The sequence below is a fragment of the Sitophilus oryzae genome, unplaced genomic scaffold (genome assembly GCF_002938485.1).
Source record: "Sitophilus oryzae breed Bouriz unplaced genomic scaffold, Soryzae_2.0 scaffold_1184_pilon_pilon, whole genome shotgun sequence".
Taxonomy (NCBI): Eukaryota; Metazoa; Arthropoda; class Insecta; order Coleoptera; family Curculionidae; genus Sitophilus; species Sitophilus oryzae.
Genome location: NW_022145820.1, coordinates 1,760,113 through 1,813,178, shown reverse-complemented (window position 1 = coordinate 1,813,178; position 53,066 = coordinate 1,760,113). Strand labels below are relative to the sequence as shown.

General features: G+C 29.7%; 1 protein-coding gene across 1 annotated transcript; it reads left to right on the top strand.

Moving 5' to 3' along the window:
• Positions 1 to 1,532: 1,532 nt before the first annotated feature.
• Positions 1,533 to 46,941, top strand: LOC115891503. The gene is made up of 5 exons (XM_030911968.1): positions 1,533 to 1,791; positions 33,582 to 33,732; positions 37,428 to 37,568; positions 40,656 to 40,901; positions 46,705 to 46,941. The coding sequence occupies exons 1-5, from the start codon at positions 1,649 to 1,651 to the stop codon at positions 46,819 to 46,821; spliced, it is 798 nt and encodes a 265-aa protein (XP_030767828.1). The 5' UTR covers positions 1,533 to 1,648; the 3' UTR covers positions 46,822 to 46,941.
• The last annotated feature ends 6,125 nt before the right edge of the window (positions 46,942 to 53,066 follow it).

Below are 53,066 nucleotides of genomic sequence, written 5' to 3'. Positions count from 1 at the left end.
TTTTATTTTTAACTTTCAATAGCGGGTAAATAAGTATGAAAAAAAAAATAATAATTTTTGTAAATAATTATTGTGTTTATTACATAAACTTTGTCACACTTAGCTACTTAAGGTTATTTATACATAAACTACTTGACTCTTAATTTTAACTATGTATTTGTGATTTGTATAAATAATGTGTTTCTCCTAAAAAAAAAAAAAAAAAATTAACAGATTTTTGTGATAAGTTAATTTGAAATTGGCATTTTGTTATAGACACTAGCTACACTGATGAAGGCTGTAATGTTGGCCGAAACGTTTGGTTATTTCCTTTAAAAATGAAAAAAAATAAAAATATGAAAACCCAAATGAAAACTTAATCAGAGTTTTCCCGAACCTAAATCCCAAGAAAATTAAAAAAAAAGTAATAACATAGTTTTATATAAATCCATTCAAAAATAAGAAATAATAATTAGATTAACAATTTTTTAATAGTTTAACACCGTGGATGATAACCTATAAAATGCGGGCCGCCAGAACAGTTTTACGATTTTAATGATTATTATTATTAACGATTTACTATTTTAAGTTTTGGAAATACATTTGTTCACTATATTGTAATTAATAATGTTAGACAAAGATTAAAACTAAATATTCTTGTCTATCCTCAGAGGAATAGCCGATTTAATCTACCATCGGTAACTGTTTTCCAAATGCACTGTTTTTGATTTTTCATATCAGTTTAATATAATGATATTGCATTACAAATTAATGATATTTATTCGTGCTCTACAATTACTTATTTTTCTGAAGCCACCACAACGGTTGACCTTGATTCCTTCGTGCTATTTCACAAAATAGTACGATAAATATAAACCCGTGTTATAAAAATTAGTTCCCACGTTTCTTCAAATTGATCGAGACGCGCCGTGATTGGTTGTTTGTTCTTTATTGTTAATCTGTATTAACAATAAAATAAATAATACATTTTTATAACACGGGTTTATATTTGAGTTTACTTCTGAAAGTACTTCCAGAAATGTTTTGCGAAATATTTTACGAAATATTTCCAGAAATATTTCGTAAAACATTTCGTTTTCATTTAGATAGTGCAGAGGCTGTTTTACTATACTACTATTTGTCATAGGATAATTAAGATATTATTTTAATAATTACATTTTAATGAATGTTACTTCCAACCTCCATTAGTTTCTCCAAATCAATATATTTTTGTATAATTACAAATATTCTTTTTTAACTAGTCCTGATGTATTATTACATTTTTTAAACAAAAAATTGTAATCTTCAGTTCTTCAAACCAGTTTCATGGTACGGAGTTTAATGTCACCGAATATGCGCGAATATACCCAATTAAGTCCAATCTAACAACAGAAAGGGGTTCCAATTCAACTCGGAAAATTTGAGCCACTCTATGTAACAAATTAACGCGGCTAACAAATTAAATAAAAGCTTGTAAAAAAACAAAGTAACTAATGATAGATACATAATTATGATCAACCCTGTACCTACAGGTGTATTTAAAGCATTTGATTGAAGTCTACATGTCAAATTTATAAAGTCAAAAAGCCGGGCAAATTTTAGTTTATAAATTTTTGTTTAAAAATTATTAGTGCTTTTTGTTTATAAATTATTGTAAAATCATTTCAAAATGGTTCAGTTTGAAGAGCCGATAAAAACTGAGAAAGAGACGCGACCACGGAAGAAAACAGCATATGTCATAAAGAAACCGGATTTGGAAGCTCTAAAGAAGAAATCACAATTATGGTGGGGAAAAGAAAGTATTCAATATGCGTAAGTCCAAATCATTAACTCTTTTAGATTAATTAGTGTTAAGCTTGTAGTATTTTTTTGACAGACTAATTATTATAGATAATATACTACATACCCCAGTCAAATTTTACATTACCATAGACACGCGTTTTAGTTTTCAGAAAAATTCAACCATATTTTCATGTTTTTCTTAATTTTCTCTAAAACGGTGTGGAAATTTGGAAAAGTATAGGTGGGATTACCCATAGAACAAGCAAAAATTTTTATGAAGAATGCATTTTTCTCAAAATGTCAATAAAAAAGTTTTTCATCTTATAAAGACAATCCGGGGACATACTGTAGAACAGAACCAGTTATTAAAAACTATGAATGTAAAAAAAGAATACCAACAGAAACAGTTATTAGCGACTAAATTTAAAAAGTAGAATAATATTGATAATGAGCAACGAGAAATAATAAATAAAAATTAATTAAATTATCCGTTACCAGTGGAAGAAGAAAAATAAGTAAGTACCAAATGCTTGGAGAAATAGTCGAAACACATCGTACCACTGCGTGGCGAATTTTAAGGAAGTGAAATTTTAAGCTATTTAAATATTTCAGGCACAGAGAATTATTGAACGGGAGGTAAAAAACGTGGGACAATTTTTTTATATTTTCGCCTAATTTAGAATTTTTGTATCTCTCATAACTCAAAAACGAATACGTATAAATTATTCGAAATGAACAATTTACTTCATTTTAAGAAATTCTTTAAAAAGTTCCAAATACTTATTTCTGTAATCTGGACATCATTCTTAAGATTTACATAATATTTCCTATGTTTGAAGATGCAACCCACAGTACTTATAAGCCTAAAAATATTTATTTTCCTATAAGTTCTTCCTAGTAACATCCACAGTGTCACTTTGATAAAGCCATTTTTTTGCTGTCGAGGACTGACTTTTTAATAACGGTGTTTATTCTAAGAAGACAAATTGTATGGGACAGCCCGCTGACATCGAACATCGATCGCTCTAGGTCAACACCCCCACGTTTTTTGCTCAAAAGAAAATTGCATGTCACTCGAAAACCTAACGTGACGTATTGAGATGCTCTCGAGTAGTTTTTATAGGGCCAACTTGTTTTCGCCTATTTATCTTAGCTGTTTCTTTGCCTGTCACGGAAATAATTTCTTATTTTTCATTTAAATTCACTAGATTATTCTATATCAAATTTATAGTTTCAGTGTAGAATTTATTTCAGAGCGTTCTATACATTCCAGAATTGATTAAGGTTTCTGACGAACATAATATTTCGGTTGTTTATCAAATTATAGATTTGAGTGAAGGTTAAAAATGAAGGGATCGAAGAACAATATGTGCGAAAAAAAATTCAGCAACAACTACTTTTTTACTATACAGGGTGTCCCAGAAATAAGTGCAAGTATTTTACGGGGTGGTAGATCTCGATAAAAGAAACATACTTTCTCTTTATCGTTTTTCAAATAAGTCCAAAATAACGGAGTTATTTTACTTTGAAAATTTCCAAAAAAAAAATGATTTTTTGCTAAAATTTTGAGAACTGGATCTTTCTAGTTTTTTTTCTTGTAAATTTAATTTAATAATATAATATAATATATAATAATACTTATGTTGCCAAATTATCAAGAAATTAGGTTTTTTAACTAAAAACTAAAAAAAAAATTCGAATTTTGAATTTTGTTTTTTTGCGAAAAAAACTCATAGGCGTGTTTTTGGGGTTGAATTATTCTACGAGTTAAAATACTTCACTTATTTCTGGGACACACTGTATAACAAATAATACAGTCTCAACAGTTTTCAGTTACATCGGCGGGTTTAAGTGATTTCTTTAGTGATTGGTGAGTGAGAAAATATATTGTTATACAGGGTGGACCGAACTGTATTCCGGAAACTTCGGCAGTATATTCTGCAGATAAAAATAAGTAAAAAAGTCCGTATAAATGTATGTCCTATATTGCTTAGTTTCGGAGATACAGGGTGTAGAAGTTTCATTTTTATTTCGATAGTTTCCAAATAATTTCTGAAGTAAAGTCAATATTTGGATAAAAAATAGTGTGTGAATAGTGAAATTTGATTTTGATGTCAATATGACTCCTATTTGTAGGGGACGCCACCTACATGTATTTTAACTATTTTGAAGATTAATAACTTTTCGTCCGCACCTGTATAAAACTACTGAAAGAAAAAATTTACATTTCTGTGATTTTTTAAGTAAAAAGTGTTTCTTGGTAAAAATCGCTTCGAGCAATCGCTCTCAAGATATTTAGAATGAAAGTATTCAATACGCATCATTATTAACAAAAAATAAACATGTTTTGGGTAGATGGTTATTTGACTGAAATTATAAATTTCGGAACTTGTTATTTTTTTAAATTATTTATACATTTTTCTTCGAAAAAATGATGATAAAACAGTTTCTGTTGAATTTTTGACACAAAATCATTTTAAATTTATGATTTCAGTCTAATGACTATTTAGTCAACATATGTTTAATTTATGTCAATGATATAATTTGATAATTTCGATTCCGAATATCTCGAAAACCGTTCCTCGTAGCGATTTTTACCAAGAAATCTTTTTTACATAGAAAACGTGGTAAATATATAACTTTTTCCTCAGTAGTTTTATACAGGTGCGGACAAAAAGTTGTTGCCCTTCAAACCAGTTAAAAAATATGTAGGTGTCGCCCTCTACTGCAAGTAGGAGTCATATTAACATCAGAATCAAATTTATCGTGTCAAAAAACTTCCAGATACCAATTTTTATCCAAATATTGGTGTTATTTCAGAAATTATTTGGAAAAAATCGATTTTTTCGGAATACGGTTTGGACTACCCTGTATATTAATTAACACCCAACTCTGTTTCCTAATGCCCTGTTTGTCTTGGTTCGCTAGTTAATCCTATCAATCTCTAATCAATTGCATTTTATTAAAGATTATTATAATTGTCTTCTGTCCAAAGTATAGTTCTTCAAAATAATTACTCAGATGTATAATCCTAATAAAAGTCCTTTGTATTAGGAAAAAATAGCTCATTAAGCCTTATTATAATATATTATCCGCATATTACTATAAATACTGAAAGAATTTTAATTAATCTATTTCTAAAAGTAATCTAAAATAAAACTAGTAAAGCTTATTACCTTATTTTGTTTTTGTTGATTTATTATGTTTTTGGTGCTTTCTTATAGCCTCCTGAAATTAATTACATTAATTTTAATGGAAGAAAATATATACAAATAATTTTCCCTTTACACAAAATGAATGAAAAGAATATTTATCATAAAGCTTATTTTTGATCAGTAACATAAATATAACATTTAGTAAAATCAAAAGTTTATTTTTAGAAAATAGATTCTTAAAAATCTTAAAAAATATATATTAGCTCTTGAGGATACCAACCAGTGCGGAAAAAAGATAAAAACCTCCCCTGGTTTATTTCTTGCTAATATATCCAAATTTTAGAGATTCTGCTTTAATCAACTTGATTTTAATATTAATATATTTTTTTTCCTTTCATTTTTGATTTCTTTTAAACATGACCACTTTTTGTAAAGGTCTCATGTCTGGCCGAAATTCAAAAAGGCTAATAAAATATACATGTATTTAAGTTCAGAAATTCCGTTAAAATATAAATATCGAAGAGAAAGTAGAACAATAATTGTAATATTATTATATTAAAAAATTATAAATACACATATGGCCAAAATTATTGCATATATCGTTTAAAATATACGGAAAGGAATTTAAAAAAAGTTATATGGAATAATTTTGGCCATGTGTGTATGTCGCAATGACCCAACTACATGGAAACATATATGTTCCAGAGCCATCATCGAAGTTAAGCGACATTACTTGTGGGTATATGAACGGATAAACACTTCAACATACATCAATAAACAATTACTCAAGAGTATAATAGGTTTTAAGCATTAAAAACTTTTGAGCAATTTTTTAACTCCGGTTTTTGACATTTGTCTAACAATGATGGGAAAGCAATTGACAATTTAGAACAGAAGCCTAAACATATTATATTTTTGAATAGAGAAACAATGCACGTTTTACTAATGTGTTTATTGCGCGTTGATATTGATTAAGAATTTCAACATGCTTCTATTTGAATATAAATATATTATAATTTCCAAATATTATTCTTACAAATATCTCTAAAACGCAAATTAAACATTGTTGAATGTACCATCGGCACTGCGGCATCTAGTTTTAAGTCCTTAAACTCAGAAAAGTATGGCTTTCCAAAAGCTTTGTTTAGAATGGAATAATTACACTATTGCGTAACCACAAATATTTCTCGAAAATACTATGAATATATTTGCGTCGGCTAATGAAACTCGCTACCTACGAAAAGACAATAAAATACGCGAAAGTTATATCGTTTATATGTTGTAAAAAGGGTTCCTCAAACCCATTTAGTGTAGTATTCAAAGAAAATGTAACAAAAGCAAACAACACCAGTCATGTCTTCGTCTATTAATGCTCCATACATACAATATTCGTGTGAGGGGCTTATAAAGAATACGGTTCATCGTTCTTACTGGATTTTATAACGTAATAAACACCTTTTGTACGTTTTGCACTGTCTACCCTACTAACAGGCAGTTCATATTCGACACGGCTTCAAGTGGAAAGTTTCATTTCGCAACTGTTTGTTAGCTTGTTTGACGGTAATAAGCGAATTGGGAGATCGTGAATCGCGTTAGACTGGATATTAATTGGTTTGCCATGAAAAGGAGTATTTTCGGCATTCTGAGTGCATTGATTGACGATAAATGTCAGCAAAATATTAAGGAAAAACAGAGTACCGTAGATGAGTGGGTGGATGTAGTGTTTAAGAGAAGCAGAGTCAGGTTTGGAGAGCACGATTCTTTAGAATATATTAGTCCGGTCAGAAGGTTATCTGAAATTTCCGAAGATGATTTTAGTGATAATATAGAAGAAGTATTAGAATTCCGACGAAAAATTAAAATTCGTAGTTTGGTCATAAAGTGAGTAGTAGAAAATTTATTTTATGCTTAATAGAATTATCATTTAAAGAGCTACCTTTTTAAAAGTCTAACCTAAATTAAAAAGTAAATAATAAGATTACTAAATAAGTATAATTTTTATAAATATCATGAAAAATTACTATTATTACTATTGCTGCATGAAAGACAAAAAAAAATTACAAACTATCCTGAAATATACAGGGTGTTTCAAAACAAATGCGAAAAACTTCAGGGGGTGATTCCTTGTTCAAAATAAAGGGTAGTTTGCTGCATAAACGTTGGGTCAAAAGTCAACCATTAGGGAGATATCGCGGTACAAAGATGGCGGAAAAATAATGTTCTTATTTTTTATCTTGAAAACGAAAATATATAGACTAATGAAATTTTATGGAAGCATTACTGTTATGAAAACACACTTTCTGGTAATTTTTTCACTTTTTTAAAATGAGTGGAAGGGGTTGAAATAAACTACCCCTATCATTCTTGTTAACGAAATTTAAAGAAAAATCTTATCAAACACATGCAAAAAAATCAATTTGGATAGTTTAGTTTGTTCAGAAACTTTTTTATCTCTTGTATTTTTTTTATAGAACTCACCGATTTGAAATTAAAAAATAAAATGTAAAGCATTACATGTCAGGACTAAAAATATTTTTAGATTAAGAATCTAGTGATAATAATGATAATAATAATAATCTTGATAATAACGTATTGCAGTAGGGTAATGTCAAATAAAACAATATTAGAAACATCCTAAAAAGTGACAGCGGCCGACTAGATTTTTTCCTAAAAAAATTACAGCTGCCCACTAGATTCTTTATCTAAAAATGTTTTTTGTCCTGACATGTAATGCTTTACATTTTATTTTTTAATTTCAAATCGGTGAGTTTTATCAAAAAAACACAAGAGATAAAAAAGTTTCTAAATAAACTAAACTATCAAAATTAATTTTTTTTGCATGTGTTTGATAAGATTTTTCTTTAAATTTCATTAACAAGAATGATAGGGGTAGTTTATTTCAACCCCTTCCACTCATTTTAAAAAGGTGAAAAAATTACCAGAAAGTGTGTTTTCATAACAGTAATGCTTCCGTAAAATTTCATTAGTCTATCTCTTTTCGTTTTCAAGATAAAAAATAAAAACATTATTTTTCCGCCATCTTTGTGCCGCGATATCTCCCTAATGGTTGACTTTTGACCCAACGTTTATAAAGCAAACTACCCTTTATTTTGAACAAGGAATCACCCCCTGAAGTTTTTCGCATTTGTTTTGAAACACCCTGTATATAAACCAAAAAATTAAATGATTTAAAAGAAATTTTGAATAAATAAATCATAAAATGCAGTAGATATTTTTAAACTATACAACGATGTTAAAAAAAGCATTAGAAACGTTCAATAAGTGACAGCGGCCTACGTAACTATTTACATATTATTTCTAATTTTTAAATTTAAGTAAGTTTTATATAAAAATTGCAATGGGTAGAAAACTTTTTTAAGCAATTTTGTAAAATTTCGTTTAAATTTAGTTAAAAAAATAAGTGGCTCAAGCTGTATTTTGTCCATCTGCTGAGCGAGAGGTATACTGGGTTCAATCCCGGCGAGCTAGTACAGTCGCTTTGTTTAAAATAAAAATATATACATCTGTGTTTTCATAATAGTCACACTCCCATAAATTTTTATGGAAGACGCGTATAGAGCTTGGCAAGAAGTAGAAGAATATAGCAGTAGATGCTGTAGCATATCTCAATCCCATCCACTGATTTTAAAGCAGTGAAAAAATATACAGATAGTGTGTTTTCATAATAGTCGTACTTCCATAAATGTTTATTATTATATCGCTTTTCGTTTCTGAAATAAAAAATAAAAATATTATGTTTCCGCCATATTTGTACTAATGGCTGACTTTTAAACCAACCACTACATAACAAACTACCTTTTATTTTTACCAAAAGACCACCTCTTATTTTTTTTCACTTGTTTTGAAACACATTGTATAAAAAAATCATCGAAGTGTATAAATGTGTATCGAAATTTCATTATAATTTGTAACATTATAGTTGGTCCTATATCGAGTAAAGTATTTCTGCTATTTCAAATTATTCGAAAATTTAATTTTCTAGCATAGGCATGGTCATGGGTTCGACTAAAATCGTCTACACTTAAAAGCACTTTTAAGTCCATCTAAGGTCATAAAGTGAAAGTAGTAAAAATAAATTGCTTGGAGACATTATCGCTGATAAAATTGTGTTATTTCAGTTAAGGCTACTGCGTTTAATTTTGAGTTTTAAAAGATAAAGAGGGTTCACTTGAAGAAAACTATCGTCATTTAATTTTGAGCTACATTGAATGTGTGCGTGGATACAACAGATTTTCTTTATAGAAAGACACTGTCCAAAGAGGACTGTCAGTTTCGCACTTCATTAATTTTTCCGATATAAATCACCCTTTAAAAAAGCATCAAAAAAGTTGTTCTATCAGAATGCAATTCCCTGAACAAATCGATAAGTTGCTCCTTGCAATAAGTTAGAAAGAAATAAAGAAGAAATTTTGTTAAGATACTGCAGAACTTAAAAAGTGATGAAATTTTATTATTTATAAAGACTATAACTGATTTTTTAGCACAACTGGCGAAATTATGAGAGCCCTTTCTTTGGTTTGAAGTTGATTTGTTCCGGTTTTATCAGTTTGTTAGTTGAATCGAAAGGCCTTAATATAGTTTTACCATAAAGTTTACTTCTTAACTAAGAAATACCTTTCAGAAATTTTATAAAATTATGAGGATATACTATTGTTCTTAAAAAATAATTTAATTATTAAATTTGTTTAGTATTTTTATTTATGAAATGACTATTGTTAAAGTTATTGTATAGCATAACTGATAAAGCCATGATACATTTTTTTATCCAAGGGAAATACATTTCTTGTTCGTGCTTGGAGGAATACATAATAATACATATATGGCAAAAATTGACCCGAATTCCGATTCTCTATACACATTATTGTATCAGTAAATAAAGTGATTAACTTAGACATTAAACATATACACAGTATGTCCTCGAATTGTCTTTACAAGAGGAAGAACTTATTTATTATTAATGTTTTGAGAAAAATGCATTCTTTATAAAAAGATTTGCTTATTCGAAAATCGCCAAACCAAACCAAAACCCGTTTCTATGGTAATATAAATTCAATCAACGAATGTAATATTACATAATAATATAAATTATATATATTAACGTAATATGTATAATTGCATAATATAACGTGGCATATAATTTTAATTAACGTAATATTTTTTGCTGTTTTAAAATGTTAAAAGGAGTACAAAATTTATTTAGTTTAATGCTACGGTAAGGGTGATGATATTTATCGAAAAAAAAATATACATTAACAACAGCAAAGAATATGACGTTAATCAAATTTAATAATGACCATTAAACATAACCATCTATCAAAGAATAAAATCGAAATGATATAACCATAAAAAAACTTTTTCATTTTTAGGGCTTAAAAATTCAACCATATTTTCATGTTTTTCTTAAGTATCTCTAAAACGGTATGGAAATTTGGAAAAGTATAAAAAGGATTAACCATTTTAGAAGAAGTAAATTTTTTTTATGGAGAATGCATTTTTCTTAAAATGTCAATAACAAAAAAGTTTTTTTCCTTTTGTAAAAACAATCCGGGGACATAATGTATATTAAAAATAATATGACAATAATTTTGAAAAATTGAAAAAAGGGTATAGATATTTTATTATTTAGAAGACTACAGCTAGTTATTATTTATATTATATATTCTGTTAACTAACGAAGAGAACTGCTATTTTATAAAACTGACTACCGAAATTCTTCACCCAATATCGTCTACTAAACTTAGCCATATTGAACTCTATTTTAAGGTTATTAAAAGATATTAGTAAATATAAATTGCTTTTGAAACATTATATTATCCAGAATAAAAAGGCGTTTTTCGTCAAGGTCAAGGCATAAAACAAAATTATACGTTTTAAAAGATAAAAACGGTAAATTGAAAGGAAATGCCGATATTGAATTTTGAGCTATATAATAAGGATAGATACAACGGATATTCTTCATAACAAGACGCCACTGAAAGAGGGCTGTCAGTTTTGCACTTCATTAATTTTTTGGACTATAAATCATCTTTTAAAAAAAAATCTACGAAGTTGCTGTTCTATAAGAAATCTAATTTGTTGAATTAATTGATAGTTCCTTCCGATAAATGATTTAGAATAATATTATACTGTAACAACTTTTGTATTATAAAAAAATTAAAAGCTCTTAATAAAAAATCCATGACCGTACTAAAAAAAGAAAGTTATTAACGCCCGAAGACGAAACGTGGGTTTAAAAATCTGCAAACACCATCTTGTACAAGTAGTAATAGTACGAGAGCTGGCAACGTCGGGAAAGTATTTTAAGAAAGTTATCTCTTTAATATATCGTTTACTATGCGCTCTGGAAGAGCATGCGGCCCGTCTGGCTGCCAGTAAACGTTGCGTTCCCTACTGTGCATTGAAAGAAGATCCTATATTTTTATTAGTCCTTTAACTTCTAGTATTGAATATAAACCGAGCGAGTTTCCATAGCGCAGCGCGTACAGTTTCCGCCTATGACGCGAGGAGTCAGAGTTCGAGTCCGGGTCGGGGTAAAAACTTTTTATTTTGTTTCCGTTTATATTCTGATAGTAAAGTATTAAATAATTGTGGTGATTAAAAAAAAAATAATAATTTACTATCAGAATATAAACGAAAATAAATAAAAAAGTTTTTACCCTGGCCCTGTCTAGAACTCCTCGGTTCGTAGTCGGAAACTCTACGCGTTGCGCTATAGAGCCTTGTTTGATTTATATTCAATACTAGAATTTAACGGACTAAATAAAAAAAATATAGGATCTTTTTCCGATGGCCAGTAGTGAACGCAACAGGTATCGGCAGCCATATGGTCCGTATGCTGTTCCAGAGAGCACAGTAAAAAATATATCAAAGAGCCAGCTTTCTTAAAATACTTTCTCGAAAACGTTGCTAGCTCTTAGACTATAATGGGCATGTGAAATTAATTAAATATATTAAAATTGTCATAGAAAAAAAAAATCAAATATTCCTTTTTTCCAAAGAACTTTGGAAGTATTCGTAATTTTTAAACTTTTAAGGTGGCATTTTGATCAGTATCAATTGCGCCACTTTGCTTTTATTTAACAGACTTAATATATATTCTTGTTTCCAAGATTCCAATAATAATATTAAAAACTAAAAAACAGATCCATTTCCAAAGTTGCATTATTTATAAGACTATATAACCCGGTTTTTTATCATAACTAATAAAATATTAAATTTCTATAAGCTTTCGAATTTATCGATAGCTGCTTATTTTGCTACAATGCTCAATCAATGTCGTCTGCTGCCCTTATCACTACTACTTGAACTCTACTTTAAGTTTATAAAGTGATATAATGTAAAAATATATTGACGTTGAGATATTATCGACGACAAAATGGCGTGTATTTTTTTTTTCACCAAAGTTCACTGCGTAAAACAATTACTAATAGGTTTTATACATAAAAAACTTTAACTGAAAGAGACTCCGAGCTTGAACTTCGAGCTTCATAATAGTATAAAACGATTTTCTTTCAACCAGGGCTATCAGTTCCGCGGTTCATTAATTTTTTATACTATAAACCACTCTTCAAAAAAGCGAACTACAAAGGTTGTATTCAATAAGAAATGTATTTTATACAAATCTGCTGTCTGTTACCAGTATAATAAAAATAAATTAGAAAATTATAAAAAGAAAATTGGTTATTTATAAGACAGTGACATTTTTTGATACGCGATTGATGAAATTATTTCTACATCGACAACAAAATTTCTCAAAATGTTCGTTTCTAAAAAATACCATATCATAAAAAAACGGCGCCAAAGATGGCTGGGGAACGATGATGATAATTTTGGCAAGGTGAAGCCCATTTTTTAATGGCATTTACTGCCAGTTGGTCTTATGAACTTGCTTAATTATTAATTTTTATATTGAGTAAAAATTATTTTTAAATGGTGTAGTTTAAAATGCGAGAAAAATCAGTGTATCACGCTGTGGAAATATTCTACCCCTTTTTAATCATTAAAGTAAGTGCTAATTTTTGAAGTTTAATGTCAATTTTTAGTAAATGGCGTCTAGAGATTGACCTCGACACAATTATCATCGATCGTCATTCCCCACTCGTATTTGGCTCCCTTTTTTGATCATGTAATACTTGTCTACTTTAAATACAATACTAGTTTTTCTAAATCATGTTGAACCAGATTTAACTATCAAGAATTTAAAGTTATATACAATACAAAACAAAGTATAAAAAAGTATAATGGGTCAGTTTTTATAAAAATTAGTTTTGCAAGTTTTGCTTTTTAGTAGCTTTTTTTTTCATTCAATTCATTCAAAGTTTAGGATTTTTAAAAATAATATTTCAATGTTATTCCTCATAATTAATTATATGGTTTTGTGTTTCCTTAATTTGTTGAATATTTATATATAATATATAATTTTAAAAATTATTTAGCAACAATATATTATTTGGATATTTAAAAAGTTCCTTTTAGTATCATATTGTAATAAAAACAATTTCCGGTTTATACAACAGTTCAATATTATTCATTCATATAAAAATATTTCCTATGCAGATTTTGTGTAAACGCTAAAATTAGTTTTATCGTTAAAAAATAAATGCAGAAATTTCTAGTAAGTAAAATTGACTGAATAAAAATAATACTTTAAAAATATCATTCATCAGAGAGTAATATAAAACTTAAAAACAATAATACGAGTATATTTTTATCCCTCTATTTATATACCTGTAAACTCTATAACAACGATAATTGTATAACATGATTCTGTTAAAAAATATGTTTCGACAATATGATATTAAAATTATTTATTACATTTAATACACACATAAAGATAATTGCCCGTATAAATAACAAATTGTGTATTTTACCATTTTCAGAATCTAGGTTAGCTTATGACGCCACGTGCTTCATCGCGAGAATGGTTGATATTTGAAATGACATACGTAAATTATTTTAAGGCAATATTAAGTAAAATTACTTTAAAAATATTGACTCATTTAGGAATATAGCAAATAAAAATTTATACATAAATAATTTAAATAGGTCAAATGTTTCTGCAGGCACCTATTCGGTCTTTAATTACCTAAAAATAGCCTGATGCTGTCAAGTAAGCTCCAACAAAAAACATTAGAAAGTCGATGAAATAAACTTTCCAACGAGTTGCCAGAACCACCTACGAGAGAAAAGCATTGTCTATTCCTGGGATCTAAATCTCATGGGGATATCTTTTCAAGAGTAATACAACCCTTATATCAGACAAATACTGACTGATGATTATAAAAATAAAGATTTTTATCAATATACAGGGTGTCTCAGAAATAAGTGCAAGTATTTTAAGGGGTGGTAGATCTCGATAAAAGAAACATATTTTCTCTCTATCGTTTTTCAAATAGGTCCAAAATAACGCAGTTATTTTACTTTTTTACGGCATTTCATCAGCCGACTATTTTTATTAAAATAAAATTAGTTTGGGTACGTAGGTCGACTCAGCTTTAAATGAGCACTTGGTATTTACAATCCTGAGGTAATAATAGGCGGTTGAAGCGTAGTGCTAGCCACATTACCTTCCTTGTATACCGAACGGCTCTAGTATAGCAAGCTGTACCTTGCTACTCCCAAGGCGTTAAACGCTATATACGGGAGCTATTATTATTATTTTACTTTGAAAATTTCCAAAAAAAATGATTTTTTGCTAAAATTTTGAGAACCACTCGATCTTTTCTGGATTTTCTTTTTTGTAAATTTAATCTAATACCTATGTTGCATTATTATCTAGAAATTATGTTTTTTAACTAGAAATTAAAAAAAATTCCAAAAATTTTTTCAAAATATTTCAAATTTTTTTTTTTTCGTGAAAAAACCTTATAAGAGTGTTTCTGGGGTTAAACTATACTACCAGTTAAAAAACTTGCACTTATTTCTGGGATACCCTGTATAATCATATTTAATCGAATTAATTATTTTACAGTAGCGTACAATAGTCAGAGCGTAGGCAACCTTTTTAATTTAGAAAAGATATATTCCCAAAATTTTTTAGGATTTCTTTATCTAACTATGGGGGAGATATATAAAATTTTTAAGAAAAAGAGTTTCATAGTTAAATAAATTATGCAAAATATGTCCTAAAATCATTGACTATTTAGGACTATAACATTTTTATAGGAAGTATATAGTATATAGTATATATTATACACAATTTACAAATTTTAGGAGGGCCCGGACCCCATGGATCTTCCCTCTGTATCCGCCACTGGTAAAATTGACAAAAACATGATCGTAAATAAGCATTGGTACAACCATGAATTAATCCATTTTAAAGTTGAAATTTGAGTTATAAGTTAACGAAAGTCGATATATCCAATCTGTCTAAATAAACCAATTAGATATTACACAGGGAGAGCAAAAATATTATTTATTTCCGTTTGTTATAAAATTGCTCAAATCTTTGTTATTTTAAATTCAACCCTATGTATATTATCTCAAAAATCAAAAGACCAATAAAATTGCTTTTCAACGATATAATATGATGTTCCTATGCCTAAACTTTTCGGTTTCTTAAGTAGAGTTCATAAGTAGTAAAATTAATAATTCTATTATTATACCATATGATCGAAAAAAATGGTATCAGCGATGGCTATGAAATGAACATCAATGACATTTCCCATATAAAGTTACATATAAATTGACAGCGATCTTCATTTCATAACCATCGCTGACGCCGTTTTTATTCGATCATGCGGTAGTTTCATTTCAAAAATTTCGTTACCATAACAATTTCAGAAATTTAGCACGTAAATTGATACTGTATCTTATTTGGGATTTCTTTCTTGTAAATTTAATCTACCACCTATGTTGCTATCTATATTATCAAGAAATAATGTTTTAACTTAAAAAATTACAATTTTTTTTTCAAAAAATTCCATTTTTTAATAGTTTTTATTCGCGAAAAACACTTTATTAATAGTATACTAATTGTGTTTCTGGGGTCGATATATACTCCCCCTAAATATATTTGCACTTATTTAAGACTCACTCCATATATAAAAAGTAATTAAAATGTTAGGGTAATTTAATATTTATTTCATTGAAAATTTTAACATTGTACATATTTGCTAATTAAAATAGATGCTCCAAATTTTCAACTTCATCAGAAATTTTCATTGTTCATTTGTCCATTGTTTGTTGTTTCTTTTAAAATTTAATTTACCAATCAACTAGGTAAATATATTATATTGTATAAATATAGGAAAAAATATATTATAAATAAATAATAAAATTATAGGAAATGGTGTTTCATGATTAAATATATTATGGAAACTACCATAGTTCTAACGGCAAAATATGAATATAAACTCATGCAGTTTTTAAACAACATGCTTTCATGAAAAATTATCGGTAATTTTAATGCATTTAGGTAATTACTTCCGATAATTTTTAGTTGAAAATCTGAAAATTTTATACACTTAGAGAATGCAGATTAAGACAAGTGTACAAAATTTAGAACTCATTTCAAATTCTATTCTTTATTTTACAATCTGACAATATTTGTTCTACTAAAATGTATCAAACCACCAATCCAGTAAATAATATATTTTATAACGTTATTTAAGAAATACATAAATTATTCAAAACGAAATTCCACGGTTAAATAAATTATGAAAAATAGGTCTCCCAAAACAAAGAAATTTACAAATCGCGATCGCTTGACAAGGAAAAACAGTTTAATTTTATTTTTCGGGTTCGTTTTACCGTCCGACCCCGATTATATTTTAAAAACTTCGTCTCCATAGATCAGCACTTTGTCTGTGACTCTTCGTGCCTTCCGCGGTGTCGGCTCACGGCCTCACGACAACCTTATGATACGATATAGGTATGTTAGAGTTGGAGAGAACGCAATCGATTTCATTTTTGGAGTTTAATCTAGTCGTGCCTGCTGTAAGTAAGTAAATTTTAGAGTTATTAAATGGGGTCCTGGCACGTGTCGGGAAATTTTTAAATATTTATAATTTCTTATGCATTTTTTATCTAAAATATATAAATGTAAAATCAGTTTGTACAAATTCCATCTGAAAAGAATTTAAATTATTGTTGATTGAATGTGACTCATAATTAAATGGCGTAAAAACGCTCTTCCTATAGAGCTACGTAATCGATTTGCATAAAACTAGGTTTACAATTTTACCCTAACTTATTTATATATATAGGTAAATAAATGATATTTAATTATCGCGACTAATACCTTTAAATACAAAACTGGTTAATATTTTATCTATAAGTTTCACATTCAACTATCATCATCTTCGCGTTGATATTTTTGATTTTCATCAACTTGCCTTTATCTTCTATAACCTGTAATAAAATATCATTAATATTGCATCAATTTAATTGTCAAAATTTACCTTTTCTTTCGAGAAGAATAACTCAACTTGTTATCATTTCTTGTGATTATCTTATAGCAATTTCTTTGCCATTTTCTTTGATAAATTCTTAAACAATTGGTTTGTTTATGCTTATGGGTAGGGACGCTGTTAAATTTTATGTGAAACATACAAAGTTCCTATTATAGGAAATAAAAATCCCATTTACTGTTCGATATATTTTATAAATTAATGTCATAAGAAATATTTTTTTTAGCGATTAACCTATAATATAGGTAAAATACTAGTAGTATACTAGTAAAGTCGAAAAAAATTAAAAAAAAAACAAAATAAGTAATAATTTGACTTATTACTTATTCATTTTTTGCTTGGGCTTATTTTGAGAAAAAAAAAACATAATTTTACGACTTACAATTGATTTAAAATAAGTTTAGGTCTATTGATACCCATATTAAATACATTTAATTTATACCGTATATATCCCTATTCATTTACATATCGGAGTCTGGTTCTACCAATATTAGAAAAAAAATAACTTAAATTCTTTTCTTTTTATAACTAAAGTTAATTTCGAATTATTCACTTCACATTCGTCCGTACTTCCTGATCTAAAATCCTACCTGTATGAGTACTGGTTTTAGACAAATTTTGCCATTATTTATTTATCAGTTCTACTACTTTGGCTACTTTCATTTACATTATTATTATTATAGGTTAATATTTTCAACAAAATAATATATTTTAAAGTTAAAATATAAATTATAGCATTTAACATTATTACATAAAACGAAATAAACATAAAATATATAAAAATAGACATATAGAAAGCTGACAAAAAATATATTTAAAATTATGTGCGACTATTTTAACACTTACATTTTTACGTTAAAAGAATTACAATAATATTTAAAGAAAAAGCAAAAATTAATAATTTTTAATCGAATTAAGTAATTAAAAATTAACGACAAAAACTAGTAAAAATATTGTGGCGGTTCAGTTTTGTGCGCGCAGTGTAAACGATGAGACATTGCGTGCGGGCAGTGTATAACCCCCAAAGAGCCGACGGAGACGGTTTGTGAGCCGGGCGAAGAGGGCAGTGGAAATTAAAGAAGTGCAGCGCAAGAATACAGCGTCAAAAACCGTATTTGCGACACTTAGATTACCTATAAGTTTTTAGCATAAGTATTATCTTGTATAAGTAATTATTTGAATTAATTAATAAATCCCGCTTGTTGTACAACTGTAACCTGTGTCTTCTCTTTACTCAACCGAAATCCCAGACCCTGGGAGCAGTACAAAATGTCTAAAAGAGACTGCTGCTAATTGGAGCCCAACGTGGGTCGCCAATTTATGCACGTCTCTTTTAGGCTTTTGTAATATACTAAAGAACTACTATATTGCTGTAAACATTACCATTTTTCTAAACTAAAAATTATTTTTCCAGCTACATATTACGCCTAAATAGGAAATATTTTTATGGACATTAAGGTCAAAAAGTTTAAAGAACAATTATTTGTGTAATATTCTAAAATTTAAAAAATATAATACCAAACCAAGTCAATTTATTATCAATGAATGTATTGCCACTGCTGCATTATCATCAAATTTGTTAGGCAGAAACTTACTAATGGAATATTTGTTTAACTGATTTTAGTGCCACATGACTCACGGGAATAATATACTAAGTTACATTATTAAACCATATAATATAATATTATGATTTCCTAGTTTTAATGTAGTTTGTATATCACCGCAACCTAATACTCTTTCTGGTAAATTTATTAGTTGCAGTAGAAGTTAGGTAATTAAAAGGTTATAATTATATAGGAGTTTATTAATTAGGTTAACTCTAACGAAATTTTAATATACCTGTAACATACAGGTAAACAGTCTATACAAAATGTATATTTATCATATTATTTATATGCAATATAAAGAATTTCAATAAAAAAAAATTGGCGCCGGGTGGAACGTATAGCCGCCCATACTAAAATATGTTAATAAAAAGTTGGTAGGCAGTTCATTTAGTCTCAAAATAAAGGAATTTTTCCAATTTTTTTTATCTCAAAAACTGCGAATTTGATTGATTTTGATGTTATTACAAATTTTGTTGCAAATATTATTCCTAATCTTAAATCGAAAATCGCGTTTCGCTAGCTACTGTAATTTTGGAGTTACGATTTTTTAAAATTTTTAAACTCCTTCCATACCCCCGAGCATACCCCCTTCCCAACACCCCACCCCCACCAAAAATTAATGGACAGATTCTCGGGTGCCACAGTATTTTTGTGCCAAATTTGGTTAAAATCGGTTTAGCGGTTTTTGAGTTATCGTGTTACAGACAGACGGACAGACACCATGAAAATATTTTGTATTTAGGTCATTTATAACCCAAATAACTCATTTTGAGTGAAATTAAAAAAACATTTATTTTGCCGATCTTAATAGCCTACCATACCTGTTGGTATGGTCGGCTAAAAAATTAATAATATATTAGAGGAAGTGTCATAAACGTAGACAATATAGAAACAAAATAGAAACCAGTAAAGAACTCAAACGAAACTTAAAATAAACCAATATTTCAAACTATTTTACTCGCATCTCAGCAGATACGTCATCCTTACTTTTATTTTATTATAGCAATTAAGCAAAATTTTAATTCGTTTTGACATTTTAGTTGTGTATTACGAGTTTTTGATTTAGGTTTGTTCTGATACTTTAAAGTTTATTTTTTTTACAAGCAGACCTGGCAGTCGAAAATTGTTCTTTTTAGAATCGCTTTTAGTGCAAAATATACAAGATGCCGAAGCAGATTAACAGTTGTTGCAAAAAACTCATCGCAACCTTATTAGAATATCTTAAACGGGAGAGTTTCTGAAGAAAAATATTTTGATTAAAAGAATATACAGGTTTGGTAGTGTCAGATCTAGGCATAGCACTCGTTTTGGCATTTTAGTTGTGTATTACGAGTTTTTGATTTAGGTTTGTTGTGATACTTTAAAGTTTATTTTTTTTACAAGCAGACCTGGCAGTCGAAAATTGTTCTTTTTAGAATCGCTTTTAGTGCAAAATATACAAGATGCCGAAGCAGATTAACAGTTGTTGCAAAAAACTCATCGCAACCTTATTAGAATATCTTAAACGGGAGAGTTTCTGAAGAAAAATATTTTGATTAAAAGAATATACACGTTTGGTAGTGTCAGATCTAGGCATAGCACTCATATGCATTAGAATGAAACGCCTATAAAAAGTCTAAGCTTAACCAGAGATGGACAACGACTTCCCCGTTTAAAAGTCCAATAACATAAAAAATTTTGGAAATGCCGCCGCCTCCCATCCACCTGCCCTTTATCGCCCATTAATATAATTTTCCTTTCTGCGTCTCTACGTCGCGCCAGCGCGTCATTCCATCACAGTGTTGCCAGGTCTACCGATTTCGTCTGTAAGCTACCCATCTACCGATTTAGACAAAAATCTAACGATATTTTCAACTGCGTCATTAGTCTTTACAATAGAAGCACTTTGAAAAAAATCTGACACCTTTGGACTAAAAAATAAGCGATCATCGCGTCGTAAACCGTATAATCTGACATTCATAAATATTATTGTTTATTAAGGTTTGTTTAGAAATTATAGGTCACCGTACTGTCTGGTCATAGAATTACGGAGGAATTACCAAAAATTCTTATTGTCCCATATTATAATATGTTGTATTGCCGGAATTTCCGAAGATATCTTTAGAAAATATTTTGTTTCATTCATCTACTAAAGTAGAACTCGCATTCCCCCCAAAAAACAAATAAGATCTAAGTTAAGAAACAAACTAAATACGAACAAATATTTTTGTGATTCTTCTGTCTAAAAAATATATTAATAAAGAGAGAGAGAGAGAGAGAGAGAGAGAGAGAGAGAGAGAGAGAGTTGGGAGTTACAGCTCTCCCAGCTTGAAACCAATTTAAAGCAGAACTCAAGAACCTGGAAAAAACTATGCGGAACCTAGAAATAGGTTACGCATATATAATATAGAAATTTCTCAGAACTTACGAACGAGAAAAATCAAAGATTCTGTTAGATTCAGTTTTATAAACATTTTCAGATTGTCACGGAGTTTTTATCAGGGCACTGTCTCCCAAATAAGTGAAGAAACAACAGCTCGGCGAATGCTGATTCTATAGGGAAAATTACGGAACGCCAGAACACATCTTATGCTAAGTACACTAAGATGACAACAATTCGTGCCATAAAATTTTGGTACGATTGATCTCGAAGATGGAGACCTAACCTCTGTAAAACAGTCTCAGCCCTGAAATTGTATGATAAGTTATAACTGAAGCAACGGGGACAAAATACGTTTATAAGGATTAACTTCCCCCCTCCCCATACAATTTACAATCTACACAATTAGTACACTTTTTCCACAATGAACAGAACTTGCTAGCACCATTTCACTCAAAAATGAAGATATATAATTTATAATCAAAACCTTCCAAGAAAAGACCTTCTAAGTTTTATTTCACCGACGTTTACTAGCCAACATTTACTAGTCGATAAACTGTATTCTTTCAGCGGAATCTTAACTGACGGCACTCGATTTTTCCTCGAACCACATCAATTAATTAATTATTCGGGGAAATGAGCGGAACGCCGCAAAGTAGGCGGCTCAATATTGGACATAATCTTGTTTTGCAGCGGGCGGGCGTTCGGTGGAGATTTATGACCCACGCCGCCTTAGAATTAACAGAAATCCTCAATTAGTGTGTTTTGTGAGAGATAAGGTTAGGCGTCGGGTAAATGTACTGGAAGGCCTTTCATACGATCGTTCCGGCGAAGGCTCGCCGTTATTGCCGTCATGTTCGATACTCGTCTCCGAAATGGCGTTTAAGAAACTCCTCGAAATCTCTATAATTGAATTTATGGAATTTAATTAAGAATGAAAATTTGACCATACTCTAAAATAAAATGGGCTGATTGAGTATATTATTTATTACGCAATTAAAACTCCAATATTTAAAATATACTAATAAAATACTTTCTGAATTAGAAGTAGGTATACATTTGTCCCAGATTGTAGAATTTAAATTGTATAGAAGAGCGAAAATTAATTACCGCGATCTATTGTGTCCCCTTTCTTTATTTATAAACCATCATATATTTTGAAGGCTTTGACAGAAGCCAGTATCTAAGATAGATTTACAGAGGTTGGTTCTCCTCCGATATCAGTCATACCAAAATTTATGGCACGAATGGTTGTTGCCTCGGCGCGGCGCTCTCACTGATGAGGTATTCTGGTATTTCTCCATTTTCCCCACAGAATCTGCATTCGCCGTTGTTTCTTAGCTTCAATCTAGTGAGGTGTTCATTGAGGAGACAGTGTCCTGTTAAAAAAACCATGACAATCCGAAGAATGTTCGTACTTGAAAAGGAAAATCTTACTTTAAAGTCAAGAGAAATCTTATAGACGTTGGAGTGTCTTATCGTTGGACCATTCCAGGTTACAGATGCAGTCTTCCAGGTTCTTGAGTAAAGCTTTAAGTTTGTTTCCACTTGGAAAGCAGAACGGTTCTGGTACAGTTAGTGTAGTGTTCGCCCCTTGTCTAGCTAGGTCGTTTGCTTTTCCATTGCCCTCTATACTTTGGAGGGTTGGCACCCAGAGCAAGAGGGCTCTATTTTCTTTGCTTAATTTGTTGAGCTTCTCTAGGCATTATTTGATCAACTTCTAAGTTTGTCCACTATTGTACAGCTCTTTATTTCTTTCTATTTATCTATCGTAAGTTCCCTTAAATACCTTTTTTCCCATCCAGCCTCATGGCTAATGTCAATCTTGTGGAGGTTTATCTAACGTAATTGCTGTGCTGTCTTGATCACCATTACATATTTTTCTACTATTTGGTTATACAGGGTAAGTCTTAAATAAGTGCAAATATTTTCAGGGTTTTTTGTTAAAAAAAGATGTTGAAAATCGTGCATTTTCTTTAATCTAAATTTCCCTGTATATTTTTCGAAAACTTTTTTGAACTGTCTGTTCACCGCAAATTTTCCCGCGGTATAATTTCTTAATCTCTGATATTACCATAGTTACGGCTTTACTTAATGGTTACGGCAATAAAAGGGATACAAATACAGAAAAAATCCGGTGGCTCTCAAAATTTTCTCAAAAAATATTTTTTTTTAATTTATAAACTTAAATAACTCCGTTATTTTGGACTTATCTGAAAAATGGTAAAGATAAAATATGTTTCTTTTATCGAGATCTACCAGCCCTGAAAATATTTGCACTTATTTAAGACTCACCCTGTATTCTGTGTAACAAGCACTTAACCTTTAACCGCTAAAGTACGGTCTACGGGACCCCGGTGAGTACCACTATTTTATTTTAAATCTATGGCTTGAACCGTTTTCTTATTATTTTGGTTTGATCAATGCAACCGCTGCCCAACAAAAGATAAAAAGTGTTTTTATATGGTCTCCAAGAGAGAAGATAAAACGTAACATTAAAGCTACCCAAGAACAAAATGAATAAAACAAGGTACCTTTAAAATAAACGGATGACGTAAAAAGAATAACAAGGAAAAAGTGGTCTCAGAAAGTACAATAACAAGATAATAAATAATAATAGTAGTGAAGAAAAATGTGACTCCATGTTATGCAACAGGCGTCTTCCTCGAACGCCTCTATCCTTCGATCCCTACCTTATGCCAGAGTTTCTCAGCCCTTCTCTTCGGTTCTGTGACGACAGAGTCAACTGAATACCGCGCCGTCACGCCAATCGGCAGTAAAAAGGCCTCGACATCGCGCGCGACCCTATTCTCCGCCGTTACTCTACACCCCCGTAGTGTTGCTGGGCCTGCCTCTGGTGAGAGGGTGGCATTATTGTTTGGAGTTGCGGAAATTGGACGTAGGCTGCGGAAGAGCGATAAACGGCGGCTCCGGAGAAGAGCAGAGGTGGTGAAAGTTTCGACAATTTCCACGTAGAGTTTAGGATACCACCTAGTTGTATTTAATACCGCCTCGCCTGTGATGGACAACTAGAGTAAAGAATGGATTTATAGCATGTGTAGAGATATAAAAATTAGTTGTAAAACCCACAATAAACCGCACGTTTATTGTATAAATATTTTTATTATTGCACATATTCAATTATTAATAGGTAGATATATTAGTAGGTATCAAGGATCTTTAAATAAAACTCTTTTAAAATTATCGCATACTTAACTGTGTTACGTGAATATATAGTCTGTGAAACAAATAACTTTGAATTTGACAGTTCCCGCGGGCTTTTCTAGTGTTAATTTTATTAGGTTAGCAACTTGCGGCCATGCTGACGCAATGCCGTCTCTAATAGAACAGCCTCGGAGCGAGATTTATGACGTCACGCTAACATAATTATTCCTTATATTTGACCATGGCTGAAATCGTACTCCATAGTCAATGCAGATAGTTTTAGTGTTAAGAATAATAATTTTAAAAAATATGTGGTCATCTTTTGACAAGTTTATATTAGTTTATTAATTGCAGTAAACATTATGTGGTTTGTGGTGTGAATATTTTATATGCAATTTTTTGGATTATATTCGACACTATTTTTTTTATATGACACAACACTGATGAAGGCTATAATGTTAGCCGAAACGTTTTTTTAAACCAAAAATAATAATGAAAAACCAAATGAAAACTTAATCAGCGTTTTTCCCGAACCTAAATCCCAAGAAAATCAAAAATTTTAGAATAATTTTACATTATAAAATGACAGCGATCTTTATTTCATAGCCATCGCTGACGCATTTTTTTCCATGATATTGTATTATTTGCAAATATAATTTTTCGAACATTGATACTTGCAAAATATATGTACATATAAATTTTGTGAATGCAAATAATAATACATCACTATTAGTATATATTGAATGTTTTTTGTTAAATTAGATCGATTTTCAAACCGCAAAATTTAAAATATATTTTATATTTATTTACATTATCTTTTTTATTTACTATTATCTTATGTACCTATTCATTATTTGTATATTGTAAAACATTTGCTGCATTTGTATGGTTCATAGTTTATTTGCCAAAGTATTTATTACTCTAAATAGGTACATATTATATTTATTAACTGTATATTATGTATATTTCATGTAAACTATATCATTTTTAAAATACAAACCAAAAATACGAGGAATAATTATGTTTTCCATGTATTCTACAACATATTTATTAATCCGTATCTAATTAGCGTGACGTCATAAATCTCGCTCCTAGGCTGTTCTATTAGAGACGGCATTGGTCTGATATTTAGAAATGTCAAAAGCTGATGACATTTATGACAATTATGCCATTTTGAGTTGATTTTTGCAAGAAGAGGAAGAACTGTCACTTGTTTTATTATTTTCCTTTTCTATTACACGAAAGTAAAAAGAGTTACCTATATGATTCGTTCAGGCACTCAATTTAAAGAATACTTAAAGAATATCAGTAACTTTTTTGATAGAGGGATTTTATATTTGCCATGTTGGTAAAAAATAACGGCCAAAATTCAAAGTTATTCATTTTATAGACTATACTTAGTCGGTGTAAAATGTTCCCAGGAAGGGTGAGAATATCAAAAATCGATATCCATCTAGTTTTGAAATAAACTGACCAAAAACAATGGTTACCTTCATATATTTCTTCAATGACAGATTAGAATTGCAAAAGTAATTTTATCTACGTCAGTGAGTTAAGAAGCTCTTAACTCACGCATTTTGAGTGAGTTAAGAGGTTCTCAACTCACGCATTTTCATTACCGCACTCCTTGTTTAAATGACTACCAAAGGGAAAAAATATTTTGTAAAACATTTATTTTGCACTAAATTTGAAAAATATGTTATGAGTATTTTTCATTTCCATAGTTGTGGTTTGGTTGCGTTATTGCTTACTTAGAGTATGTATATTCATACTTCTGTTTCGATCTTGCTGGAAGCAATCCAGAAATTGCTCTGAATGCCTCTTCTTCAATGTCAGAGGGAATGCTTTCGGAATCGTTCATTTTTGAAACTAGTGATATGAACAAACGTATTATGGGAATTGATTTTTTCTTTATTTATAGTTAGACGTAGATAAAATATTGTACAATGCATGGTATTAATGATGCTGTTAACTCACTTGTATCGTAAGTCTTTAGTTCGTTAATTTGTGCTTGTAGTTCTTCAGGACTACTAGCAATTAAGACGAAGGCATCAACGAATCTTAGATGGTTAAGATAGTCTCCATATATTTTTAACTTTTTGTTCGTCCAGTCCAGTTGGAGGAAGATTTTTTCTATTATTTCTGTAAACAGCTTTGGGGATTTCGCATCTCCCGATCGAATTCTTTGCCTGTTGGGAACTCTGGGCTTGCTCTATATACCATTACTCTTGCTTTGGATTCTTTGTCAATGTTGGCGAGAATACCTTGTTTTTTTATTATTTCTTTAGGATAGCCTTCTCAAAGTCTATAAAGGCTTTATGACGTACTGATCAGGCCATGAGGAATGGTCAGTGCAATTAACATTTTTCCTTGATATAGATTTTCGATAGTTTATAAAAATTAAATTGATGATAGCTTCATCAACGTCATAAAGGTACAATTTAATATTTCTTTATTACATTATATTGGGAAATAGTTATCTAATAAAGTTAACTATTGTCTTCTAAGGGAGCGTAAAATGCTTTAATGAAATCTCTATGAAATATGACGCTATAAAAAAAGTATTTAGGCCAAACCGAGGTAGTAAGCAGGCTGCTATTAAAACAACTATAAATTAGCTAAAATTTAATAAACTGATTTTCGGAAAAGTTCATAAATATTCGTATACAAGAATTTCTAAGTATATTAACGAAAAACTTTTCGTTGAAACACCAATTTCGTGAATTCTGTTTAATACCATGTTATTAAGGTTTACAATTTCTTCACACAAATTACACTGAGCGGTACGAAAAATGGAGACTAGTCATTCTATTATACAAGAAAAAATATATTTTTATCCACATGGTTTCACTCTTATTATCTCTACGGCGCCGTATTGGTAGCTGAACATGAGGACGATCTACAGCGCTTATTACATCGATTTAATTGCACTATCAAATCACTTAATATGATAATATCGACCCAGAAAACTAAACGCATGACGACATCAAAAGTACCACTAAGATGCAAACTGGAAGTCGAGGGCAATGTTATCCAGCAAGAGATGAAATTTAAGTATCTAGGCATAGAAATCTCAGGATATGGTGATGTAGAAGCGGAGGTGCGAGAACGGACAACGAAGGCAACCAGAATAGCAGGATGCCTGAATGACACAATATGGCGAAATAAAAACATTGAGGTGGAAACTAAAGCGAGAATTTACAAGGCAACGGTACGACCAATAATGACATACACTGCAGAAACTCGACCTGATACAGCGAAAACTAAACAACTACTAGAGACAACCGAAATGAGAGTACTACGCAGAATAGCTGGAAAGACGCTTCTGGACAGGGAGAGAAATGAAAACATAAGAAGAGCGTGAGAGGTGGAAAATGTAAATGAGTGGGTACTCAGCAGAAAGGAAGAATGGAACGACCATATCAGCAGAATGGACAACAGAAGGATAGTGAGAGTTGTACGCGACAAATCACCGCTAGGTCGCAGAAGCTTAGGACGTCAACGAAAACGATCTTTTCAATCTGACCGGTAGAGACGACGAAACCAAACAGGCGATTCGCCTAGTATGAAGAAGGAAGAAGAAGAAGATATTATTATTATTACATTTTATTGGTATTAAAACAAAAAAAATTAAGCCCTTTAAAATTGGAAACAAAATTACAAAAAAGTGTAATAAACCAAATTGCAAACATTTCAAATATTATCAATTAAAGAATAGTCTTAGTTTATTTTGCAATCCACTTTAAATCCACCCTGTAGATTAAAGACATATCGCCTATCATGTGCGCCTCCGGATATGTACTTTTCGGTTGCCTTTTAAGTTTTTACAAAAAGTGAAACAGACACGACCAAGTTTAATAACAAAAAAATAACACGAACAAAGCAATAAAACAAAGTGTTATATTGCTTTTCGAAATATAAGCCCTTAATGTCTATACATTTTTGCATACACTTAAATCAATTCTGGGAACATTTTTTCCACTGTGAAGCTGATATCGTAGAAACATGGTTTTGGAAGTTTTCAATAGCTTCTTTAGGTGATGAAAATCGCTGTCCGCGCATTTTTTATTTGACAGTGGAGATCAAGAAAAAGTCATTAGGCAATAAATCGGGTAAATACAAGCAACGAGACACTGATTCGATGTTTTTCTCCTTCAAATATTCAGTTGATGTGCTTTATGGGAGCTGGCGAGGAATTGTCGCGATGAAGAATTATGCGTTTTTTGTTCTTTTTCCTTATTTCATCGAAGCCCGTTGGCAAAAAAAATTGTTTTATACCATTCGGCATTAACAGTTCTTCGATCCTCTAATGGAATGGTTGCGACGTGTCCAATACAGCAACCGATGAAACAAGCGATTTTGAAAACTTAAAATGCAACCTACGTATAATTATTAATTTTTACCATGAGACGATGATTGCAAGCAGTGAAAAACGATTTTAAACAAAAAAACTAACGATATTTAACGAATGGAATGTTTTCTTTTATAAAATATTATTTTGGGACAAACAAATTTTTAGTCAAACAGAATAAAGAATATTAAAAAATATATGTATATATTTTTAATATTTGGCATAGTTTTTACAAAAAATCCAAAAATTTTAAAATAAAATAATTAAACCATGTTATAGCCTAACATGGTTTATTAATTACTTTATACAGATATAAATGTTTTGCTAGAGCATTTCAATAATATAGAGGTATAGAAAATAAACTATTATATTCTGCGTAAAACACTGTCATGAAAAGTTTTTGATCCGGCTTGTTATCCTTTTTGATTTCATAAAATAATTAGCGACAATTCTGTTTTTTGACCTTTGTTTTAGGGGTTTTACTGCAACTTTTTTTTTTAAATCTACAACGACATTGTTAATACCAGTACGGATTTTTGCAACTGTAGGAGTAATTAATATTTTTAGAAAACGCGTATACATTTTCACATTTCAAAACTTTTCTACTCAAAAAATGGATAACACTAATCGTGTTGTTTTTAACTATTTGGTGCTTCACTATGTGGAGGATATGTGTTTTCATAAATATAATTGATTCCAGTGGACTTATTTTTACAAACTGTACATAGTACAAAAGGAAAATTAAAAACAAGTAATTGTTAGATATTCTTCGAGCTCTGTATACCAATAGGAGAATTATTGCTCAATTTAACGATTTTCTGTATAGTAATATTTACTGATTTTATAACACTGTACTAAAATATACCGGGTGCGTCTCAAAAGTGGCTCACCCCAATAACTTTTTTATTTTTTCGGTTAAAAAAACGAGATTTAGTATGTTAGTATATAACATAAATTAGGATGGATTGACGTATTCAATTGTCTTGGGTCACTTCCTGTTTCACCGGAAATGACTACAACTTTTGATTTTTAAATGGCACCCTCAGTATTTTTTTACTTTATTCGATAGAAAATAACATTCTGAATAGAATGACCTATAATATGTCAACTATTGACATTTTGGCATATGGTTTATTTAAAATTATAACTTGCGGTTCGGACCGAAAATTTGGTTCGAAATACCAAGTGTGTGATATTAAATTATTCGTAAAAAAATGCCTTTTCCAAATATGGTAATTAGCCACCTTCGTTCCATTTGAAAAAATTGAAATATGATTAAAAATACGATTTGAGCATAAATCAATTAATTTCATAATTAACTGGCCAGGATAAGACACTAAAAACATTAGACGATCAAATTTATTTTTCCAAGGCTCCTTGATTAAGAATTAGTGTTTTTAACATAGCCATGACAGTCTAGATTGAATTTTAAAATACGATTATTTATTAAGCCAGACTGTCAAAAGTTGACATATAGGTATGTCATTCTATTCAGAATGTCATTTTCTATCGAATAAAGTAAAAAAAATACCGAGGGTGCGATTTATAGATCAAAAGTTGTAGCCATTTCCGGTGATACAGGAAGTGATCAAAAACAATTGAATACGTCAATTGATCCTATATGTCATATACTAACATACCAAATCCCGTTTTTTTATTTGAAAAAATAAAAAAGTTATAGGGGTGAGCCACTTTTGAGACGCACCCGGTATAGATAATTTTATTGCAAAATGCAAAAATATAAATAATTCAATATTTTAGTTTATGTAAATATTAAATTCACAGAAATATTTGATAACTAACAGGTATATGATACCAAGCATTGTTCGACAAACTTCAAAGTATATTAAAGTGATAAAAACCAGAGCCGATTCTATTGCATATAACAATATTTACCCTGTCGTGAATGGTTAAAAACTTTTTATAATTCCTTTTAACTCAGTTGCGTTCCAAAATGCTGCTTTTAAGTTATTAAAGTTAGCTAACAACAAAACTAGTTAAAATATTAATCATCTTAAAATAATCGATAGTGGGTAAAGCACAGTAAAATTTAGCTTCAATTTATTAGATTAATTTTTGAATCATTAGGTACGTTTATAATGTTTATCGTTTGTATGTTGTATTTACTCTTTATAGCTCTACATTATGAAAGTAAATTACTTTATAATAACCATAATATGAAATATGGATGTAATTTTTAATGGAAGCTAATACGTAAATAAATGTTACAAGAAATATTACAAATAAACTTTTATAATTATAAAAATATGGTTAAAAGAGAAGAAAAAGATAAACAAAGCTAATAAAAAGCCGTAAAACCACGGAAAAGACAGAACAAAAATTTTAGCATCAAAAAAGAACGCCACTGATCGATCTTGATCGGCCTTCGGTAGCATGAGTAGTAGCAAAGGTAGTAGCTATTTTACTGTCTGTGTTTTCTTTTACACACTTCTTTACATCTCTTTATTTAGAATATTGTCCTGTTTATGATCTTCTAATCTGTCTGTTCTAAACTGTTCTTCTTAATCACTTGACGTCTCACGTCAAATTTTTAGTTAGTTGCTGTATCGATCATGACTCTGTTTACTGATTGTATTTTTTGTACTTCACTCATGTCATTCGATATAAATATAAATTGTTTCGATCATGGCCCTTATCGTATTTTTTTATTTAATGAAATATACTTAAAGTTAACGCAAAAAACTAGTAAAAACCAGTCTTTTCGCACTGGTTAATTTGATAATAATGATAGATATTATTTAGGAATCGTGTTCCGCAATAATAAATAGTTTAGGCAACTTGTATAAACGTAACAGTAAAATATAATCAAGAATAGAAACGAAATACAATCCTTGTGGTGCCATAACTCTGAATTAGAGAAACGTAAATGTCAAAATAAGGTGCGCGCTAATACTAGAATTATGGCGGTATTGGACTTCGCCATGGCTCGAAAAAAGTCAGATTTAAAAATACATCTTCCTCCTACACCTTTACTGTTTTCAATATTCTTAAAATATATTATTTTTTGGCTTGCACTTCTAAAATATTGCAGCATCTATTAATAAGAGTAACAAAAATATATTTCTTTATATTAGAAAAGGCGAAATATCCAAATTCGATGTTACCATTTTGTTTACAAGAATTTGAAAGTACCAAATATAGTAATTTTGAATATAGTTATTATGATTTTCGCCACTTCCGAAAAAGTTAAGTTGATTAAATAGCATTTTGCTAAAAATAGTATCTGCGCTCTGCCAGATATCATTGCAGCTCAGTATCCACAGACAGGCATATATTAAATAAGTTCAAAGAATAATCCAGAGATTTGAAACAAAAGAATTAAAGAAATGTAAGTATAAAGATAAAAATAATAAACAGGAAGACAACAACGATTTGATCAGCTTTATAAAAAGTCATTCATGAAGATCAAGAGATCTGGTTTCCAATGGAATGGTTGTCACTGATTAATCACGATCCTGCTCAAACCACTCAACGTAAGAAGCTCAATTGTGGCATACAGGTTGATTCTAGGGTGTAGAGGTGTAGAGGTTCGATAAGAAGGGATTTTTCGAAACTCGTATTCTAAGGGGGTTAAACCGAGGGTGAAACCACCCCTCAAATATTAGAATATTTTTTTATTTAAAAACCGGTCAGTTTTTCGGAAAAACTCTTACACACGTATTATATTTTATTTTGTTGTTTTACATATTTTAAGATTTTTTAAAAATGTATACAGGGTGTTTCATAAAATATGATCATTGAGTAATCACGATTCTGCTTAAACTGCTTGATGTTTAAAGCTGAGTTTTGGCAAACGGATTGACTGTGGGGTGTAGAGGTTCGATAAGAAGGGGTTTCTCGAATCTCAAATTCCAAGAGGGTAAAAACGCCCCTCAAATATTACAATATTTGTAATTTAAAAATCGGTTAGTCTTTCGGGAAAACGCTTGGACACGCATAATTTATTTTTTTAAATCATACAGGGTGTTGCAAAAAGTTGGGTAATTTCTTAACCACGACTCTGCTTAAACTGCTTGACGTAAAAAGCTAATTTTTGGCAAACGGATTTTTCGAAAGTCAAATTCCAACGAGATGAAACTACCCCTCAAATATTACCAAGTTATATAATAATATCGCCATATTGTTTTTTCTCATGCTGACATAAATGTGAGAAAATTTGATCCAGTTTTTATGTTAATGGAAATTCTTGCTTTGCTTTATCCCCACCATTAAAAATGATTAATTCGACGGGAACGAAGTCACTGGTACACGCTAGTGTTTACATAATTCTTCACTCACAGCCAAACAATAGGTACACCAAATGATGTTTTTTTTTTTGTAAAATTCACGCCTCACAATACAAAACTGTTAAGGGGGTGAATCTTTAGCATTCCACAGAGGTGTCGTTTTCATTCCATCTGAATTTCTGTTTTTAATATGCCCATAATGACGGTTTTTGCATGTGCTCCACAGGAAGAAGTCGTTCGGCGAAAGATCCTGTGGTCTTTTCCTACTGTATCCCCAATAAACGAGAGTCAATGTTTTTCTTTTCTTCATCATGAAGAATATTCAAGTCATTGTTATTTTCTTCCTGTTCAATTATTTTTGTCTTCACACTTCCATGTGCCTAGTACCTTAGTGCCTTTAGTTTTAAACCTCTGGTTTATTCGAAATATATAAAAGCGCGAAACGAACAATAAATAATACGAATTAACGTGAAATACAATTTCGGTTAATTTATTTTCTATTTAGATTCAACATTCCACAAGTGAGAACGGTGTTGGAGAAACTGATGGGTACCCACTACGTCAGCCTGACGGATCGAAACTACATGCAAAAACTCCAAGAAAGAATATTAGAAGATTACGAGGAACAAATGCTAAAGAGGATTTCAGTCAGAGAGGTAAATAGAATAGATAAAACAATTAGTAAATAAAAAAATAAAAAAGGATGGAAAAATTAAATCAATGTCACTAAAATGTAAACGAAAAAATTAAATTCAGTAACTGGAACTGTAAAATGTCATAAATGGTTTTGCCAATGGTAATGAAATTTGGGACGTTTTTAAAAAAAATGTCATATATACAGGGTGAGTATATGAGTAAATAAGTGCAAATATTTTCAGGGCTGGTTGATCTCGATTTTTTGCCTAAATTTTGAGAACCTCTGGATCCTTTCTCGATTTTATTTCTTGTAAATTTAATCTGCCACCTATGTTGCCATATTATCAACAAATTCAGTTTTTTAACTTAAAGCTAATAAAAAATTCGAAAAATTTTCATTTTCAACTATAACTTTTTTCGCCAAAAAACCTCATCTCATTCAAATCGGAATAACGGTTCTTAAAATATTTGAAAAAATGTGTCTATTTTTTAAAGTTTAATGCCCTCTAGCGGATAAACGAAGCACTTTTGTATAGAGATAAATTGTGTCCAATGAACTTATTTTGATTCCAAAAATAGGTAGTAGTCCACGAAATATTGGGACACCTTGTATAATCATTTTTCAGCTATATGACTTTGAGTAGGGTAAAAACAACGCTTCGATTAACACTGTATAATAAGCCAAAAACTAAAATTTATAAAAAACTGAGCTTATAAATTTACTAGATATATTTATATGCAGTTTGCTAAAAAAATCATAAAAATAGGACTAAAAATAAAAACTAAAGTAATCGTAAAAGAATTTCCGATGCACGTGATCAACTGTGAGTGACAAGCTATGGCGACAGCGCTGCCAGATTGTGATGGATTTATGAGTTAAATGTTAATTTAAAATTAGCAAACAACATAATATTTATTATATCATTTTTTAATTTTTAATTTAATAACTAATATTTTATTGATTAATTGATTTATTTGTTTTATAGCTTATTTTACTTATTTCATATTTGCAAAAATTAGTCCATTATGAAGATTACTATAAGCGTTATTACGGGTTATTAATTTTTGATGTACATTTTACAACGCCATATGTGGTAATAACAAGTAAGAGGATGCTATTAATGCGCAAACTAATAATCGCAGAATTTAATAAAAACTAACTTTGAAAGTGGTATAATGTGCCTATCAATTAAACTTACTTTTCTGACTGTAGTCAAGGGTATAATAAAGGACATTTATTGTCACGTTCTCGTTCAAAATAGTTAAAAAAAAATAGGGAAGCTACAAGCTCTTTGCTTCAACTGTTTAAACAGCTCCGGTATATTTTCAACACACAATTTCAAGAAATGCAAAACAAGAACTCGAAAATTTAGTTCTTAAAAGAACTGTTTGTGCTTAAAAGTGCAATTAAAAAAAATACTATAAAAATAGGCAAAAAAACAGAATTACTCACAAAGATTCAACAAACAACACGATGTTTTACAAAATAATGACTGACACTAGGATAATTGTCAAATAATAAAAGACAACATTGCTGAACACGGCGCAATGTGACCAACATAGCGATAATAAAATTCGGTTTAAACTAACTTTTGCAGCTTTAATCTAAATAAAATATATGTTACAATCATTTGCTCTATAAAGTAAAATAAAGAGCTGCTCAGTATCTTAAATTATACAACAAATTTAATCTTAAAATATTATTTTTATTTTTTTTTTATAAAACTTGTGTTTGACATTGTAAACATTTATATAAATGTTTATTTTAAACAATAAGACTGACAATATTATCTGTATAATGTTTTGTATTATCTTTTGTTTGTTTGTTTGTTTACCTTGTTTGTTTACTTTGTTTGGTTTTTTTACCTTTGCCTACAAATTGTAAAATTTTTTGACAATAAAGGCATTTATATATTTATTTATTTAAACATTGTGACTAAAATTTCATTTAGTCAGGTTTATAGACTTTAATCTCAATGTCAATATGATTGATGACGTGCATCGGAAAACGTTTTGCGATTACAATACTTTAAATTTTACGAAAAAATGTTTCGTTGTATTTTTTTGCATCTGAGTGTAGAATTCCAATATTGAATAACAATATTTGTAATTATTACACCAATAATTAACTCCAAACGGTTTCATGCGTAAACAAAAACACCTCCTTAACGTACCGTTATCCATAAAAAGATCAATTACTACATTATAGCTTCTATCTATAAATTAATATTTATTTTGTTCCATAAAAGTTAAATATAAAAGCGAATAAAAAAGCTTGAAAGCTTTTAAGTAGGATTTAACAACGAGGAAATTTAATTAAAAATAATCTCTCGAGAAAAGTTATCAAAGATAATATTGGATAAAAGTAAGTTACGAAGAATTATGAAGATTTAAGAATAGATTTTCAGTTACGACATTAAACGATACCTAATAGGCTCATTAAGAAGATAATGCATTTTATTATTAAACTCGCTCCTTCATTCATAGCTAAATTCATTGAGAAGATTTCGAATTTTTTACATTTGCAATTTTTAAAAGTTTGCTAGGTTTGATATTTTTTACATGCTTGTTTTATATTCGTACGTTTACAGTGGAAAGTTTTTCAACTAATTAAAAAGCTAACAAGCTTTAATTTTAATTTGGAAAAGTTTTTAAAAAAATAGCGAGGTTACATATTTTTGCAAGAGATTATGGTTCATGTTTTTAGCTCCGGGAAATCGTAATCCGCTGTAATATTTACGAAAACATCTACGATTATAAACAGAGGAAAATTTCAAATCAAAAATAGGGATAATTCCAGACAGATGATTAAGTATGGCAGTAAATTGTGTTTATTTAGGACTAAAAAATTAACAATAATATAGTAGACCGTGATTGAAAGAATCGAAAGAATTATTAAAAGTATACTGCTATCTGTCTCTTGTTTTATTTTGGCAATCCCTATTAAATTCTTTATTTTTTTTATTTTTATTCTTGGCTTTAGGTCGTGGGGGTTGCAAAGATGTTACTAGATTTTGTTCATTATTTTATTTTTATCGACGACGTTTCGACAGTATAATATGTCTTTTTCAAGTCTCTTGAACGTAAATTTCTACAGAATTAAAATTGTGAGCAACTGGACAACTTTCTATTATACTATTAAATGTAAGTGTTATGTTTTAGCCGATGTCTACTGTAGACATCGGCTATTGAAACGATGAATATGTTTTAATATGTTTTATACAAAACGGTCTGCGAGAAAATACGTGCTGCATACTAAAGTGTGATGTCCCTAAACAAATAAAATAATAGTTTTAATATGTGTTATTGTGCGTTTGTCCAGTTGTTCACAATTTTAATTCTGTAGGAATCTACGTTCAAGAGACTTGAAAAAGACATACACTGTCGAAACGTCGCGTCGATAAAAATAAAATAATGAACAAAATCCATTAACATCTTTGCAACCCGAACGACCTAAAGCCAAGAATAAAAAATATATAATATACCAGGTCAAAGAAAATAAAATCTTTATACATCAGAGAAACTTAACAGCCTACTGCTATTTGTAAATACTCGCAGCTTAGTGCCGGAAACCTTAGAGGATATTCCTTCAAATTTAACTTCTAACTAGATATATAAAAATGTTAAAGATATTTCAGCGGATAGCTTTCAGCGATGTTAAAACTCTCTTATTTAATATATGTTTATTAAATAACTTGTTATGCTATTCTTGTAGGAAGAAGAAATGGAAAGAGTGAAAAATCTGGTTCTTATAGGAAAGATACCGTTAGATCAAGCACCTCCTGAGATGGCTCGCCATCCCATCATGCTGATAGAAAACTATTGCAATCAGCTGATTGCCGAAAGGAGAGCGAAGGTAAATACACATTAAAGTAGTATATTAATCAAATAATGTCCGTCTTTAAGTTTATAAATATTATGAGAAACACATAAAATACAATAAATTCTAAAAAACCAAGGGGTAAATATTATTAAAAAATATGATAATCTGGAATTGAAAATTTGTAATTAGAAAAATGTTATAAAACTATGATATATTAAAAAATTGGAAGCTACTGTGGCAATACTATAATAAATAATAAACAAAAATTATAATTGCCAGTATTTCAAAATAAGTACTAAAAATTAAGTGTTCCCTTCTGCAAAATAAATTGCAGTTTCATATATAAACACTGACTCAATTCCACAATCAAAGAGATATTTGTAGCATAGAAATATCGAAAATTAATACTTTTTTTCTTTTAATGTTAGAAACAAAAAACAATATACAATGTATAAGCACCTTCAGATAAAGCAATATTAGAGATGCTCTAAAAAGTAGAAGCGTTCAATAAATTTCAAGAAAGAAAATTTGTAATTTTTTATTTAAAAATATCGAAAATGTAAAATAAGGTGGATATAATTTGCGTAAACAATATTTAGTTTTAATAATATCTATACCCCTAGAAGATTGGGCAGAATTATTACAATAGTTTTGTATAACATAGAAAGTTCATAAAATAAATATTAATTTCAAATTTCAAAATATTGTACGTTTAAAGATTCACTGAGAAGTTTCAGAGTTTTAATGGATGTATATCGGCCGATTTTTTTTTCAGTATATTTGGTTATTTTCATTTTCATTTTTATTAAAAGCCATTATTAAAAATAAACGTTTAATTTCAATCATAGACACCAGGACGTAGTCATTGAATTGTGTCTCTCATCACAATTTACTGACGGTAAATCAATTTTAATTTATATCTAAAAATATTACATACAAATATTCAAATATAATGCATCCTGATCCAATATGTAGGTCAAAGTGAAAATTTTACACGCATGGATAAAAATATCCATACAAATTAAAAATGCGAACTATAGAATGCCCAATATTCAATCCATATTTTACAATTTATATTTTAAATTAATTTTGATGTTTATTTATGATTTGTGTACGTCGAGTTTATAGTTTCCATATTTTATCGTAGACTATAGCTATCTAAAAAAAGTTTTTTTCTTTCTATTTGTATTTTTGGCATAAATTAAAAAAAAACATAAAATATATACTGAAACAAAATGTATTTAAAAATCATGTCAATTGATTTTTTAAAAATCTCTGTTTTTGTGGTAAAAATAATGAATTTAAAATCTACAACGGAACCTAAGATATTTAAAACTCTCTTGTAAAAACACTAAAAATTTTAAAATTTAAAGTAAGTTTATAAATTGTAACGTAAATTTAACGCATTAAAAATATTTAATGGAATATATTACATTTTGCTGCATTGCAGACCCAAAAATGGCAAATCCCACGTAAGTTTTAAAAATGTTGTGAATATAAGTTTCCAATTTATTTTAGCGAAAATATCACTCACAGACTCATTAAATCGAATCATAATTGTTCATTTGAAATTCGAGCCCTTTTTTTAGTTATTAAAAAAGGTTATGTTTTTTTAACTAAATGTTCAAATTTTAATTACTTTATCGTATTGATTGTGTTTTTCCTGTAAATTTCCATATTCAATATCATTTACATTGTTTTTAATAGACTTGTAGGAGAAAAAACTATGACATGATATTTATTATAAAGTAACATGAGTGCTACATTTATTTGATCAATACCACATTATTTTATCGGTTAATTTGGTGATTTAATTCAGTAAATGTTCAGGATATGTAACTTAATATATTAAGTATAAGTTCAAGCCAATAATTAAAAAAAATTGATGAAAAACGGCGATTTTCGTTATATTGATGATTAATTTATCTAAAACAATTTTTCCCTGAAATTGGAAAATGTTAGTCATTATGTTTAAAATTTACGTGAAATTTTCATAGGTTCAGGTCGGCGGGCGATGCATGCATCATACGGTATGTCTATTCATATATTGTGATTTTAAAAATAGTTTCAATTGTATTAGAAAACAATTTTTGACCGTATATTTCAAAAATTTAAAATATCCTTAATATTTTTTTTCAGACGTCCCAAAAGTATTAATTTTTATGGCGTGATTGTCAATATAAAAATATAGATGATAATATCGTATCTATCTTCTTATCTTTTTATAAAATAAAGTTCTTTTTGCGTATGCACAAATAATGTACAAAAATATGTTATAAACTGACATTCAAAGAGTGCATCAATATAATTACTTACAAGTATGATAAAAAACGACATATATAATGAAATGCAATAAATGCAATAATGCACTAAAATATTATTTGCATAATGTTTTGTATTATCTTTTGTTTGTTTGTTTGTGTACCTTGTTTTTTTATTTTGTTTGTTTAGTTTACCTTTGTCTACAAATTGAAAAATTTTTTGACAATAAAGTCATTTATTTATTTTTTATTTATTTATTTATATTTAAAAGAAACTCAATATGTTTTAAATTTATAATAATAGACGTTCTATAACGCAGTGTAATAGACAGTTTATAGACAATATAAAATGCATAATGCAGAACTTCGGCGTCCTGTGCAGCAAAAATTATGTCGTTGTGATATTATCGACATCTCACGAGTTGAAATTTCCAAATAGGGACAGAACTTTTTGTCTTAATAGATTTATGAAGCACAATAACAAACTTAGAAGAATAACAATATGATTTATACTAACCACTAAAAATAACTCATAACATTTTATTTACATTTTTAACTATAATAATAAATAACTATTTTGCTTTTGTACATAATGTTTTTTTAATTTTCTTCGTTGAAATATGAGCCAACATGGTGTAGATTTATCAATGTCTTTAGAAATAAATAACTCCCCATTAAGTAAACGCACCTTTAGTTTCCTCTCAAGTGTCAATATCAATCAAATTACAAGAAATTTGGTATAGGAGGTAGCCGTATTATAGTACAACAAAAAAATAAATTAAATTAAAGTCCATATACTTAGATGCAGACACTTAATATCACATGAGGAAAGTAACATTTTATGTATAATTTATTTCAGATCAAAATCTACAAAGTCAAGATTCCGACGTTCTTGTACTGGGATGATACTCCTGATCCTCCATCTGGATTGTCCATAGAATCTGGTCACATTTTCAGACATCAAGGAGAGAAGTTGTGCCACCCAGTGGAACGTCACCTAGGTTCGACGGAAGATGGTACAGAACCAAAATATTTACTGCCCGAAGAAGAGTTTGATAAACTGAACTACAAGAACTCGTTGGTCAAACAATTAATGGCGTGCGAGGTAAGTAAACGTAATAAAGGTGTTTAATAAAATAATAATAAACTATATTTAGCATCAAATATGTTCTGTTTCTGCACATTGCTCTTTATTTCTGGGAACCTGTTTTATTACAGTATATCTACCGAGACAATGCAAGCAATGTAGAAAAATATCAATCTTTTTTAAGTAAAATGACTGATCTATCTTTAATCTCATATGTTTTTAGCCGAATGTTCTATAGCCTAATTTTATATCGTACGATTTTTTTTAGTTAACTGTCTGATTACAAATCGGACATTCGTATGTTAGCTAAAGTAGTTTTGACTTTTACAAATTTCATAGGTATTATAATATTGCTTTTAGTCAATAATTTACTCAAATCAAACATTTTGATAACCCAGGTTATAAGTAAATTAACAGGGGTTTAGATCCTGCCGTAAGTTCCTAAGTACTTTAACTGAACAAAAAGTTTCAGATGTTATTTCCTAAAAATAAAACATTTTAGAAAAGATAAAAATTAACTTCAGGTCCATAAGTAATTTAAAACGAAGCAAATTTAAATTAAGTTTTACAGACACTTCTATTTATTCTTTGGCATGCTGATAAACTGTATTTGGATAAAATCACATACAAAGTTAAATCATTATCATGCTCACTAATTGGATTATAAAATATTTAAATAATAATAAAATTATCGTTCAGTTAAATAACACAAAGTTTCAATATTAATTCACCCTTTTTTATTTAACTATTAGTCTTTTGATAAATAAGCTCATGATGATTTTTAGTTTCCATAACCCTTAAAACATTTTTTATTTTTAATTTGAACTTCATAATAAACCTCGAAAGCAGAGTGTAATGACATAACTTTAAATTTATTTTTAAATAAAAATATTTTCATACTTATGTATTGACAAAATATCAAAAGTAGGAAAAGTATACTGCGAAATCTTATTATCAGCAAAATTGGGGAAATTGTATCTGAACAAATACTACAAACTTATGGGATAATGAGTTCTGAAGTTGGGAACTATAATAAAGGCTGCAGGCAATCAAGTTGCACATAGTGCTCACAATAAATTTCGGAGCTATATTTTACTAACTGGCTCACTAAATTTCTTTTAACTAGACGCCGTATTTTATTTTATTAAAACAATCGACTGCATATGCACAGTAAAATGCACATTTACTACTAGTTAATAATATTATATTATCTTAGTTACAAATATTTTTACTCAGTCTTCATAATTGAAATGATAAGAAAAAAATTTGTCCAACTCTGCCTATACCTATAACTTAAAGCTAATAAAAATCCGAAGTATAGAGCGATATAATAATAATAATAATAGTTTACTAAATACTAACGATATTTATAATTCATTTTTAAATACAAAACTTTACTTAATTTATACATGGTTATTCACCACATACGACTCACATTAGTATTAGCTTACTGCAACCTTATTTTTCAATATACCTATGGAATATTGACATTCTAGATTGTTTTTAAAGCAACAAATGTACAAAATGCACAGGCTAGTAATATTATCGTTTTTAGCAAAACGATAATTTAATTTAACATTTCTATTCAATAAGAGAACTATTTAAATATTTGTAAAAGAGTATACCATTAATTAAATATACCACCATTATTTCCGCCCAAATATTGATTAGTTACATACTTTTTTGAATCAGAAATGAATATAATAATAAGTTATGAAAATGAACGTCTCTGTTGTTATAAATAAGCATTTATCAAAAAATTAAATATCATTTTTAAGGTGTTACTTTTTCCCACACTGTCTAATACACATATAAAATTCAGTTTTTTAGTATATGGAGCAATTATTATTAAACAGTCAATTATTAATGTAGTTAGAATACTGGAATCATATTAATTGGTTCCCTTTAACAAATATTTAAACAGTTTTTTTTAAATAACGTATTTATAATTTAAACGTATCGACAATATCCGTATCTGTACTCTTTAAAAATTTGGTACATCTTTAAAAACAATCTAAAATATCAGTATTCCATGGGTATATTGATAAGTGTATTCTAAATTATAAGAGAATGCATTTCCTACGGAAACTTGAAGAGATAGGTAAAAAATGGTATAATACAATTTGATAGACAATTAAATTGTGCATCTGATTCCCATCAAAATATACATGGTGTTCCATTTAAATAAAACAAGTTATTGCCGTTTAATGCTAGTAATTATTTAAAATAAATTTTTAGACACTCTATAAAAGGTAATATAATTTTTATTATTGCAACACAAAATTCAGTAAATAGAAATACTTCAGTACAATATTTGGTTTTAAAAACTTAAATACGCTTAAAGAAATGAAGAATTAAAATTATTACTGTGTTTTGACATTTCAATTTGCTTTATTGTTCAGGTTCACATAAATTACTGGAATAGACAGTTTCAATTTTGCTTTATATAAAGTATATACCCAAGACTCAGAAACATAAATAAATTCGAAAACTTAACTTTTTAAAAAAGCCTAATAAAATCAATAGAAAACTGGTACTTGTAACCGAAAAGTACAATTAGAACATGTATTTGTCATAGCTCGCTCGAAAAAATACGACGTAAATTCTTGAATAATAATGCATCATATATCTGACGAACGCAATACCTACTGGGTATGAAAAATTTCACAAGAGTGAAATATGTGCCATAAACAGAAATTAATTCTCGATTGGGATATTATCGTTTAGCGATTTTTTAATAATGGCCACGTGACGTCACTAATTACCAATACAGTAGTAGAAACTTGGTGAAATCCAGAGTAATTTTTATCGAGGTACTCGAGGAAGATTTCCAGTAAATTTCAATTAAATCTGGCTTAAATGTCACGATGCGATGGGTCAAACGTTATTTTCTATTAAGGTTATTTAAATGTTTAAATAACTTCTGGGTAGTGTCGATGACATTTAGTATAACAACTTTATTATAATTAATATTATTTTTTATATCGGTTGTAAAAAAATAAAAATGTTGAAATAGACAGTAAACTCTATTTTTATATGTACATCAAGCATTTCACTATTATTATGTCAAAATGGTCATATTTGTAACTTATGGGTCATGTTATTTATTCTTTAACATTTTCTTAATAACGGGGTTGATTGTCTATAATATTATAGAAAATTCTGTTTTCCATGTAAAATATTTATCATAATCTTGCTGAATATGACGAACCGTTTATATTATTATCATATACATTGTATGACCAAAGAAAATATAATCTAGATGACTTTGAACATAACCGTTAAATAAGTTAAAATGTTCTTAATTACCTAATTAACTTTATTACCTAGAATAGTATAGAATGTTCAGTCATCGTTCAACGTCACTTCATATATTTTCAAACTCTCTCAATCACTTGCCAACAGGATGAAAAAGACTTGTGTGTCATCTGTACGGCATTTCGTAAATTACCGCGTATTCTTTTTAGTAATTGTCATTGTTATTTGATTTGTCATATTAAAATATCCGCTAGGGGGCGTTTCTCTGATACCGAATCATAAAACAGGGTTTTCCTCAAAAATATGCAGGTGAACAGGTATTTTAAATATTTCTATTGTAATCATCGAGAAATTTGTATTTTTTTTTGATACAGAGTATTTTGCTCTATCTCATAAAATAAAGTGGTGGGGGAAGGTTAAACTTGCTTTTATTTAAATAAGGATAACTCAGGTTTGGGTTAGCCGATTTAAACAAACTAGGGCTCGTTTAAAAGAGCTTCTCTTCCTTAATGATCTCCAGTATAAATTTTCTTTCCATAATTTTTTTCGTGGTAGCTAGAGAGCGCTGTTTGACATCATAACAGATATTGCGCTTTTGCATAAAAAAATTAAATAGGAGGCTATATTTTTCTTTACACCGTTAAATAGAGCACAACATTTCCAAAATATTAGCGTCAAGCCGCAACTTTCTATCTTCTCTCTAACGGGAAATATTAAGAAAATAAATCATATTAGGCTGTCGCCTAGTATTATAAGGTCTAAAAGTAATAGGCTAGGAAACAAAAAGAGGTAAATTGGTTACGTCAAAATATCAAAACGTTTAAGTTCAGTTTTCATGCATCCGAATTTCGGGCGATTTATAAAAAACGACGTCATAAATTTTTAAAGGTTGTGTTGATGTAAATTTTTACGAATTTTTTGGTTAATTATATGTAGGTAGTCTCAGATTAAAATGTCCGAAAGTCGGACTATCAATCATTTTATTAAAATGTCTAGGCATTGTGTGCCGCCATACTGTTTTTAACGGAAAACGGCTGAACTTCGTATGGCCGAAAACTAGGAGTTTATTTCATGTAACGTCATTTAGTTATTAATCCAAGTTCGTCCTTGATTTCGCTTGTTTTCTGTTTTATCTGTTGTTTGTGTTATTTCTTATTATACTATAAAGTTTATGTCGTTTGGGCCACTTTTCATATAGAACAGGTGCGAATCTTACTATGCACTACTGGTTCAAATCTACCCTTGATCCAAGTAGTTCAGCACCAAGACCGTTGGTCCGTAAATGTTTAGGCATGAATTCCAGGATGGCGAATGATTGGACTTTTTTAATTTTCTGAATGAAATGAACTGTCCATAATTTCTCAGAGATAAGAGCCAACTTTTTTAGTGGATCCATCATGATGAAATTGCATTTGTTGCAGTTTCATCAGCATGAATGTAGTTGGTGAAGTTGACGCAGCTGGTGCAGTTGTGCCGATTATTTTGCTATGAATATGTGGGACTTCTTGGATACCACTTATTTTGGTAGATAGAGACGCTGGAGCGGCATATTTCCATGGCCAGGTAGGTCATCGGATTCAATATGCCTGGGTTTTAATTTATTTGGTCGAATCAAGAACGAACATGGATAAATAACAATTAAATGGTATTAAAATGAAATTAAAATATATGTTTTGATATTTTGACGTAACCAAGTTACCTCTGTTTGTTTCCTAGCCTACTACTATAATCTTCAGAGTTTATAATACTAGGCGACAGCCTAATATTATTTATTTTCTTAATATCTCCCGTTAGAGAGAAGATAGAAAGTTGCGGTTTGGCGCTAATATTTTGAAATTTTGTGCTCTATTTAACGGTGCAAAGAAAAATATATCCTCCTATTTAAATTTTTTATGCAAAAGCGCAATATCTGTTATGATGTCAAACAGCGCCCTCTAGCTACCACGAGAAAAAAATATAAAAACAAAATTTATACGGGAGATCATTAAGGAAGAAAATCTCTTTTAAACGAGCCCTACTTTGTTTAAATCGGCTAACCTAAACCAGAGTTATCCTTTAATAAAAGCAAGTTTAACCTTCCCCCACCATTATTTTATGAGATACAGAAAAATACTCTACATCAAAAAAATTACAAATTTCTCGATGATTACAATAGTAGTATTTAAAATACCTGTTCACCTGCATATTTTTGAGAAAACCCCTGTTTTCTTATTGGATATCAGTGAAACGCCCCCTAGCGGACATTTTTCGAACTTGTAAATAATTTCCAGCGATTTCTCTTGGTCGATTTACTTATTAGAATTTTTTCCCCAAAGTTATACGATAAGTATTTTCTGAGATACAGCCGGCGGCGTCCATTCTTAATTGGCCACCCGGTACTGAAATTTTTCTAAACGATATGAACTGATCTCAGACACGCCTTAAAACTCATACTCGTATTTGACAAACGTAACGGTGAATGATGGCTGAACAGTTTTTAACTGTTTGTTTTTCAGAAAAATTTACACCATATCTTTCTAATTTAAGCAAAATTATTTACACTATGCGTTTATTTATTTTTTAGACTGTTGAAGAGATGTACGCATTAGCTGATAACATTATAGGAGCCCTCAAGACTTTGGACGAAACCACGAAAGCACCAGAAGATAACATATCAGACGTCCTCAACAACACTCCATAAAATTAATTAAATTCAACTTAACATTTTGTTTCATTTAGTATTAAGCTTAAAGCGCAACATTTAGCATCAACATAATTTCATTGCCATTTTTTATAAAAATAAAAATGATTTTACACATAATGATTTATTTGATTATTTATTAATTTATTAAAATGTCTCAACTAGAACCAGTTTTTTGTAAAGTGTGCTACAGTTAAATAACTGTGATAATAAAATTCAAGATCAACTTATACCCGGTGATTTAAATTTCAATCTAGACAGCCAAGGATAATTTGACTCGAGATACAAAGTATGTGATACCAAATTATTAATAAAAAAATATTTTTCCAAATATGGTAATAAATTTAAAAAAATCGAGTTATGATTAAAAATACTATTTGGATCTTAAACCGGTCAAGAAAAGACACGAAGAACAATAGACGATCCAATCTATTTTGCCAAGGCTACTTTAAAAACTAGTGGTTGTAACACAGCAATAGCACTCTAGATTAAAAATTAAAATACTATTTTTTAAGCAAAGGTGTCCAATAGTTGACATGTAATATACCAGTCTATTCAGAATTCCATTTTATAACAAATAAAGTAAAACAATACTGAAGGTACCATATAAAAATCAATAGTTGTAGTAATTTCCGGTGAAACAGGAAGTAGCCAAAACTAATTGAATACCTCAATTAGTCCTGAGTTATGTTCTATAAATACATACCAAATCTCATTTTTATATCTGAGAAAAAATAAGAAGTTATAGAGGTGAGCCATGTTTCAAAAATACTCGTTATACCGGTTATAAATACAGGGAGAGTCTTAAATAAGTGCAAATATTTTCAGGACTGGTAGATCTCGATAAAAGAAACATATTTTCTTTTTACCGTTTAAATAACCCCAAAATAACCGAGTTATTTTATTTAGAAAATATCCAAAAAAAAATATTTTTTTGGTTAAATTTTGAGAACCACTGGTCCTTTTCTGGGTTTTCTTTCTTGTAAATTTAACTACCTATGTTGCCATATCATCAAGATATTATGTTTTTTAACTTAAAATTAAAAGACAGACTAAATTACAGACGTGCTTCTGCTGTCGAAATATACCACCCCTAAAATATTTGAATTAATTTAAGACTCGCCCTGTATATATGTATATTGTAATCAGATCACAACTGAATTGTGTTATCTAAGTATATTTTTGAGTTAATCTATGTTAAGTATATAGTTCCAATTTGGTAATGTGACATTTATTATATTCTGTGAGATTACCTAGTAAAAATATATAAATAAATAAATAAGAATTAAGAAAGTAAATGTTAAGAACTCTACTTTCGTTATTAATGGGACACAAACAAATATTAATTACTTATTTGTATGTGTGAATTTTACTGTTTAGTTTATATATTAAAATTATTGTCAATTTTATTGTAAGTGTACTTTCTAGGTTATTTCACGCAATAATATTTGCTGTTATAAGGGGCAGTAAAATCTCCCGACTTCGAAATATGTAAATATATGCATTATATATTTTTACAAGTTGTTCTGCGTCTTAATTTGATCCACTTTATCCTGTCCGTTCGCGTTAAAGTTAATTTTCGTTGTTTGTGTTTACAGAGGGCGCTCGTGTCAGGCAGCGTCATTGCTAATCCGCCAACTTGGCGCAAAACAATTTCAATAATGTCGTGTTTTTGTCCTCATTTTCATATGGAAACTACAATAAAAAAAGCTGTATTGATTATAGTTTTTGAGCGATTTTTTAGCTTTTTTCTATCAAGTCTTCCATTTATAACGTTTACATTTCTTTGAGGTATCAATAAGATACAGCCTGCTATAATAGAGCCCTTTGTATATTAGAAAGAGAGTGTGGTGTAGCATTTTACAGAAGAATGGTTTTGAACTAGATGCTATTCCCATCAAAATTCATCTCTCAATCATTTTTAAATATGATATAGTATACAGGGTTATTAACCTCATCGGACACAGAGTAGTGTGTACATATTCATTGAAATATCAGTTACATCTTATGTTAATATCTGAACTATAAACTACTTTAAAGATTAAAAAATATTTATTCTAGTTCTCGGTTTATGTAATTAAATATTTAATTATACTGGGTGCGTCTCAAAAGTCAACTCAAATTCAACTCAATTTCATTATGCTCAGTATTCAACTCAAATTATGATAATAATTTTAGTTAATATTAATTTTGCTTCTATTTATATACCGGGTGCGTCTCAAAAGTGGCTCACCCCCTATAACTTTTTTATATTTTCAGATAAAAAACGAGATTTGGTATGTTAGTATATGACATAAATTTGTATTGATTGACGTATTCAATTGTTTTCGGTCACTTCCTGTTTCACCGGAAATGACTACAACTTTTGATTTTTAAATGGCACCCGCGGTATTTTTTTACTTTATTCGATAGAAAATGACACTCTGAATAGAATAACATATCATATGTCAACTTTTGACATTTTTGCATATGGTTTATTTCAAATTATAACTTGCGGTTCGTAAGGAAAATTTGACTCGAAATACCAAGTGTGTGGTATCAAATTATTCATAAAAAATGCTTTTTCCAAATATGCTAATGAACCACCCTCGTTCCATTTGAGATATGATTAAAAATACGATTTGAGCATTTTCTAACTGGCCAGGACAAGACACTAAAAACATTAGATAATCAAATTTATTTTTCCAAGGCTCCTTGATTAATAATTAGTGTCTTTAACATAGCCATGGCACTCCAGATTGAATTTTAAGGTACGATTTTTTATTAAGCCAGAATTGCGAGAATTATCAAAACTTGACATATGATATGCCATTTTGTTCAGAATGTCATTTTCTATTCATTAAAGTAAAAAAATACCGAGGGTGCTATTTAAAAATCAAAAGTTGGAGTCATTTCCGGTGAAACAGGAAGTGACCAAAAACAATTAAATACGTCAATCCATCCTACTTTATGTCATATAATAGCATACCAAATCTCGTTTTTTTATCTGAAAAAATAAAAAAACTTGTAGGGGTGAGCCACTTTTGAGACGCACCGGTTATATAAATAGAAACAAAATTAATATTAACTAAAATTATTATCATCATTTGAGTTGAATATGTTTTAATTTAGTAAAATAGATTTTGTTCAATTATTCTAGATAGATTGGAAAATGATTCGAAATATTTTTTAATAAATTGTCCAACAGGTTTTTGTACTTGCGGTAAGAAAAAATTCCGGGCCATATGATATTATAATGCACTACGTTGTAAAAAAATAATTCTTGTTTTCTGCCCCTTAAAGAATTCTCTAATAAAATTTAACTTAACACACACATGCCACTAGTTGAGTTCATATAAATGTTGACCTAGAATATACTTTCATCATAGGTCTTCAAGCTATTACCCTCTATTGTCATGGTTTTCCACTGAAAGGCATACAGAAAGCTACTGGGACCTTGGCACTATTAGATTCCAGATTGAGTCTCATTTGCCCATAGCAATCAGAATAAGAAATTGATCGATTGCGCTGACGCCACACAAATTATGTGACATAACACAAATATGACATAACACAAATTATTATTAATTAAAATTCAATATATATTGACATCCAGCTATAAGAGATGGGTTGTGGCTACCGATTCATTGAGTTCCATTTCAAGTTCTATTCCAACCATCCACTAGTTATGGCAATCGATGTGCTTCTACAGAAGGTCAATATCAACCAATGTCAATTACTACAGCGTCACTTTCCTTTGGCTTCCGAGCCACATATAGTCTGTCCAACGAGAAGATCCTTGACAGTGATAGATGTGTCTGTCATTTAAATTTCAAAGTAGTTTATTTTATTTTACAAAGAAATAAGTTGGTACAACTGGAACGCATAGCAGGAAATATTTAAAATTTGATTGACAAGATGACAAGTGATTACTTCAAAATATTGTGAAAAAAACTGTATAAAACTGAAAAAATGTAATCGAGTTATTTTATTTAATAAAAACGATATGTGTTAATACAATAATACAAAACAAACAAGAACAAGACACTACATACCAAAAAAATATAAAAAAGAACTATTATTTACTTTCAAGCTTTATGAAACTACCCGCATTTATGATTATATTTATCAATATAACTTATGTACAAATAGAAATTTGTAATATTCCGCAGGAATAAATAAAACAACATAGGTAAATAAAACAAACTATTTTATTAATAATAACTCCTACCAAATTTTATACCTTAAAGGTTGATTAATTAACTTTAATCTTAATTTTTTTAAACCAGTACCTTTTGACATTATTTTTCTGCAGTACTAAAATCCATTATTTGCCTATCGTGTGATGTCGATATTTTACAGCTACTCCAGTTTTTAGTATGTGTTTAGTTTGATCCTTCTACCTTATACGAGATGCACTTATCTACGACGAAATGGTATACAAACATTATCGATGGCAACTTCATTGGTTTAAGACTTCCTGCCTGGGCAGCGAGTATTAATCATAAACTGTGCTCTGGGTCTACAGTTAATTTTTACTCGATTTTTCCTCCACTTGACTTCAAAAGACACAAAACACACGTAATAATACGAATCAAAATGCATCATCTTCCAAAACGCAGGGTATTCAACAAAAGTTGACACAAAATTATAATCAAACCAAACCAAACCAAACCTATAATTTGGCAAGACTTTGACAAGCGTCAAAAATGACAAAAATCTAAAGGCGAGTTCATACGCATCGGCGTCCGTTTGTCGTTCATCGTTCCGTCAAACCAATAAAATTGAAATACGATCTGTCATTTTTTAAATAAACCAATAAGACTGGTCAAAAACAACAAGACACGACGCATGACGGATTTATATTTAAACCCATCCATAGATAACTTAAAAATAATTAGAAACTTTTTTTAGTAAATTAAATAGATTGGTATGGGACGTCATCTGCTTTTCTTCTGTCATCGTCTGTCGAAATCTTACCTGAGAAAAAAAACAGAGTATAGGAATTCCTGATAATGACAGCTGACTACATGGCTGCAAAAATTCCCAACCATCCTAAAACCAACTATTTTGAAAATAATGTACCTAGAAGAAATTTCGTTGTGCTGACTAGAATTCGTTTAGAACACACGAAACTTACCCATAAACACCTCCTTAAAGGACAGAACCAGCCCAATTGTGAAACATATAATGTTCCAATATCTGTCAAACACATTTTCTTTGAATGCCAAAAGTACGCGTTAAAACGAAAACAACACGGTATGGTGGATAACCCAGAGGTAGCCCTTTCCTTCCAAAATAACAAGACTATGTTGGATTATATAAAGGATATCGACATGAAAGGAAATTAAAACAACTTTGGGTGCACGTCATCAATGACACCATGCGTCGTTTTATGGAGTTTGCTGGTGGTATTATGATGTCCAACCAAAGTTATTTTAATTTCCCTATATATAAACATAAGCAGACAGTAGTATCGACTGACTAGTGAGAAAGAAAATCTAGGAACTGTGTGGGGTTGCAGTCGGAAGGGTTTGAAAAAGAATTAATACACTTTGGTAATTGTCAAGCTTTCGGAATTTATTCCTTCCTTCCTCAGGACATCAACGTGGTACAAGAGACCTTCATAAAAAACTACATTGAAAAATAGGCTTGAGGGATGCATTGAAAACTCCACCGTAAAATATCGCTGACTGTGTACGATCACACAGAAAGCGATTAAGCGTTGGGCGATGCTATGCTATGCAATGCTATGCCTTTATCGCTTGATATATTTTCATCGCGTTCAAACAGAAGGCAATGGAAAACGATTTAGTTAGTAGTTTGATGTGCAACAAGCACCACTGATGCTACAAACTTGATATTAGAGAATTCGCTTTTAAAATACGTTTTTTTTAAAGATTAACAAAAAAAGGCAATGGATACATGAAATTAATCGAGATCGGGTGATATACAGCGAATTTTATCATTTGTTTCCCGAATTAACCATTTACCCTGATAAATTTCGACAGTATTTCCGAATGTCATTAGAGACATTTAGGTATATTGAAAATGGTGTAGCGCCATTACTGGAAAAGGCGACTAAAAATTGGAGGTTGCCAATTAGTGTCGAAGAACGACTTGCAGAAACATTAGGTATGAAACGAAATAGATGCTAATTATTATGCTGTTTACTTAGTTTATTACTTCATTTACATATTTGTATAAGAGTGGTTTGTGTCTGAAGAATAAGAAGGCGAAACCAACAGCTTCGTTTGTTTGAATCT

Excerpts from the sequence above, each read along its gene's own strand:
- LOC115891503 (XM_030911968.1), top strand. The coding sequence starts at position 1,649 with ATGGTTCAGTTTGAAGAGCCGATAAAAACTGAGAAAGAGACGCGACCA. Across the intron at positions 1,792-33,581 it reads AAAGAAAGTATTCAATATGC|ATTCAACATTCCACAAGTGA; the intron begins GTAAGTCCAAAT and ends TTTTCTATTTAG. Across the intron at positions 40,902-46,704 it reads AACAATTAATGGCGTGCGAG|ACTGTTGAAGAGATGTACGC; the intron begins GTAAGTAAACGT and ends TTTATTTTTTAG.